This window comes from Raphanus sativus, chromosome 4, assembly GCF_000801105.2.
Source record: "Raphanus sativus cultivar WK10039 chromosome 4, ASM80110v3, whole genome shotgun sequence".
In the NCBI taxonomy this organism is placed as follows: Eukaryota; Viridiplantae; Streptophyta; class Magnoliopsida; order Brassicales; family Brassicaceae; genus Raphanus; species Raphanus sativus.
This window is the reverse complement of record NC_079514.1, coordinates 41758940-41827510: the sequence shown is the minus strand read 5'-3', so window position 1 is coordinate 41827510 and position 68571 is coordinate 41758940. Positions and strand designations below refer to the sequence as shown.

General features: G+C 35.0%; 11 protein-coding genes across 23 annotated transcripts in view; 6 read left to right on the top strand and 5 right to left on the bottom strand.

Annotated features, from left to right (window-relative positions):
- LOC108837384 (zinc finger CCCH domain-containing protein 30) overlaps positions 1-1821 on the bottom strand; it is a 3139-nt gene extending 1318 nt beyond the window's left edge. The window contains exons 1-2 of the mRNA XM_057008955.1: positions 1538-1821; positions 1-1174 (exon numbers count right to left, since the gene is read on the bottom strand). The exon at positions 1-1174 is cut by the window's left edge and continues 923 nt beyond it. Coding sequence (XP_056864935.1) covers positions 1-1150 — 1150 coding nt within the window. The 5' untranslated portion in view covers positions 1151-1174; positions 1538-1821. The remainder of the gene's footprint in view (positions 1175-1537) is intronic.
- Positions 1822-11086: 9265 nt separating this feature from the next.
- Positions 11087-12598, bottom strand: LOC108848617 (uncharacterized). 10 transcript variants are annotated; one of them, XR_008944286.1, is made up of 6 exons: positions 12223-12597; positions 12069-12127; positions 11858-11943; positions 11691-11786; positions 11328-11368; positions 11087-11233 (listed from the first exon to the last, which is right to left on the bottom strand). XR_008944286.1 is itself a non-coding variant. In XM_018622023.2 (5 exons), exons 1-4 carry the CDS (start codon positions 12398-12400, stop codon positions 11694-11696), a joined length of 393 nt encoding a protein of 130 aa, XP_018477525.1. In that variant the 5' UTR covers positions 12401-12598; the 3' UTR covers positions 11087-11591; positions 11691-11693. The 10 variants fall into 10 exon arrangements, 3 of the variants coding, with proteins under 3 accessions (XP_018477525.1, XP_018477526.1, XP_018477527.1); XR_001949067.2 differs by having other exon boundaries at positions 11328-11786; positions 12092-12127; positions 12223-12596; XM_018622023.2 differs by having other exon boundaries at positions 11087-11591; positions 12092-12127; positions 12223-12598.
- Positions 12599-13021: 423 nt separating this feature from the next.
- On the top strand, positions 13022-16038 carry LOC108855074 (G-type lectin S-receptor-like serine/threonine-protein kinase SD3-1). Its single transcript, XM_018628780.2, has 2 exons — positions 13022-13305; positions 13550-16038. Exon 2 carries the CDS (start codon positions 13633-13635, stop codon positions 15931-15933), a length of 2301 nt encoding a protein of 766 aa, XP_018484282.2. The 5' UTR covers positions 13022-13305; positions 13550-13632; the 3' UTR covers positions 15934-16038.
- Positions 16039-17259: 1221 nt separating this feature from the next.
- On the bottom strand, positions 17260-18366 carry LOC108854034 (dihomomethionine N-hydroxylase-like). The gene is made up of 2 exons (XM_057008306.1): positions 18279-18366; positions 17260-17633 (listed from the first exon to the last, which is right to left on the bottom strand). Exons 1-2 carry the CDS (start codon positions 18364-18366, stop codon positions 17260-17262), a joined length of 462 nt encoding a protein of 153 aa, XP_056864286.1.
- A 3277-nt stretch (positions 18367-21643) lies between these two features.
- On the bottom strand, positions 21644-22689 carry LOC130494596 (dihomomethionine N-hydroxylase-like). The gene is made up of 2 exons (XM_057008305.1): positions 21757-22689; positions 21644-21649 (listed from the first exon to the last, which is right to left on the bottom strand). Exons 1-2 carry the CDS (start codon positions 22687-22689, stop codon positions 21644-21646), a joined length of 939 nt encoding a protein of 312 aa, XP_056864285.1.
- A 14569-nt stretch (positions 22690-37258) lies between these two features.
- LOC108852381 (calcium-dependent protein kinase 14) lies at positions 37259-40050 on the top strand. 2 transcript variants are annotated; one of them, XM_057008571.1, is made up of 9 exons: positions 37259-37710; positions 37987-38047; positions 38288-38411; positions 38515-38658; positions 38749-38901; positions 38986-39101; positions 39166-39333; positions 39411-39641; positions 39722-40050. In XM_057008571.1, the coding sequence occupies exons 1-9, from the start codon at positions 37544-37546 to the stop codon at positions 39881-39883; spliced, it is 1326 nt and encodes a 441-aa protein (XP_056864551.1). In that variant the 5' UTR covers positions 37259-37543; the 3' UTR covers positions 39884-40050. The 2 variants fall into 2 exon arrangements, with proteins under 2 accessions (XP_056864551.1, XP_018481383.2); XM_018625881.2 differs by having other exon boundaries at positions 37259-38047.
- An 8386-nt stretch (positions 40051-48436) lies between these two features.
- On the top strand, positions 48437-50724 carry LOC108852973 (polygalacturonase ADPG2). The gene is made up of 9 exons (XM_018626441.2): positions 48437-48691; positions 48784-48915; positions 49053-49223; positions 49322-49342; positions 49438-49645; positions 49790-49871; positions 49973-50081; positions 50165-50278; positions 50372-50724. Exons 1-9 carry the CDS (start codon positions 48437-48439, stop codon positions 50579-50581), a joined length of 1302 nt encoding a protein of 433 aa, XP_018481943.1. The 3' UTR covers positions 50582-50724.
- A 1089-nt stretch (positions 50725-51813) lies between these two features.
- LOC108854808 (40S ribosomal protein S2-2) lies at positions 51814-53272 on the top strand. Its single transcript, XM_018628474.2, has 2 exons — positions 51814-52591; positions 52949-53272. Exons 1-2 carry the CDS (start codon positions 51899-51901, stop codon positions 53108-53110), a joined length of 855 nt encoding a protein of 284 aa, XP_018483976.1. The 5' UTR covers positions 51814-51898; the 3' UTR covers positions 53111-53272.
- Positions 53273-53496: 224 nt separating this feature from the next.
- On the top strand, positions 53497-55095 carry LOC108854810 (zinc finger AN1 and C2H2 domain-containing stress-associated protein 11). Of its 2 annotated transcripts, none has more exons than XM_057008951.1 (3): positions 53497-53545; positions 53736-53884; positions 54304-55095. In XM_057008951.1, exons 2-3 carry the CDS (start codon positions 53786-53788, stop codon positions 54964-54966), a joined length of 762 nt encoding a protein of 253 aa, XP_056864931.1. In that variant the 5' UTR covers positions 53497-53545; positions 53736-53785; the 3' UTR covers positions 54967-55095. The 2 variants fall into 2 exon arrangements, with proteins under 2 accessions (XP_056864931.1, XP_056864933.1); XM_057008953.1 differs by having other exon boundaries at positions 53506-53613.
- A 602-nt stretch (positions 55096-55697) lies between these two features.
- Positions 55698-61974, top strand: LOC108853960 (protein SEMI-ROLLED LEAF 2). Of its 2 annotated transcripts, XM_057008949.1 has the most exons (20): positions 55698-55918; positions 56033-56340; positions 56606-56680; positions 56872-56987; positions 57173-57287; positions 57398-57526; positions 57625-57672; positions 57979-58163; positions 58243-58439; positions 58516-58808; positions 58898-59047; positions 59147-59566; positions 59702-59851; positions 59972-60047; positions 60245-60372; positions 60508-60705; positions 60795-60917; positions 60982-61107; positions 61190-61429; positions 61513-61974. In XM_057008949.1, exons 2-20 carry the CDS (start codon positions 56194-56196, stop codon positions 61705-61707), a joined length of 3111 nt encoding a protein of 1036 aa, XP_056864929.1. In that variant the 5' UTR covers positions 55698-55918; positions 56033-56193; the 3' UTR covers positions 61708-61974. The 2 variants fall into 2 exon arrangements, with proteins under 2 accessions (XP_056864929.1, XP_056864930.1); XM_057008950.1 differs by lacking the exons at positions 55698-55918; positions 56033-56340; positions 56606-56680 and having other exon boundaries at positions 56872-56992.
- Positions 61975-62035: 61 nt separating this feature from the next.
- LOC108853961 (leucine-rich repeat receptor-like tyrosine-protein kinase PXC3) lies at positions 62036-65339 on the bottom strand. Its single transcript, XM_018627440.2, has 2 exons — positions 62559-65339; positions 62036-62474 (listed from the first exon to the last, which is right to left on the bottom strand). Exons 1-2 carry the CDS (start codon positions 64900-64902, stop codon positions 62146-62148), a joined length of 2673 nt encoding a protein of 890 aa, XP_018482942.2. The 5' UTR covers positions 64903-65339; the 3' UTR covers positions 62036-62145.
- Between the last annotated feature and the right edge of the window lie 3232 nt (positions 65340-68571).

The window sequence follows — 68571 nt, the reverse complement described above, 5'->3', positions numbered from 1 at the left end:
CCGCCGAGGAAGGCGAGAGCGGAGACATAACAGAGCCACCAGACGGCGAACCAGGCAAGAGACTCAACGCCGCAGCGTAGTCAGCAGCATTGGACCGAGGCGAAAGAACAGCCGAACCGGTCGACTCATACAACGGCCTAAGCTCCTCGGGGACGTGCGCAAAGAAACAGACGCGACGGGCGCAGCCCGTCCCGTCTTTGCAGAGACGGGTACGGTACTGAGCCGGATGGAGCCAGCACTCGAACACGCCGTGCGCGAACTCGCACATGTCCCCTCTTCTGCAAGCTCCCTTCCGAAAATCCGGACAGGGAACGCAGCTGTAGTGGAACTTTCTGGGATCTCTCCTCCTCGCGTTCTCGCCCGGGTGGACGAAAGGACACTCCGTCCAGTCGTGCGAGTAGGCACGCGAGCAGGGCCTGACCTTGAAGGAGTACATCCTAAACTCATCAGTGGAGTAGATACTGTTCTTGATGTCAGGTAAAGAAGGATCGACTGGATACTCTTTCTTGAACTCCATAGAGGACTTCATCTTAAACGGAGACGACTCACCATCCTCCTCTTCGGTAGGAGAGTGAGACCTGCTCCTCGCATTCGTCACAACCCTCAAGTTCCTCTCCGCGGTAGCCGCGGAGAGGAGCTCCTGAAGCATCAGCTTCACACCTTCAAGCTTAGGAGGGACGACAATCACATCACCGGCTCGCTGACCATCGGCGTCCATCAGATTCAAATCAGCTCCGGCCGCGAGAAGCAGCTTAACAACCTGGACAGCGTTCACGGCTCCTCCTGAGGCGGCGCAGTGTAAGGCCGTGGTCTGATCGCTCCCGCAGGAGCGGTTCACGTCGGTTAAGGAGAGGATGAGCTTGATCACGTCGATGCTTCCGTAAGTAGCGGCGACCATCAAGGGGGTCCTGTGATCGTTGACCATGGTTTTGGAGCCCTTTTGGCGACCGTACCAGAGACCGGGCTCGTCCACGCACGAAGGGTCTCTGTCGATTGATAGCCTCACGCCTTCTACGTCGTTGTTGGCTGCTAGCTCGAGGAGGCTGGCGAAAGTATCCTCTGTTTCGACTCTCAGGTGATTCATCTCTGCGTTGGTGGTGGTATCTTCTGATGATGAGTTCTGGTTTAATTGGTCTGATCCACAGCACATAGTTCCATCTGCGGAAATCGGATTCTGCATCATCAAAAGGGATTTTAATCAATCAGATCATTAATGAATCTTTTGCTCCAGATCGAAAAACACGAAAAAAAAAAATCTCAGATTTTCAGACAAGAAGGTGAGTTCAGTTCTGTCTGAAACAAAAACCCTATTGTCTTAACGAATCTCAAAGTCAAAGAGATTTCAAAGAATACTCAATCAAGAGGATTATTGTTCCAAAAATAGAACTGAAATTTAAAATTAAAGAAAAAAAAACTAAATCTTAAATCGGATTTGTTCTTACAGGAACACACCAAAGTCAAACAGGCAAATAGATCAGAAGAAGAAAAAACAAAACACGACTGGATCTATTGATGCATGTTACCAACAAGTTCTCACCTTTGATTAGTCTCGAAGTTTCAATAGAACACAAGCAAACACATCTTTTCTGCCGGAGACTTTTCGATGGTTTTAACAAAAGTCAGGTAGATCTAGAAAAAAAAATAAAGAGTGTGTTATCGAGCAAGTGAGAGAAGAAAGAGAAAGGAAACAATTATTTTTTTCCCGAGAAAATCTAGGATAGGAAGAAAAAAAAAGAATCTGGTGAAGTGATTTAAAGAGAAGCTTGTTCTTCTACCATCTCCATGTCCCAAAGCTCAGATCTCTATAGAAAAAAAAGGTATTTTACATCCAATTAAAATAAGAAAATATTAAGAAAACACATCATTTTCGACATAATATTATTTATATTAAATTTCGCTATCCATTAGAATAAAGCTATTAAAATATTTTTATGTGACAAAATGCGGTTTTTATTCTAACCCCTATCCGTCTTACGCATTTTTAATCAGGTCGGCCAATAATAAGGACCCACGTCATAACTGAATAGAAGAATTTGAGGATAGAACTGTCATTTGAGATTCTAAAAGCTGAGTTGGCAGAGATTGATTGGCTGACATCAGGAGTGGACACGTATGTAACCTCCTAAGCTTTTTGTCCCTTGGGGTCAAATTATGCAGTAATTAGATTTAATGCAATTTCCTAATATAAAGAGGTAGCACTTGTTGTTAAAAAAAAAAAAGAGGTAGCACTCCAGTGTGTCAAGCTACATCGTATTAAAGTTTGTTCTAGTACGTGGCAACACGCATGTGGTTTAATGAAATCTCTAGACGCACCAGATAATCCTAACACTGTAATAAGTCAATTACACCCCTTTGATCTTTGTTTGGGCCAACACGTGGAGTAAAACCATTGAGCAGTGAGCACAATACGACACGGACGCGAGCTTTTGCGGTGAAGCAGGTGGTACGGACGGCGAGTGGGGATGGAGAAAGAAAACTGGAGGAACCGGTTGCCCGTGGCGGCGTAATTGAAAGGATTATTAAACGATTTTAAGAAGGGTAACTGGCGTCCACTAAGCGTACGGGTAATGGACTCGACACATTTTTATTTAATTCCAGTTAATTGTAAGAGTCAATCATAATCCAAGGTTATGACTGATTAGTCATTTTAGAAAAAAAATTTCCTCTAAATTTTAATTTATTCCATATTTCACTAAAAGATTACCAATCAGAATGGAGCTATTCTTTCATCTGATCTTTACTCAGAACAATACTGAGGAAGAGAGAAATTCACATTCCCTTTTACTTATAGATTTTACTAGAATAATATCGTTTACTCAACATTTATTTTTTCCCCTTCATTTTTTTCACCATTTTTTTGGTTCAACTCCACTTTACTATATATCTCTCAGTCAAAGTCCAAGAAACAATAAAAGTAATTCTTAAATATTCTTTTCATTTTTAGAATAAAATTTACCTAATGAATGTCAGTTTTTTATTTTATTAGTTTTTTACATTTCTTTATCTATTTTTCTTCGGTTAAACTATAGGAAAACAATGAATGCTATAAATTTATAATTAACTAAAAGCAAAACAAAATATTAAATTTTTAATATCTATAAAAGAACCTTAAATGACATTTAATTTGAAATGGAGAAAATACTTTTATGAGTAAAGGCAATTAAGAGAACTGCACTTGGATTTCCATTAACCTAAAAGGTAAGAGAGGGAACTAGAGTTATATTGCATTATATGGTAATATTTCCTACTATAACCAAAAACATTTTTAGTTCCACCGTTCTTAAAACTAGTTATTAATTAGTCTTTTGTCCAAAAAAAAGTTATTAATTAGTCTCTATCTGTCGTTTTATTGCTACAGATTTCATCAATCTGGGAAAAAAATATCGCTAAACTGTTTGAAATTTTGTAGTTTCGAAGATCAGATACAATTCTAAGAACCCCTAATAGTTGTATTTCTCACCATTAAAATATTATAAATTAACAAAAAATAAACTCTGTATCTCCTTATAGACTTTAATGTAACAGGTACAAAGTCAGATAATAGCAACATGTAAGATTGAATATGGATAGTTCCAATATCAAATCTTACTATCCAAAATACATAAATGAAAATAAAAATGAAATATTGCATATATAAATTCGTAATGTTGATAAAATTGATGTGCATGCTAATTTGATTATTAGTTGTGATTTAATAAAAAGTCTACTTTATTCTGATCTGTCTATTGCCTAACTAAAAATAAAAACAATAATGGTTAATAATACATAATTATTGTTCGAGTATTGACCTCCTCCTCCCATGGGAGGAAAACACTAACTCTCCCAACTAATCATTCTCAGTGATGGTAATTCGTCACCAATACTCAATGGTGCTGCACCCACCAATGTACTCATCCAATTGTAAAAATAAGAAAAGCACTATTCTCATGCACGATATAACTTTTAGATCATGTGAATAAAAAAACAATATAGAACATGTCCAACATCAAACTAAGACCAATCATCACATTCATAAGGTTGTTAATTAATCCTAGAAAAGAAATGTTAAATTCTCATCAGCAATGTGAAAATTTTAAGACTACCAATTGATAAATGTAAAAATAACCAATGACACGTGTGTTGAAGACAAAGGCGTGCGAGAGTAGTAGCAATAATGGAAGGGGCCCGAGTGACCAAACTTGTGAGTGTGTTTGCTTTGTGGTGTTTTGTCTGCGTCTCTCCCTCTCTTTTATTTGCTTTCCACGTGAATACTCACCATACTCTAATCTCTTGTTGCATCCACAGGGCGCAACTTATTCCAGCTCTCTAATATCATACATGCATTAATTATATATCTTTGGTTAGTATCTCTAACATTTGCAATGCAGTGAAACTCGAGCTGTTGGTTTGTATTTTCATATAATCATATTTCGTGTTATAGACTTATGGTGATAGGGCACACAATTACATATTTAATGATTAAGAGAGAACTTGCTACGATGTCTAATTTTTCTTTTTGATGTCTAAAATATTCTATATACAACAACGCGTTTTCTTAATAGCCGAGAAGAGTAGGAGGTGACATCTCCATCAATATGTTTATGACAAAGGTACATCGTCGGCAGTGTACTATATGAACTCCAAACAGAAAAAATATCGTAGGGCAGGGCATACATAATGGCATATGTTTTGTTACATTGTAAGCCTATAAGTTTAACTAAAGGGCATGTCGGTGATATACAAGATAACGTTTAGATAATATTGAAATGTGAAGACAATGCATAGATAAGATTGTGAATAGTTCATTTCGTCGTCAGCTAGGTCTGAGATGAAGCATCATAAATAGTTCAACCAAATTAGTACTGACATAACTCAATCGAGATATACAGTCAAAGTTATGTATTGTATATAAATCTATATCCTTCATTTCAGTAAGTTCACATTTATACATGTGCCAAGAGACAAACTTCAAGAGAAGGGCATATGGCTACCGAACAGAGACATGTTTTGTTTTCGGTAAGGTTCGGTGATGTTTAGTCCGGACACTAAATTAGAAGGGACAACATATTCTCCTTTCGTTAAAATCATAAATATATACCCTCATCACATTTTTATTTATGTGTTAGGAATGAGATAAAGTCTTGTTTGCAAGTATATGAATATCGTTTTAACCAAACAAAAAAACAAGAGTATATCACTTTCTGAAAATACTAATTTCGAATGTGTATATATGGTTTTGTGTGTTGTACAAACTTGTAAAACAGAGAAGAAGAGAAATAACAAAAAGTTGACTTATAAGTATGATATATTTTAAAGTTATGTCTAACATGGTACACGTAAAGATAGATAGAGAGCTACAAGTCAAATGATATGAACAAGAGAAAGCAACCGAACCTAAAAACATGGTCCATTATCGGACATATGGGATGTTACGAACCGTAGATGCATCTTTTTCTTCCTGATATCTATGTTTGTGGCTCTGCTTTATTCTTATTTTAAACATTTTCCTTTTTATTTCTAGAAATTTCGGGTCCAGCTACTTGCTACTTGGAACCTTTAGTTTCAACTTTCGAATAAGAAAATGTAAGATGGGACTTTAGACGATGGATAATATATTTTCCACAAGTTATTTACGAAAAGAAAACAAGTGTGACACATTATTGTGCGAGGTTTTCTATGAGCGGAGCGAACAAAGAACCCAATTGTCAAGCCCAATGATTTATCCAATAGGTGAAAACAAATGAGGCCATATAGATTACGTAAAATGCCCAATTTACTGGCCATTGTTGTCGATGTATCAATCAAAATAGGATTCCAAATTATCTTAGGGGACCCAAGAAAGCTAAGGTTGTAGACTTGTAGTCTTCTTCTAGTACTGTTATATATGTCAAAATTACCGACTTATCACCAACGATTCCTTTTTTTCTTATTTCAAGTAATATCATCAACCTCTAAGATTATTGTGCGATGTTTGACAATTCATTTAGAGGCGATTACTAATAAATCTACCATCATCAGTAAGGGTGTCATTGGTTATACAAGAGAGGGAAAAGGTAAAAGAAAAAGTGAAAATAAGGGAAAAAGTGACAAATAAACGAAAGAAAAATGATATAACTCTAGTAAATATTTTTCCAGTTCATGTAAATTGAGAGAAGATTTACTTTATATGTTCTCATTTTAGTAAGTGGGCAGAAATGATTTTTTGACATTTATTATTCTATTGGTTGAAATGAAAATAACTTTTTAAATATTTTACTGTATAATATATGTTCATTTTAAAAAATATTTTTAATCCTTTCATTTTACTCTAATTGTGCTATACAGTCAGATTCTGAATATACTTTAAATATGAAGTCTAACCGGATTGCATTCTTCTAGTAAGCTAGTAATGTCTCAATTTCAACAAATAAATCAGAGATTTTCTAATATATTATACATTTTTCAAAGAAAAAATAAAGTACATGTTGGAAAAAAAATACAGTACCCTGACTCTACAAAACCTAGTTTAAGATCATCTCTAATAATATATTATGGAGAAATATTAAAAAACAAAGGAAATTTTCTCCAATGAGATATCATTTTAAAGAAAATAATTAATTATACATTTATTATTTTATTGGTTGAAATAAAAGTAAACTAACAAAAAATATTTTTAATCCTTTTTGTTTTACTCTAATCGTGTTATACATTCAGATTCTAAATATATTTTTAAATATGAAGTCTAACTGGATTGCATTATTCCAGTAAACTAATGATATCTCAATTTCAACGAAGAAATCAGAAATTTTCTTATATATTATACATTTTTCAAAGAGAAAATACAGTATCCGTTGATAAAAAAATATAGTATCCTGACTGTACAAAACCTGGTTTAAGATCTCAAATGATGCATCATTTTGAAAAAAACATTAAAAATGAGAGAAGATTTTCTTCAAAAATGTATCATTTTGAGAGAAAAATAAGTTTGTTAATAAAGTTCTCTAAGGAAACACTATTTACAAACTTATTTTTCCCCCATAAACGATGCACTATTAGAGAAGGTTTTCATTTATTTTTGATGTCTTTTCATTTTCTGTTCTGTTTTTTATTTATAAATTAATTTTTAAACTTTTATATAACTTTTTATATTAAAACTTAATATTTGTTTATACTTTTTAAAAATTTATTAATGCTTTCAGAATATAATTATAAGTTTATATAAACCCTTGTATTTTAAAAAACTTATGCAAATAATTAACATTTAACTAAAATAAAATCATACTTTGGTGAAGTTTGTAAATTTATAAATAGTCATAATTATTTTCGAATTAATAATAAGTAGTAATAACATAATATATTTGAAATTAGTTTTTTGAAAAAAAAATGAAGGGAACCAATGGAAAAAACACAAACTTATTTTGAGTTTACATCAAGAAAAAAATGATGTAAACTATAGGAGATGTCGTAATGGTGAACTATTTTCATTTTTTTCAAGTTTTAATCGTGAATTTATATATTTTTATATGGTTTATTTTCTTTACTATCAAATATATAATTGGATTAAAATATGTGTACTTTTTGAAAAGTTGTACGATTTATTGTTTTTTTTTTAAAAAGTAATGCAAATTATAGCTATTAGATAAATTACAAGAAAAAGGAAGCAATTAGGCCAACTGCTCCATGCTAAAATGGAGATGAATGATGAGTTTAGTGGACCCTGTGAATCTGCAACTATATGACAGACCCATATCCGCTCCATCTGAAATATCTAATTGTTCCATCTCTATATGTTATTTCTCTGGTTCGGCGTAATTATTGCTTCGACTTTGATGATCATCAATTTTCATTTTGTGAACATATTATTATTATATGGTACTATGCTAGTATACTTAAAGAAAAATATACTAATGTAAGAAGATTACTTTTCCTTTTATTTAAGACTCATGGTATGTATGTAATCTGCATGCAACGCATGAAGACTTCATGACAAAGTGATTTTCATTGATTCTCTAGTAAAAAAGTGATAGAAAGGTTTCTTTTTGAAACTTAAAGAAATGGAGAAATCTAAAAGCTTAACAAGGAATCTCAAAAAATCTTAAGAAAATGTTCAAAAAAAAAACAAGGAATCTCTCGTGTTCCACTCGTTCATTTTTTTTTGTAATATATACACCCAAATGGAAGTATAAAGAAAAATGATTTTTTAGTATATTGGTACTACGTACTAACACGTAATTGTTTGCTCCATTAAAATAATTTTACATACTTTGACGTAGGTTATGTGAAAAAAAGAGGTAATGCTGTAAATTAGTTATTAATGTAATGTAATATATTAGTGTGTTTTGAAGTTGGATACGGTGAAATATTGCTTTGAAAAGTTGAAAAGATAAAAAGAGAGTTGAAAAGATAAAGCAAAGCGAAGTTTAGACACACGTGCTAGACTGCTAGTGCGCGACATTCTTCAACCGAGGCAAATTAACTCGTCAAACCCTGCCTGTCCAAAGCTGACCCTCTAACTATTTAAGCTACTTGTTTAATGAGAAAATAATCAAAGGATTTGCCGACAAATAAAAAAAGAAAACACGCATTAATGAGAAAACTCACATATATTGTGATTATTACATCAATGGACTGGGATCTTAATGTCAATCACAAAACAAATTCATCTAGATAAAGTATCGAAAGAATGCCTCTAGTCAAGTAGTTAACGACTATAATTACGTTTTTTTTACTGGAACTCAAGTCGGATTCACCTTATAATAATTAGAGGCTTAACTATAAATGTGACATTTTTTATTTAAATAAACTAGGGGTGCCCCGCCCTACGGGCGGGATTTTATTTGAAAATATATTTAAAATTTTATAAAACATTTTAAAAATATTCTAAAAATTAAATGACTATAAAATAAACAAATAAGAAATGTAGAACATACTGATTTTTAATAGAGATTTTCTGTCTGAGTTTAAAAGTGAGGTAACATTCAATATCTTCTATTTTATAGAGAATACAAAATTAGCAAAGAAAAATTCAGGAAAAAGTAATGATTTCTATTTCTTTTTATTGCTGTTTTTCATTTTAATTTCTATTTCTTTTTATTGCTGTTTTTCATTTTAACATAATAATTCAATAGAATTAGTTAAATTTTATAAAACTGAATTTTAGAAATTTTTAGTAAGAATATTTGATATACTTTGTGTGTTGAATCCATATGATAAAATACAAAATATTATAAGTAATTCAATAAAATAACATAAAATACTGAAATGTAAAATAAAATTAGAAATTGAAAAGCATTTTATAGTAAACTAAAAAAATTGCTTTGTTTCTGATTATAAAATTTATATAGCTTTTTAATTTATAATTTAATGAAACTATATATTTACATGAATTTTTTTGAAATGTTATTTTATTACTTATGAATTTTTATTATATTTTTGACACATATCGAACTTAGAACCATGTAATTTATTAATTTATCATGTTTCTCGTATCGATTGAAATAGTATGCTAACTATTTATATTTTCATTAATTTTCGTTGACATTTTTAATATCCACATTATCGGTTGAATTGTTTGTGACCAAACATTATCGGCGAAGTTAATAACTTGATTGACGGTACCATCGAATTTGTTTAAGAAAAACACCTATCAAACTGAACCGACGTTATAATCGAGTCTGAATCAATACCAAATTGGTTTGGGTTAAGCTGGTTCGATTTGGGCATTGATATCAAAGTTATGTGTGTGAATGAGACTCTGTTACATGGATGAGCCCATCGGTTGTATGCTTTACGATTATTGTAGTAAATAAGAGCTTTGACATTCAGTGATCGGAGTCGGAGAAGATGAAAACCGTCGTGGTTATGAAGGACGAAGCAAGAAGGTGAAGCGACGATTCAGATGCGACGCATAGGGTTGGTCCTTATCGAGCTGACCGGCTGGGAACCTTTAGCGAAACATAGGACCTAACCAAATTATTAAATCCGCAACAATAGATTCTCAAATAGTTTGTCATGAGATTGCAATACTTTTTCTGTAAATCCACAAAAACAAAATTATTTAATATTTCAGTATTTTTAATTTTATAAATCATTTAAAACATATATTTAAAATTTTAAGATTATATTGTAAATTTGATTACAATTTGTTGGTTTGAGTTGAAAGAAGCACTAACAGATTTTTAGTGAATATTAAATAATTAAATAAAACAAATTAAGGAAAATATAATGATTTATATATTTATTCTTTTGATTTTTAGTTCACTTTGATATTAATATATGTTTGTTTCACTTTTTATCAGATTTTCAATTTACATTAAATTTTATTTAATTTTTAGGATTTTATTATTTATATTCTGTAAATTATTTTAGTATTTATTGAACTTTGTCTTATAACAAAATTACTTGTTGGAAATTTTGTTCATGCTATTTGAAATTTTTTTTTTACATTTTAATAGTTTAATAAATTAATAAAATATTAGATTTGTAGTCCTTACATACATGTCAATACAGATTGTATTGAATGGTTTGCCACAAACTTCACCAACGATGTCTAAAAGAAATAACGGTTACAAAAATAGACTACAGATTTGGTAGTATAGGTTAAAGTTAGGGTAAAACTTAAATCGTATGTAAATTAGAGTAGAAAATACAGATCGGAAAACTCCACTATTGCGATAGGCATAGCCATGGGTTATTTATATTTACGAAACCTGAACTTCTATGTTGGGATGCTGGAAATAGTCTCCATTACCTTCACAAAATGGGTATGTTAACAGCGAAATTGATAAACTCGTGGAATAATCCTTCCTTAATGAGGTGCTTGAAAGTGATGATGTGCTTGAAAGTGTTTAGTTTGTGGACTGCGATAGATCCATAGATCAGGGTAGTCTGCTCATGTAAAATGTGACGGAAGAGCTGTCAAATTAGAGAGGGTTTGAGTAAATGTACAGTCGATAAAATGTTGGAAGGTTGAGTATGATAACCTCTGGTCGAGTAAAACCAGAAAGATTAAAGAGTATCATACTATCCTAAAGAGTTATATTTTATTAGTTGTCAAATTTGAATAAAAGATTAAATATGAAGAGAGAAAAAATGGTTTAGTAGATTAGATTTTTGTTGGCAAAAATAATATAAAATGTTAACTAAAACAAATAAAATTATTATTTTACAGTTTAAAAAATATCAAAAGATGTACATCCGAACATAGTGACAAAATCAGAACACAAACAAAACCATGGGACTGAAGTTTTTACATTTAAGTATAGATAGGCAACAACTGCATACGGGAGAGACCAAGGTAAGAAACAAAATCAAAATTTCATAAATATACTAAACAACCATCTCTAGAAGATCTTATGGTTTGGCCTTACTTTTGTCCTTGCAGTGAAACTTCTTCGAGCATCTACAGTTTCTGTAGAAGAAAGAAAACATTTCAACTATCTTGAAAAAAGGATTAAAAAGCATTTACGCATCAATGATCTATTTGCTTTACTCCCTCGTAAAAAGCATTGGCTGTCTCAACAAATAGCTGGAGATTCATTAATAACTCAGTGAATTATAATGTTTGTGTTCAAAGTCAAGCAGCACCCATTCGGAAACATCCTTTAGGCCAATCATATTTAGTTCTCTGCAGACTTTAGTATCAGAAAGATATTAACCTCGGAATCTTATGGATGAGATTTAACAAATGTGTCCATTTAAGTGGAGGTGGAAGGAAGAAGTTTAGAATGTACCGCTCATTTATCTACTAATCTCAAACCAGAAGCAGTTTTTTTTTGTCTCAAGAACCCTTTATGAACATAATCTCCATCCTTGCGCATCCATTCAACCTTGAGATTCAACATATCACTAACCATCATCAAAACAAAACCAAAACAAAGATACATACAAACAAACAAACCTTCAAAGAGAGATCAACTTCTTCAAATATCATCTCAGCAAGAGGAATTCCAGCAACAATCCCATCTTCCTTGGCCAAGCTTCTACCTGCATATCAAACGATGTTGTGGCCATACACGTTACATCTCCTACATTCAAAATCAAATCCAGGAGCTCAAATTTCACAAATACATGGACACCATCAAATAAAAATCGAAACTTTATGATATTACCCAAAGAAGTGATGAGAGAGAACCTTTGTCACCAGAAAAAAATACATTAGCTTTAGCACCTGCCGGTAATTATTAAAATAAGAACCAAGCTTGATCTGAACATGTGTATGAATAAAAGATATTTACCATCACAGTAAGGGAAACACAATCATACCTGGACAATCAGTATTCGTGTTGGCCAGTACAATCAGTTGTTCATAATTCCAGAATCTGAAACTCTCCATCGGTTTCGGTTGAAGCTGGAAAATTGCCATGATGAGGGAACTTGTTTGAGAAACAACGCAAGCAATATTAAAGTGGACGATTTGAAGGGGCATCTTAGGTGCCTTCATATACTCGACTCCACCGCCTTGGGAAACAAAAATCTAGCATTCAATCTAGATCGTGGGTGATCTATTTATGAGGGCTTAAAGACGATCGGTTACTGGCATCGCACGACGAAAGAGACGAAAGATCGGCTGCGCAACGGAAGTCGCCCTAGAGAAGCGAAGCAACACTCACGCTAACTAATACAAAACGCCGCGTTTCAACACGAAGATGTTGATTACACCACGATATGGGCTTCAAAATGGGACGGCCCAAACTCGGAATAAATTAAACGATGCGTTTAAATAATTGGACACGTGTCAACACCTACTTACCCTATTTTTTGAGGTGGCAAGAGGAGAAGAGAGACACCTTTTCTTTATATAGATAGATGTCAAAAAAATCCAAACAACTTATCTACAGTACTATCAAATCATTAGTATAACTGTTGATTTCGGTAAACTGTAATTATGAGTTTTTAAAAACTTTAGAATTATTGATGCTTTTTTATCATCATCATCATCATCATCATCATCATCATCGTCTAAAACTGTAGTTAGACGTTCAAATCGTAGTTAAATCCTCATTTATCTTCTTCCTGTAATAACACTCTTTTGTTTTCATTCTTTTAAAAAGACAACTCGAAAACAGACCAAGCCAAACTTCAATTAAAGCCTTCTTTACAAAATGTTTTCCCCTTTACCATCAATCAAAGCCACTTCCTCTTTCACACTATAGCAAAACCTTTTTTTATCAGATTCACCACTTTGTAAATCTAAAGCTAAAACCGCTTTAGATATTCTCTCAAAGTATCCTCACAACCACTTGCTATCTTCTTCTTCTTCTTCTTCAACATTTCAATTTAGCTTCAGTCCTCAGGAAAAGACGTCTCTTTCAATCTCTGTTTACTTTCTCCATCGACCTGCTACTGGTTAGTGCCTCTTCTCTGTCTTCCTCTTAACATATCCTCACACCTTCATTCTTTTGGTTGGGTCCCATTTTCAAAAAAAAGCTTAAAAGTCTCTGTTTTTAATGGTCAAATCTTTATTGCTCTCTGGTCAAGTTTTTGATACTAAAATGTGATTTTGAAAAACTTGTTGTGGGTCCAAAGGTGAGACCTTTAATTAGCTGCCAAACATTTTGAAAGATTGAGATTTTTTTTTCTCTCTTCTCAGGAAATTTGAAAAACAGAGAGGTTTTGGATTTTGGAACGAGATGTTGAGATTAAAACAGAGTCTCTGAATCAGACACAACAAAGATGCTTCTTCTTCTGCGACCTCTGTTCCTGTCTCTCTCTCTCTGCCTCCTCCGGTTCGCGGTTTCGGAGATTCAGCTCGGTTCTAGGCTCGTGGTTGGTGAAAACGCCTCGTGGGTATCTAAAAATGGAGACTTTGCGTTAGGGTTCTTTAACCCTCCTGATCTGCCTAACCGGTTTAGCATCGGTATCCGGTTTAACTCTGCATCGATCCCTTCTGATGATGGGAGGAGACAAGTGGTTTGGGTTGCTGGAGCAGGTGTTTCTGTCTCAGACAACACCTCTTACTTTGAGCTGACTCCTGATGGGGACTTGGTTCTGTTTGATTCTTCTTTGGGTGTACCGGTTTGGACCAGCAAGACCAACCGGTTCTCTGTTTCCTCTGCTTTGTTACGTGATGATGGTAACCTCGTGTTGTTGAGAGGTGGTGAGGAGGAGGAGATTGTTTGGGAGAGCTTTGATACACCTGCTGATACTCTGCTTCCGAACCAAAAGCTCAAGGCTTTTGAGATGCTTAGAGCTGCTAGCGAGAGTTCTAGGTCTAGCTATTACAGCCTTCACATGGAAGGTTCCGGGAGGTTAGAGCTTAGGTGGGAGAGTAACATCACTTTCTGGTCAAGCGGAAACGAAGCAGAAGCTGCCGTTAAGAAGAAGATTGGTGCTGTTCTTACTCCAGAGGGAGCTCTGTCTCTCGTGGAGGAACAAACTAAACCGGTTTGGTCTGTTTTTGGGGAAGATCATAACGACACTGCGACGAAGTTCCGGTTCCTCAGGCTCGACAGGGACGGTAACCTCAGGATGTACTCGTTCCACGAGGAGTCAGGAGCCTGGAGACCTGTCTGGCAAGCTGTGGAGAATCAATGCCGTGTCTTCGCCACCTGTGGATCGCAAGTTTGTTCCTTTAACGGCTCAGGCTCAGCATCATCCCCTCAGTGTACTTGTCCTTACAACACCTTCGCGTCGGTATCAAGCGCCAAGTGCTTGACTCCTTACCAGAAGCTGAGCTGCAAGTCAGGTTACAGCATGGTGAGATTCGAGAACACGGAGCTGTATGGGATTTATCCGGCTAATGACTCTGTTGTCTCTCCGGTTAGCTCTCGGAGATGCAAGGAGATGTGTTCGGATGATCCTGATTGCACTGCGGTGACTTACAAGAATCCTCAGTGTCTCGTGAAGCTGACTAGATACGTTAGTGGCTACTCTGATCCGTCTCTGAGCTCGGTGTCTTATGTTAAAACGTGTTTAGACCCATTGCCTGTTGATCCTCCTTCAAAGAAGGAAGCTGCTGTAGTAACGGAGAAGTCTCGCAGCGTCTGTCTTCCTTGTCTTATCAGCGCAAGTTCGGCTACGTTTGTTCTGTTTCTCGCTTTCCAGGTTGGTGTGCTTGTGTACATGTACAGGAGGAAGAAGAAGGAAGATGTGAAGAGAGCTGAACGGTTCTCTAAGGTGAGAAACAACCCCAAAGGAGTGGTTGTGTTCTCTGTTGATGAGATCAAGGAGATGACGAATGACTTCGAGGAGAACATAGGACTAGGGATGTTCAAGGGAGTTATTACGTCTGAGTCTGAGAATGAACTCGTTGCGGTTAAAGAAATGGAAGGGACGGTGACGGAGGAGAGGAAGTTTAGAAGCTCTGCGGCGAAGATAGGGACAATGCATCACAAGAACTTGGCAAAGCTTGAAGGCTATTGCTGCGAGCGAGGGAAGAGGTTTCTTGTTTATGAATACGCTAAGAACGGGTCTGTGCTTGACCACGGTGAGAGTTTCGTTTGGAGGAAGAGAGCAGAGACGTGGCTAAGCGTGGCGAAAGCTCTATACTATCTCCACTCGGAGTGCAGAGAGTTTGTTAGTCATGGGAGCTTGAGCTGTGGGAACATTCTCCTCGGTGATGAGTTTGAAGCTAAGTTGATATTATATGGATTTGGCTCGTGTGCTGCTGATAAGGACGTTGAGGATTTTGGGAAGGTGGTGTTAGCTTTGGTGACTGGTAGGTATGATGAGGAAGGAGGAGTGGTGAGTGAATGGGTGTATAGAGAGTGGAGTGAAGGGAGGGGAGAGAATGTTGTGGACGCAAGGTTAGCAGGTGAGTTTGATGTGGAGGAGGTTGAGAGGGTTTTGAGAATCTGTTTCTGGTGTGTTCAGGTTGATGAGCGGTTAAGACCATCTATGGGGGAAGTGGTTAAGGTTTTGGAAGGTACATTGTCTGTTGATCCACCGCCACCGCCTTTTGTCTGTGTAAGATCATCGTCGCCTACTAACTCATCAGGGTCTGGTCAGTCTTTGTATGAGTCTGTAAGAGAGTGACGTTAGTATTGTATATAGTCTTTTGAGGATTCTGATTTAACAAGTTGTAGTGAAGTATGATGATTCTTGTTTCTTTTTTTTCTATTAAGGTCTTAACCTTTGATCTTTGTTTCTGTTTGAGAAAAAAAAAGGAAAAGTGTCATATAGGCTTGTGGATCATGGCAAGTCTTGGGCTTGATAATTGGGCTAATATTGGGTCTCTGATTGACATCATTGCGATTCTGACATTTTTCACAAACATTTGCAACTGGGTTAACTAACTAATAAAATCCTTTAGAAGTTAGTAACAGGGCTGTGATTTTAAACAGAACCGAACTTTAAAGTTTGGTTCAGTTCGGTAGAAAAAGAAAAAAGATCGGTTTTCGGTTCAGTTTAGTTCGGTTTTTTCAAAAAAAAAAAAAAAAATCAACAGTACCAATATCAACCGAAATTCAGTACCAAACTAACCAAAATCCAAACCGAAATAACCGAACTAACCAAAATTTGAACCAAACTAACCAAAATCCAAACCAAAATAACCGAACTAACAGATTTTTTTTCTTTATTTTTTCAGTTCACATCGAAAATTTAACTAAACTTAACGAAAATTTAGTTTCAATATTTAAAACAATTAAATAATTTAGATTGAATTAAAAATTATGTTGAAATTTCGATTAGTTAGATATATACTAGTCCTCACAAGTATGAGAGCCATCATCTAGTAGTCTTGTAAAACAAAAAATAATTCCGCAATTGCAAATCACGGGTTATAAACTTTAGTTATTTGTGGAAGCACTGTAGCCTAGTGGTTAAAATTTAAAAATTTCTACACCTAGATATGAGATTCGAATCCCATAATATGTAATTTGTTGCAGATTATAAGAAATCCAAGTTTCAATTTCTGGAGAAAGCGAAAATGGAAGAAAGGTTTACAAGAGATCTTCAACATAATGCAAGTAAATGTGACCAAATCTTCATAGGACGATTCATGTGATGCAATTAGGTGTAGATCCTTATAAGATATATAGTATTATCGGTTTTCGAATCGTATATATAATCTTTTTCATCATAATTGTAATATCATAATATTATTGTTAAGAAAACTCTAGTTATTCATTATGCGTATAATGTTCACAAGATAGTGTTTAAATGTACAAGTGAAACATAAACAAAGGTAATAAGTAACTAAACCAACATATTATACAGAACTTTACGATAATTGGGGTACATAATAATCAGGGTTTTTACCAAAACACTGAGAGAACTTGGTTGGAAATTTAACCTTATTTGACTTAACTTATACATCAAATCTTTGATGATTTACCAGGGAAGTAGTCTCTCGACATTTCAGATCTGCATTTTCGGATATAAATGAGGAGCCAACTTGGGGTTCACAGATGCGACTAGAGGTTTGGCCATAAACATATTGCTCTCCGCTGGCACGAGATCTATTTGGCTTGTACCAGGAGGAAGAGTCCAATCGAACCCCTGGAGAAGCCTGGCTAGTAACATGATAGTCATAGATGCCCCAATCTTAGTTCCTGCGCAGGCACGCCGGCCAGTGCTAAATATCACGAACCTCATGTCGGGTTCCATCAGAGTTACTCCCATTGAGCCTCTAGCACGGTCATAAAGATGTCTTTCTGGCTTGAATACCTCAGGCTCATCCCATATCTTAGGGTTCCGACCAAGTCCTAGCCGGCTCACATAAATTTGGCTGCCTGTCATTGAAATTTAACACAGCAAACGTTCGGGTCATATAATTTTCTTATGTATCCTGGTAGAACACTTAACGGCTTACGCTATATGGGTGCAAGTGAACCCACTATTTAAAAAAAGAAAATTATTTTATAAAGAAAATTCTTTAAAGTTTTACAGAAACTCAGGCCTAATTTCATGAATTTATGATTGTGTCTTTCCATTTTATATGTTTATTAAAATATATCCCCATTAGTAATATATTCAAGCTTCACCATTTAGTCATATAATGTATGTAAATATAGCAGGAATATATGATTGTGTCCTTCTGTTTTTAAATTTTTATTAAAATATGTTTTCAGTAAAATATGTTCAAGCTTTGCCTCTGGTAATATGATGTATGTAAATATATCTTTTGCCATGATGTTAGAAAACTTATTTTCTATCCATGCATTCGTGACATCGACGTGAAAAATGTTTTTTTTTCTCTGCTATTGTTGTTGTTGTTGTTACCTTTGGGGACGAAATAACCAGCGAGAGTTGTGTTTTCTGTGGCTCCATGAGGAGGCATGAACGCATTAGCTGGGTGAAGTCGGAAAGATTCTCGGCTACAAGCTTTGATGTAGTTAGTTGTGGTATGTCTGATTCTTGAACAAGTCTATCTTTACCAACTACCATGTTCAGCTCATTTGTAGCCTTCTCAAGAATATCTGGATGATTCAACATTTCCGCTATCGTCCACTCCACGTTATTCATCGTATTGTCGATCGTTGCAATATTTATGTTCTACATATAGTTACACGCATAAGAGATTAATTAATTACTCACTCGGTTTCATTATAAATATCATTTTAGACTCGTACACACAAATTAAAAATTCATTTAATTTACATATTTTCTATATAAAAATATCATTACCAATATCCGTGTTCGAAATTGCTAGGCGTAAGTTGGGCAGTCGGTGTACGCCTAGTGAATTGTCAACTAATCAGAGAGAAGTGGAAGAGTAATTTTTTGTACTTTTAAGTATAAATATACGTATATAAACTAGCATATGTGAAAACCAAACAAAAATACATCATAGTCCAATGGTTTTGGGTTTCGTTTGGTGTTCGAATCTTCACAGAGGGGTCTTTTCATTATCTTTTATTAGTGTGATTTAAGAAAAAGAAAATTAAAAACTATATAAATTTGTCCCACATCAACAAACTAAGAGAACAAACTAAGAGGAGAGGTTTTGAGGTCCCCTATATATACACAGACAAAATCTTTCAGCATTTCTAACATTTTTAGTCTGAAAAAGTGAAAAACAGAACAAACCCCCGCACCGTCGCATCTGTTCATTCTCGGCGTCGCTCCGGCGCGTCGCTCACCACGAGCACCAGATCCGTTCTCGTCTCATCTCAACCTATCTAGCAAATTAACTTACTCATTCTCTCGTGCTCTTGCCATGAATCCCCCGAAACCGTTCGACGTGAACGCAATGCCTCCATCAACGCTCACCCCTGTCAATACGGTGGAGGATACGCCTCCAAACCAAACACTCAAGATGGCGTCTAACACTGCCACTCCAGATCCTCGCTGGCCATCCAAATTCCGCTGGTTAATGGGTACTCCACCGCCTGAAACGCTTCCAAGCTTGGCGAAGTTGTCTTCTCCGGAAAAGACGAGCACTGTACCCATCGCTGAAGATGATTCTCCGCCTCCTTCGTCGACTACCTCGTCAGCCAAGCAACAGTCACTGTTAACCATACCACCGTCTTCGCCTCCTCCGGCGTTGATTGATTCGAGCAATGGGTCTCTTATCGAAGCTAACTCTCTCAACGTGCCCTCGTCTTCTATGGCGCCTTCACCTCGAGTTCCAGTAGTTCCTATGAAACAGGCCGCTGAAGCCTCTCAACCTGGTGAGTCCAACATAATCGATTCGCCACCCCTACCGACGGCAGAAGGTATGGTCTCATCTCCTCCTCTCACGATAGCGGCTGAGATCCCCACGTCATCTCTACTCTTGGGAAAGGATGCTTGGTCAATACCAATCAACATAGCCTCCAAAGAAAATATGCAGTCTCCATCCGTTGATGTTCCAAAGTCTAAGGTTGATCTTTTCAATCAAGAGAATTGGCCAACATTGAAGGACTCTCAAAATGGCGCCCTTAAGAAGCGAGAAGGGTCTGTGGGCGTTAAAGGCAAATCATTCAAGGAAGCAACTCAGGTTTCCATTCCTCAGGATGAAAGAAAGGAAGATAATGTCCGGTTTCCATGGGCTGCGAAAGTGGATCCAGCTGCTCGAAATCTCTATAGAGCTGCAGAACCTCTATTCTTAGATGATGGAACACCAAAGGTAATCATTCCTAAACATGTTCTGCTTCAGGGTGTAGAGAACCAAAGAGATTATATACTTGGCCAATTCTTTAGATGTGTGCCTCCCCCTGGTGGTCTTATCCACGCTGTTCTCAACAAGATTTGGGGCAGAAAGTGTACAATCTCCATCAAGAAACTGGAAGACTCCAAATATCTATTCTATATCCCTGACGCAGACACTAGAAGATGGGTTCTTCAAAGGAGACTTTGGCATGTTGACGATTGCCTTATGTTCGTTGCACCATGGGTCCAACAAACAAGTCTTGCTATCCCTGAGATAAGAACAGTTCCGATTTGGGTAACCCTAAAGAATATTCCAAATATTCTTTATTCGATCTCAGGAATCAGTCACATTGCCTCTGGATTGGGAGCTCCTATTGCGACTCATAAGCCAAGGTTAGATCCCTTTTTCATGGGTGAAGCAAAGATACTTGTGGAAGTTGAATTGTGCAAAGCATTTCCACCTAGGATTGCTGCAAGTGATGAAACAGGTTTCATCGCGATGGTCGATGTGGAGTACGCTTGGCTACCATCTACGTGTGGTCGTTGTGGTCAGCTTGGGCATAAGGAAAAGCGTTTGGAACCAGCTAAAGTAAATGGCACTGTTATGGACAATTCTCTTGACCCTATCGATGACACAGCAACAGTGAGTGCCAATCAATCTCCAAAAAAGACTGCCTCAACAATTTCCACGAAGGAAAAAAACTTTGAAAATATAGTGTCTCCATCAAACATGGCGACTACTGCTACTCTTTCAACTCCTACAACTAATAAGGAAAACAGTGTTGTGCAGAATCCATCTATCTCCCAAACTGGCCGTATCAGAAGATCGGCATCAACAAATGACCTGGTCTTAGCTGGTTCACTCACGCACTTGCAAGAGGTAATTACTGCCCCTTGCACAAAGAAAGATATCACTTTGCCCTTATTAGCAGCTGCAAATGCTCAAACTCAGTCTTTGATTATGGGAAAAGTCCCATCACAAGTCACTTTGGAAGGCTCTGTTTCTTCTGAAAGGGAGGAAAGTATGGGTGTCTACACTCCTATCCCTCAAAACCATCAAAATTTTGCTTTAGATTCGCTGAATGCTGGTTCTTTAGGGAGAAATGATGGTAATGATGTGGAGGAAGAGACTTCTAGTTACCTAACTAGAGGAGACAGATCAATCAAACCAACTCAAAAGATTCAAGATATGGGATGGAAAAAGGTAGGTGGAAGAGGTAGAGGTCGCCGAGGCCGAGGAAACAAAAACCACTGAATATTGTCTTTCGATCTCTTGATGCTTATGATCGTATGATTCTTAACCGAATCGTTCATTAGAGTTGTTGTAACTCTCTTTCTTTTTCAAAACTTTCTAAAACTTATGAGTGAGAACTCATACTTGTAACCTTTTTTATGCATTTATTATGAAAGCCTTTTACAAAAAAAAAAAAAATCTTTCAGCATTTCTTAGTCGAAATGGACCTGCTTTGTAGCCCGATTTTCTGTCAATTTAGTGCAGTTTTATTGAGCTGATTTGGCCCAAATCACGGTGGAAAATCCGCGCCGAACGCCTAGTCGGCGGTTAATCGGTTAGGCGTCCGCATTTTAGAAAAATTAAACCTAAAAATAAAGTTAATAAATTTTGCATTAAAATGTTACGATTATACTTATTTTGCAACTAATTTTTTTTCTACGACTACATTTAAAATGAAACGGAAAGAATATTAATTAACCAAATTAGTTTAGCAAAAAAGATTAAGCAAGTTTTTATTTCTAACAATGCTAAGTGTGAACATCACTTACCTTGCATTGAGCCCTAATCTCATCAAATGTGAATAAAGGCATTCCGTGGTCATCCTTAAGCATTATAAGAGTATCGAGCCAATCTTCTTCGGTCTCCTTTCCACCTTTATTCCTCCACAAATGCATTCTCTCGTGGATGATGGGATCGTTGCACATGTTGATAATATCAACCGCTTCTCTTAGCTTCGCCTCTTCTCCATCGATGTTCCATCCTCTAAGGCAAGAGATATAATTCGATATGCTAGAGCTGAAAAAACAATCAATAGCTTGGTATATTGCGTCCATGTGCTCTCTTTCTTTTTGACCGAGACCGCCGTCCTCCGCAGGTTCTTCAAAATGCCTCTGGCCAAACATCATCCTCATCATCACGGCGTGGCAATAAGTTAAGGCGACATCCCTCACGTTAACCGACTTAGTCATTGACCGGCACTGAGTAAAGATATACGTCACAATATTATCTGCTTCTAGAGTTCTATCACCGAGCAGTTTGTTCAACGTTGTAGGAGACATTAGTTTGGTGACCATCACTTTCTTCATCAGCTTCCAACTCTCTCCACAGGGAGAGAAAATAATGTCCTTGTAGCCATGGCTAATGAGATTGCCTGAGTAGGAGTCTGCTCTGTCTGCGAGAGCCTCGTCTTTTTCCCTAAGCACTTCTCGGGCAATCTCGCTTGATGTTACGGCGATGACGTGGACGCCGGCGAAGCGGAAGCAAGCTATCTCCGTTTGCATGTTTTCCATGACGCGCTGGATCCATAGGTGAGTCGGCTGGTTCATGACCATCTGGAACAAGTTCCCAATTATCGGCCATCCCGTTGGGCCTGGAGGCAGCTGATCACCTTTTGGTTTTCTCAAGTAACGTATAGCGAGAGACAAGACAAACGTAAGGGAAAATAGAGCAAGTGTGAGACAATATGGATCGGTCACATTCATGTTCATATGTTTTAAGAAAAAAAACTGGAAAATTGCCAAAGTATAGAGCTCTGTATTTTTTTTGTGTGTATTTTATGTGTTACTAATATGAACGATCGACATACATAAATATAGATACTAAGATAGAAGAGTCTAATGAGAAGCAAATATAACAACATGGTGCGCTAAAATGTTATAACTAAAAAAGAGAAATTAGAGACTTAAACCAAAATAACCAACTAAGGTAAAACAAAAAATTATTACCCTATGACCTTAGTTTTGTTTTAGTCCTTAGGCTCTAACTGGTGACATAGGGAACCAAGGGGAATGATCTATTCCCACTTATTTTTTAAAAATTACACCATTTATAGAGAATTTTTGTTCCGTCTGATTCCTTGTCATTCCTTAAATTTTAAGGAATCATAGAACAAAAGTATTCTTTATCAAAATTGATATGGAACAAAAGTAATAAATATTCCTTTTAATTCCATTGATTTTATTCCTATTCATTCCTTTCCTATTCATTCATATTCCTAATTTAATGGTCACCAGTTAGAGCCTAGCGTATTTTTTGGTCTTTTTGTTGTTGGATGTTCTATACCTTATGTAAAACACAATATCCTTGTTTTATTAAGCGGTGTGGAGAGTTGCCTATCATGGACGGTGTGTTGAATATGAAACCATTTATTGTGGATCAATATTATGAAAGCATGTAAAACATGTTGTTTTACAAATATCTGTTTCAATTAAGTATGATTATTTATTGGTTATATTTCTTAGGTTAAATGGAATTGGAAATGAAAATTTTTGAAACGTGAAAATATGATTCTTAAATTTTTCGAAACGGAGATATTAGAAACGTCCATAAATATATAAATATCTATTAACCAACCTGTGAGTTTAATATTTTTCCTTTATTTGGTTTATCCAAGAAAAAAAATCAAGTCATAAGAATGTTCTTTTCTTTGTAAAATTCTAGACAAATTTATATTAAAAAGAAGAAAACAAAGCATGTTATTATCATTCAATAAAAATATACTTTTTTCAAAAATATATTGTCAAATCACTATAAAAATGGCAAAACACACACGAAAATACAATATTAAAATACAACCTGACTAGTAATAGTACTCTATGGTAAGTACAAGAAATGGAACAAAAGTAATCATTTTAAACATCCAATGACAAACAAAAATTAAATAGTAAAGTTGGTTTTCTAAAAACAAAAAAGTCAATTAATTAATATTCTTAAAAGATAAATTATCTATTCCAAATACAGATTTAAAAAAAAATAAAAAAAAATATAGTGTCTACTGAATAGATGCATGGCTAATTATTATATAAGTTTTTGAAAAATGAAGTAATTAATTTTAAATAAAATAATATAGGAATAAAAGAACTACTTTGGAACATTTCAAATAGAGGCATATCATGTATTCATGTTCCATCGACAGTTTTTTAACTTTTCTTTACAAAAATGGAACACAAGTAATTTATTATTTTTTTATTAATATAACTTTATTGGACTGGACTAGTAAAATAAATCGTTTATTGAACTGAATGTAATTGATTATTTTCTTGAATAGAGGATTTGTTTTGGTCGCTCCATCAGACATGAAATCTAGTGTTGGGTATTTTATTCGTTAATTTGGATTTAATTTATTACTCATTTCAATTCAATTTAAAAAAATTAAAAATTCGTAAATTTTTGAAATAAAGTAAATATTAAAATTTAATATTCGGTAAAAAGATACAAATCACAAATATTAAAAAAATTAGAGTTGAATATTCTATCCTCTCTGACTATTATAAAAATAGACGCATATATACAAGTAAATATAGAATTTTAAATGTATAAAATTTTCAATTTTTATTTTAACATATAAATTTATTAATTTATTTATAAAATTACTTATAAAAGTATAAAATTAAGAAATAGATATAAAATCTTTATAAAAATTATAGTTTTCTAAATTTATGTTTTATAAAAATTAATTAAACTTTTAGAATTTATGAAAAATATAGTTTTAAATTTATATGTATTGCATAAAGTGGATAAAATACCTGTAAATATTTTCAAATATCTGTAAATTTTTCTAATATCTAGAAAACCGGATATCATATTTTTTGACATAAAACAAATAGAAAATTAGATATTCACAAAATACAAAACAAATTTTAAATACCGAAAATTATGATACTATTCAATATGTATTCGCCCCTACCGAGAACCACTTAAAAACACTTTGCATTCTTTTTTTTAACACAAAACACTTTCCATTCAAAACCAAAATTTTTGTGATAAATCAGGTTTTAGCTATCCTAGGAAACATGCGACGCCAAGTAGGTCTATATACATATAATGTTTTCTCACCTATATATACGAGAACCAACATTTGACCAGAGTAATGTGCTATTATTTTTGCATTGAAAGTGTGTTATCTAGAAATTAAAAAAATATAGTTTGGTTATGGGGCAGAAATCAAAACTAGGGTCATCATTTTGAATCTTAATATCTTTATAACTTTTACTAATCTTAAAATAATTGACAGGTCCACTTTTAAATTTAAAATTTTACTAACGATGTTTAAGATTTATCTAAGAATTTAGGATTTAGTATTTTATGATTTAGGATTTAAAGTTTTGTACATGGTATTAATAACGTTAAAAATGTTTTTTTCCTTTTTAGAAATTACTACTTTTTAAAAAATTACTCTTTATTTAAAACATAATATGACTTGACAAATCTTTTATTAAGTTTTATATTAGGGGTAAACCTACCAGTTCATTCTAGAGATTGAACATAATAAAAACTCATAAACCATTATCTAACAAAGAAACCTGATGTCACTTAGAAGATCAATCGTAATTTATACGAGAAACAACATTTGACTAGAGTAATGTGTTATGGGGCAGAAATCAAAATTATGAGTGGGGTCATCATTTTTAATTTTAAATGTCAGTATAACTTTTACTAAATTAAAAAATCGTCTGGTCCACCTCCAGTGAAAATTGCGTTTTTTACATAAAATTGCAAAACTTTTAGATGGCAAATACGTGTTTAAATTTACAAAAAAAAATGTGGGTGTGAATTTTCGGCAGAAATTTATCATATATTTTACAATGAAGACATTTTTTAAAAAAATGAACAAAAACAAATGAATAAAAAATAATAGTGCACACTAGCCCTTGCTTGTGTTAGTTTAGTTATTTTGTCTTTGAAATGTTTGTTGAGATGGACCACTGGAACATTTTTGTTCACAAATATAATGAAAACGATGTGTCCTATCTATATATCAGCATCGTTTTAAAAGTTAATAGCTAATTTTATACATATATATATAACGTTTTTTCCAATCACAAATTTTGAATTTGTTTTATATCTAAAATTTTAGACCACATTTCACATAATTTTAGAAAAATGTATATTTAGATTTAGCCATTTAGGCAGTGTTTGAACGTTTCACTTACAGATGCTATTAGACGACCGTAGGTCATATGGATGAATATGACAAGATACAAGAAGTTCTCTTATGTGAAGTAATTAAGATTTTGAGAATCCAACAAGAGTTTTTTTTTTTTTTGTAACAAACAAGAGTTTCAGTTTCTGTATTGAATAGACAGCCAGTGGCTCCTCTCGTTCGATTCGTACGTTGTGTGTTTCCTCTACAGTATTTTGTGTATATGTGGCTCGTAATTGACCATACACAAAGTATCATCCGCCTTTAGTACGAATAATAAACTTTATAAAAAGGAGAAAAGATTCAGTTCAAACTAAAAATTGTTACCTTTTGGAACATGAAAGGCGGAAGTTACTCTGGGACACTCATATGGTAATAAATTGTGATAATCAATACTATTAAAAAAAAGTATCATGAGAGAAAGAATATGTCTAATTATTATATTCTTTTATTTAGAGATAAAATTAAATAAAATATATTTTGATTAAAAGCTATACACAAATATAATTATAAAGAAAAACACAAGTATGATGACAAAGATATATAAAAAATAAAAAGATTATGTTCAATTATAAATGTTTGATCCAGTTATCTACAATTCACATTATTAATGATCAACTAAAATTATTTAACATATATATAACCCAGATTGATTTTTGAACTATACTTAAATATAAAAATTACCTTCTCAAAAGAAAAAAAATTATGTTGTAAATGGAAGTGATTCGTTGTTATTAATCTTAAGGACTAAAGGTCCTTTATATACAAGTTACAAGGAAGAGATAAATGGAAAGATCCTATTTCCAATAGGAAATAGGAAATACATGGAAATAGTAATATCCTAATACATAAATATGGTAAAGTCTAAATCTTCCTTTCTTCTTGATATGGATAATCATGAATCTTATTGATGTTTATCTTCTTGGACTTGTCTCTATCTTCTTCTCCTTTGGGCCGCCAGCTTCTAGTCTTCATGGGCTGGGCTTGAGTCGGGCCTGGTCATGTCTGGTATGACATAGACTTGTCTGGTCCGGTCCGGTTCGGTTTGGTTCGGTCCGACCAGAAATGGTTTGGTCCAGTCTGTCCGGTTTGGACAGAAATGGGTCGATCACATAATTGATTCATAACACTCCCCCTTGATCGACACATACGATTCAGGGTCAGTAACATGCTCTTAAGTTGCCTCGTTAAAACCTTTCTAGGAAAACCCAGTGGGATAAAACCATAGATAAGGAAAAAGAGTACAACGCATGAACTCATTATTTAGATGTTATAAACATCGGACCTTTGTGGATACATTTTACCAAACTTAAAGTTTTGGTGTTGCCTCATTAAAACCTTACCGGTAAAACCCAATTGGGACAAAAACCAGGTGAAGGGAAAAGAGTACAACCTGTACCACTCCCCCTGAATTGTACCTCCGTGCAATGTCTTTCAACTGCTGTATAATTCATCTGAACTTGTTTCAGTGATAAAGAGGTATATGTACTTATTAGTACTTAGTCCATTCCTTAAAAATTATCAGATATGTTCTATGGTTCTTGACCAGAACATATGGACTTTCTATGGGAGTATTCATCCATCTTGAAATGGATCTTGAAAATAAATATTTTCTGTTCATCCTTGGTCTCTTTGAATTTATAAAAATTCGACAATGAATATCATTTGTACATCCACGATCTTGGATCATACTATTGCATATTCCGTACTTAGAGGTTAACCAAAGTTCTTCATGAAATTTGTATGTAACACACGCCAATAGGGCTTTAATGGCCGGCTGGAAGCCTTCCTTTGGGTCAACATGCCGTCCCATCATACTTGGTACTTTATGGTCGGATCATGACCTATGGAACGGGTCGGAATTGCCTAGGACCAAGGTGATTTAAGGTCAGACTAGGATATGGATCCTTATGGTCGTGAATCTGATGGATTCATCCTTTATTACTTTGACCATATCATATCCAGTCCTTGATATGTAAGATCATGGATCTCAATACATGTATGCGGCTGTGATCTTCATTCTAGATCATTTTATTTCTATCACAGCCTGTCCAAAATCAGTTGGACTTAATCATCCTTTCTCAGGTTATAAACACAAGGAATTTATTTCATAATTTATGGACTGATCTTAAATGTTCTTATAGAACTTTCTCACTAAGAATTTCTTAATTTTATTATATGTGTATACACGCAGGCAGCTGCTTCTACAATAGTCCATGAACAACGCAGGAACGATGTTGTTCTATGAGATTCATATTTCTCATTTCTTAGATCTCCTGATCTCTTAAATCTCAGGTCATATGTACCTTTATATATCCAGGGATTTATATACTACTTACTGCGATTTTCTTATGTGTTTCCAGACACTAATTATATTGTGCAGTAGCTATCACCACATAGGAATTTTATTTCCTTCTGATCTGTTCCTTAGTCTCTGTGGATAACCTTGTGTAATAAAGCCATTCATAGAATGCTCCATGCTTAGATATGGACGACCTCAACATGGTCATGTCCTTTCTCACGGTTTCATTCATCACAAGACTCTTATTTCCCTTGGTTAGATGGTCTCCGCATCTCTTATTCTCTACTTGGAACCCCACGTTCATTTCTTTATTTATTTTATGAGTACTCTCATGTGTGGGTTCGAGATCCTCTCTTATTTCTCATTCTCAAGTGCTTTCTCTTATGCATTTTATCACTTATGGATGTGTATGTGTCGACACTTATTTGTACTTGTTCCATCGCGTTCTATCGCGTTCCAGACATGTTTAAATCGATTTAGAGATTTTATTATCCAGGACCTTTGCTACCTTGTATCTTGGCGTCCCAAGCTACATGGTTTGGTACCTCAGATGTTCAGCTGGCCAGCATTTTCTCTATGTCTGGTATGGTTTCTTTAGTGAACTCGGATATGTCATTTCTATGCACCTTTACTTTCATTTCCGAGATTCTTATCTTATGGAACGTATTGGTCTATCTTTATAGACTCTCTTATAGCAACTTGAATATGTCTCTACTAGGACATTTATTTTCGTGGTGCTAAGCTGGTTATGACATAGTCATCGGGTCTATACTGTCTGGCTATCATCTTGTATGATTTCTTTCTTTGTATGGACGTCCATGATTATATTCTATGGTCCGAGGATCTTGCCAAGACAATGGCGGTTCATACCAATCCATTTCTCTTATTTTTCCAGCTTATTGTTTTCTCATTTTAATGAATGTTGGATTGACAGATTTATCTTGTATAAATCAATGTACCTTGGCCACAATCTAGTCACTCATTTTGGCTCATGGTTTGTTCAAAATCGTGTGAGAAAAACATATCACTTATCCAACATATATTCCCAATCTTATCTCATTTCCTTATGAGATTTCATCCTAGACGGCACACATGTTTGTGGTGATTTATTTATTTTTATCTTAGGATGATGTCTGGATCATGACCCGTAATTATTTTGAGATGGGAATATCTATGCATAACTTTAATGGCCTGATGCTTATACTTCAACTTGTATGAATAATTTGTTTATGTCCCATGTCTTGGACTATATAATTTCGAATTCTTACTCTGTCCCTTGGACTATAATTTTGAATTTCTCTTCTGTCCCGGCTCGGATCTATGGCCAATGGCTCATTTAGATTCATAAAAGAATTCTGTCCGAGTAGATCTATAGTATGGACATGTGTGGATTTGTCCTCACTTCCATTTCATGGACATACTATAATCTGTTAAAAATCTTGGGAATTTAATCCATGTCCTTAACCAGATATCTTTGTGACCTCTGTATGGAGAGTCATTGAACTTATAAGTTCATACTTGGTCGAGTATTGTGGTGTCCGACCAGAAATACTACTGTGGACTGAGTCTCGACCAGTCTCGACCACGACCATGGTAGGAACCACGACCACGGTTATTGTGGTTTCCATTTCCATGGTTGTCGAGTTTTATTATGGTTTAAAAGGACAATGTGTCTGAGCTCTTATATCCTCAAGATTATGGTGTGTTCATGTATCATAGGGTTATCCTCTCTCCCCCTCATGAACATACTGTAATCTGTGAATGCTCAAGACTTTTCATAAATTTTTATAGTCTAAACCGTATAGGTTATAATTCGAAAATTTATTCAGCCAGGTTATCAGGAACATGTTATAAAATCATTTCCGTAAGAACACAAAATTATTGTGCCATTTCCATGATACCTTTTGGACAATGAAGCCTTATGAGTTTCCCTTGTGTTCATACTACACACGTGAGATTTATGGGAGAACTCTTTTTGTGCCTTTAAATCTTTTCATCAGATTTTAAAATTTAAATCCGGATGGCTAATCCGGTCATACCATTAAGTATAATTTCGTGGCTAACCTTACTGGTTACCAAATGCCATTGCTCCTTATCATATTGATCATTTGCATAGTCTAGATCAACATGGAGAATTTATTCTTGATCATTTGTACCTTTGGCAAATTTTCTTTTATATAATCAGGAAGAACATTCCTGTCCTTAGCCCATTCGAAACCATTCAAAATAAATCAATGGGGCTTTCATTTTGAGTGAATAAAATCGTCCCTCCTTAGGGAAATGCCATAGGCGTGGTCACTTTTAGACTCACTGATTTTCAAAATTTACTTGTCATTTTTCAATCAAAGATTGTAATCAAATAAAAATTCAGAATGTCAAAAATAAAATCGGCCAGTCCATGAACATGGCTTACATTGATTCTCATTCAATATATAAATCAAGCTCACAATTCATGTGAGTCCACTCGGATTCTTCATCAGTTTCAGAACATATTTCAAGTGCTCGGTTCTCATGGTATATCTTCATAATTTCATCAAGTTTGTTGAGGTTATCTATCCTGTTCTTCTTCTTTTGCTCAAGAGCTAAAAGATATGAGGGAAGGTCGTAATAGGTTGTGAAACCTTTAGCCTTATGTGATAACAACACTTCCTTTGAATGGAATGTGTCACGAGTTTTGTTTAACATATGCTCGTTTGTTATCACTTCACCACATAGTCTAAGACTATAGGTGATTCTCATAAGATCAGAGTGATAGTTATCTAAGGATTCATAATCCTGGAACCTCAGAGCATTCCATTCTTTCATGGACTTATATAATAATGGCTCTGAGAATTGGATATTCAAACTTGACCAGAGAACATGAGGATCGTTGACATAGCTGTACTCATTTCTTAGATCCTCAACGAGATGATTTTTTCATAATCATAATGGCTCTATGATTTTCACACGTAAGGGTGTCATTTCCATATTTGATACACTTCCTGAGTCCTTTAGACTTTGAGTTGGCAGAAGTGTTCATAGCCCAATAAAAATAATTGTCTCCATTGAGATCAAGGGCATTATAATCCGAGTGTTGGAATCTCGACATCTGAATCATATCAAACAATGATCAGTTAGTTTCTCATGCCATTTGGCTATATAAGGAAACAATGTCATGCGCCCATTTAGGCTGCAAAGACCATCCGGTCATCAAATAAAATCAAGACCATTCGGTCATATTTTGATCAAGGCACTCGGCCATATTTAGAAATGAAACAACAATTATACAAACAATCATTTCAATGTAATAACAAATCGACCAGGATGCACACATGAATCTAAAATAAATAACCTAAGGGTTTTAGGGTTTTTAGGAGTTGCATAGGTCGATGGTTAAATCCGGGTTGGATAGGTTCGATTGGGGTCAGTCACAAACCCGGTTTACCATTAGGTTAAGATGGGTTTAACATTCTTTAGAAATTTTCTTTTTGGTTTCTGATTTCAAATTATAAAATTTCCTTTTCAAAGTTGGATTAAGAAAATCGATTTCCAAAACTGATTTGGATTAGGAAAATATTTTAGGTTTTCCAAAATTCTTTTTGCTTTTCGAAAATTTTATTTTCTTGCAGGAAATTTAATTATCAACCAATCAGAAAAGACTGATCAGTTTTAATACATTATTTCCGATTTTAAACAATGATCTCAAGTTTCTTTAATTCATGATTCAAGTTCGATTTTTACTTAGGCAGTTTCATGAGATCAGTTTAAAATAAACAAGCAAACAACTTTGGACAGATTCTATATTTTCTGAGATTTCCGATTTCTAACTAGTTTAGGTTTTCCATGTTTTCAATCACACAATCATCATGGAAAAACACACAAACAATCAAACAGTTTCAGGGGAAATCGGATCATTGTATTACATGCAATAAGCATGAACACGGTTCTAGGGTTTTTCATATTTTGGATTCAGTTTTAGGTTTTGAATTATAATTCTTGTTAATCAGGTTTAGTTGGGTCTGTTTAATGGTTCTAGGGTTTTAATAAGTATACCTGATTCAATGAAGATATCGGACCACCTTTTAGAAAGAGAAAAACGGGTAGATTGTAGTTTCCTTAAACTCAATCGATTTGCTCCTTGACTTCTCTTTGAGAGCTTAACCTCAATGGATCTGACTTTGTTTTCCTTAGAACAAATTGATCAAATAAAAGTTAGTAAGATCAAAAACAATCAGCTATAAACAAACTAGAGAGAAAAGTTTGCAGCCTTAGGTTTATTTATGTTCTGACGGCGCGGCTTGTAGCTGTCATAGAGAACGCGTCTGATCACGGATTGAGGTGAGGTCGGTGGCGTTGGATTCTACTCTTCAATAGCTTCAAATTGATATGTCGCACGTCTTCTGGATCGTTACGGTTTGGGAGAACGATCGATTTGAAGTTGAGTCTTTTAGAGAGAGAAATCGGGCAGATTAGGGTTTCCCTGTCCGATTGACTTGTAACGACGATTGCGAACTCATCTGAACTCGGATTGCGTCGCGGTCTTCAGCGTTGGATTCTTCTCTCCGAGATCTTCAAATCGGTAGGTAGCTCGTCTTCTGGTTCCTCGTGGTTAGGGAGTTCGAGCTGTTTGAAGTCGGCGGCTAAACTAGGGTTTCTAGGGTTTTCTGCTTAGCTCGAGTTTTAGGTTAGCTCGTGCTGATAACGTGTTGTAAATGGAAGTGATTCGTTGTTATTAATCTTAAGGACTAAAGGTCCTTTATATACAAGTTACAAGGAAGAGATAAATGGAAAGATCCTATTTCCAATAGGAAATAGGAAATACATGGAAATAGTAATATCCTAATACATAAATATGGTAAAGTCTAAATCTTCCTTTCTTCTTGATATGGATAATCATGAATCTTCTTGATGTTTATCTTCTTGGACTTGTCTCTATCTTCTTCTCCTTTGGGCCGCCAGCTTCTAGTCTTCATGGGCTGGGCTTGAGTCGGGCCTGGTCATGTCTGGTATGACATAGACTTGTCTGGTCCGGTCCGGTTCGGTTTGGTTCGGTCCGACCAGAAATGGTTTGGTCCAGTCTGTCCGGTTTGGACAGAAATGGGTCGATCACATAATTGATTCATAACAAATTATACCTGCATGATCTATTTATTTATCAACTTAGTATTATTAAAGTCACTTTCGAAACACCTACGGTTGAAATGTAAAGAAATTTAGCGAAACTTCACGTACTTAACGATAGTATTCATCCTATAAAGTATAATTTGAGAGTTATTAATCATTTTTGTTAGTTTTTTAATTTTAAATAATTATATCATTAATGATGAAATAATATGTTATTTACCAACAATTTAACATTATACGTTCATAAATTATATACAAATTTGTCAATTTCATCTTTTTACATAATATTTCATCGACTGAATCAAATATTTTTTGAAACCTTGTAATTCTCTCTAAGTCAGGCTTAGACGGAATAGCAGAGGTAGCACATGAAAATGTGATCTCATCATTAAGTAAATTAATATGTTTGCATGTGGTAATCCTGAACATTCAGAAAAGTTGATAACTGCATCAAATATGCATATCACTAAAAGATTATGGTAAAAAAAGTGGTTTCGTTCTAATGTAAAAAAATAGTATCATAATATCATTTTCGACACAACTACAAAACACCATTTTAACGTAGTTTTTTTTTTTTTGAAAAAGGGCTTTCAATTAAAATTCAAGAGTTTGATACAAATGCTTACACTTGTGACCAAAGAAATTTAGATTAAAAAATAGTGAGAGAGTAAGAAAACACTAATTGAGAAAGCTTATTACATCACATAAGATTTGAAGGAAGATGATAATGAAGGTATTGATGATGGTACTAGTGTTTAGGACCACGACCACGTCTCCTTTTTCCTCTTCCTCCCACCAATGTCCATTCAAACTCTGTACCTTTAAGTGATGGTTTAAGGAGTCTACCTCCTCGAGTTCTATGGACCAAGTCATCATCTGAAGCAAATGAAGGACCAGTTGTACTAGAACCTGGAACAAAGAGTGGTGGAGAGAAAGCAAATACCTCATCCATAGGTAAGTTAACAGTATGGGAGGAGGTGGCAGAGACCATGCCGTTGGCATCTGTAGAGGCACCCCCAACCACTTTCTTAGACAATTCAATATCATTATTCGGATCCAACACTTTTATTTTACCACAGCTTGAATCAGTTGTGTTTACCAGAGGCAACTCTAAGCACATATTGTTATCTTCTTCAATAAGAGTAGCAGTCTCAGTACCTTGCTTAGGAGTGCTTGGAGATTTATTTAAGTCTTGTTCATCACCAGAAGGAGAGTGAGTAGCAGTCTCAGTTGATGACTTAGTATTTGAAAGATGAGTCACCGATTGAAGGTCAAGTTGAGCAGATGTGGTGTCAGTCTGTTGGTTTATTTCTACCTCAGATGTAACCTTAAGAGGACTTTGCTCTACTGCCAACGGAGATGGTAGTGCAAGGTAAGTAGTAGTAGCAGTGGAGAAAGTAGGAACAGCAACCGTAGATGCAGTGTTTTGAAGTAAAGCAGAATGAGTAGTAGCAGCATCAACCTCTTTACTTGTATCTACTACTTCTGAGACAGTAACTTGAGTGGTCTTTGGGGCATTAGTTGCAACCTTTGTTGCTTTCCCTAAGCAACGATTGGCTTTATGTCCTAACTGTCCACAAGTTGTGCAGCTAGGGGGAAGCCAAGAGTAGACAATATCAACCAAGTTATGGTTCCTTCTTTGTCATGTAAAGCCACACGCTTAGGGAAGGGCCTGTCTAACTTTACCTCGACTAAGATTTTTGCTTCTCCAATAGACGTTGGATCTAACCATGGCTTGCTAGTCAGCATTGGTTCGCCTATGCTTGAAGCAATCCAATCAATGCCCTTAATGGAATATAGCTGGAAAGGAATATTTTTTAAGGTCAACCATGTTGGAATTGTCTTGATTTCAGGGAAAGATATAGTTTCAGAAGGGTTCCAAGCAGAAACAAACATCAAGCAGTCATCCACATACCAGATTCCTCTCGAAATCACCCGATTCCGAGTCGACTCATCAGGTATGTGAAATAGATAAGAAGATTCACTAAGTTGTTTAGTGAAGATCTTACATTTTTTCCCCCAAATGCGGGTAGCCATTCCATGAATTAACCCTCCAGGAGGTGCTGAATAGTTCTTGAACTGTCCAACAATGAATTCACGTTGATGCTCTAATCCCTTCAGAAGAACAGATGGTGGAATGCATACCATTGGTGTTCCATCTTCCAAGTAGGTGGGGGTGGTGACCCTGTGGAGATTGCATTTGGATCGCATCTTCGCTGCCCATGGATACTCACTAGAGATAGCTCGTAGATCATCTCCTACTGCAGAAGATGGAGGGGAGGAATCATCCCGGTTTGCAGCCTGAGAGGAAGAGATGCGAGCTCTTTGCTTACGAGAGATGTTAGGATGATTAGCAGCTAGAGCCGGCCATTCTTCAGACACAGTCTGTTTTATAGAACCGCGGCTAGCAAGAGTTTCCTTTGGCACCTGTTTACCAGCAGAGCCATTAAAGATATCTGGAATTTTTAGCGGAGATGGCCATGCTCCTAGATGTGATTGAGAGGCATGGTGCGACAGTTCTCCGGTATCCAGTGATTCATTTTCAAACAAAAGACTTGAGATCGACTTTGGAGATGGAGCAATCCTGGTTGCTACCAGTTAGGGCATCTTCTCCAAACAAAATCGATGAAATTGAAGGTGAGGAAGGAATCTCCTTTGTGTGTTGAAAGCTCCTGCTGGATGAAGGCATTAGAGAGTCCATTTTACACAGGTGGAGAAGCTCAGGTGAGGCTTTGAAAGTGGGAGACGACACCGGATCTTCTGGGAGATCCGCCATAACTGAAATTGAGAAGAGGAGAGGGTTGTGGAATTTCTCGTCGCGAGCGTGACGGAGAGATCAGTAGCAGAGCCACCAAAAGTAAAGGCAAAGACGGTGGTTAGAGTTACGACTCGGTGCGCAAGGGGAGAGAGGAGACTACTTCGCTTTTTTTTAAGTTTGTTGGCTTTTAACGTAGTTTTTATAATAAAACCTTTGTCAACCTAACTATAAAATTACACCATTTTATTATAATACCATAATTTCACATCAAATTTGGTGTGATATTATTCAATACACTAAAACACTATTTATTATATTAAAATACTATTTATTTATTTTATTAATAAAACATACAGTTATATAAATGACAAATAAAAAGATCAATATATAATATATAAAATGTATTTTAGTCTGAAGTTTAGTGTTGTAGATGGAGAAAATAAATTTTGATCCAATCAATAATCTTAGAAATAATTAAGAAAAATGGGTGGTTCGAAAAAGGAAATATTCAAAACTTCCACTCCTAGATGCCACACTTCTGATACAAGGCCAACTCGGAGTCTCGGATATGGAAACTTTTGGAAAATAATCGTCTGTAAAACATTGTATTCAAGGTTAGGTCCGCTTGGTAATGGTTAGGTCCGCTTGCTTCAACGCAAGTATTCACACATATAAGTTTCAAAAAAAAAGTATTCACACTTTTTTTTATTATTGTATTCACACATATCTTACTTTATTTCTATATTGTTAAATGGAAATGTTTAACCAGTGAGTTTGTTAAAGCGTTGTAGACCACTGTCTTTTTCTATATTTTTGAAAATTTTCACCGGAAGTTGCAAACGACACTTGTTAGTTTTCGACAAGATAAAAAATCGAAACATGACATTTCACATATATATGGAAATCATGTACGTAAGCTTTTGTTTTCTCCTGATAATGTTCTCCGCATATGAAACAAGAAGATGATGGTGATCCTATAATCGTTCTTTTCTGTTATGTTTCAGATATGCTTGGACATTGCGGAAGAAAACACCTAAAATAAACTATTACAGGAAGACATATCTGAAGGCAACAACAACAAAAAAAACAGAAATTAAGATAAGAAGACAATGCAGGGAGACTAGGGAAGGAAGGAAGGAGGTTTTCTTGTTTATTTTGTTTTAAAAACCTTCCTTCCATATCTCTCTGCATTAACGCCTAAGGATCTTGTTCCTCCTTTCTCGTTTTGGACAAGAGTTCATTGATTGTATAATGGGAAACTGCTGTGGAACGGGAGGAACGTTGATTGGAAATGATAAGAACAAGAGAGGTTTTAAAATTGCAAACCCTTTCTCAATCGATTACGGTCACCGACACGATGGAAATGAGCTTGTTGTCCTTAAGGAACCAACGGGTCGTGATATCAAGCTGAGATACAAGTTAGGTCGGGAGCTAGGTCGAGGTGAGTTTGGTGTCACGTATCTATGCACAGACAACGAGACGGGAGAGGCTTTTGCATGCAAATCCATCTTAAAGAAGAAGCTGAGAGCGGCGGTGGATATAGAGGACGTTAGGAGAGAAGCTGAGATCATGACGGTTATGCCTGAGCATCCAAACATCGTCACGTTGAAAGAGACTTATGAGGATGATAAGGCTGTGCATTTGGTTATGGAGCTTTGTGGTGGCGGTGAGCTTTTTGATAGGATCGTGGCTAGAGGGCATTACACGGAGAGAGCTGCAGCTTCGGTTATTAAGACGATCATGGAAGTTGTTCAGGTTGGTTTGGTTTTGATGTCTGAATTTTTTACTTTTTTTTTTTATATTGTGGCTGCTTGGACATTGTTGATATGTATCATTGCTTGGGAGTCACTCAATGTGCAATTTTTACATGTGCCATTGCTTGAAAGACACTTAAAATGCAGTTCTTGAAGATCTTGAGCTTTTAATTTTTTTCATGGTTGTTATGATTCTTGTAGATGCTAAGAGTAATGTGTTTTGTTTCAATGTGTGTTGTAGATGTGCCATAAGCATGGAGTAATGCATAGAGACCTAAAGCCTGAGAACTTCTTGTTTGCAAACAAAAAGGAAACTGCACCTTTGAAAGCAATTGATTTTGGTCTCTCTATTTTCTTTAAACCAGGTAATATATATATATATATATATATATTAGATGCTTGGCCAAAGATGCTCAAGTTCACAGAATCATAAGCAGTCTTTAACAACCCTAAGTGTTTTCTTTGCAGGAGAGAAGTTTAACGAGATCGTTGGGAGTCCTTACTACATGGCTCCTGAGGTACTAAAGCAGAGTTATGGACCAGAGATTGATATTTGGAGCGCTGGTGTAATCCTTTACATATTGCTATGTGGTGTACCACCTTTTTGGGCAGGTTTGGTTATGTCAACCACTTGTTACGTTCCATGTTTTGTAGAATGATACAAAATGTAGTGACCCATTTTTGTATCTTGTTTATTTGTAGAAACTGATCATGGAGTCGCAAAAGCAATTCTTAAATCTGTGATTGACTTCAGAAGAGATCCCTTGCCTAAAGTTTCTTCAAATGCAAAAGATCTTATCAAGAGGATGCTTCATCCTGACCCAAAGCGTCGTCTTACAGCTCAACAAGTGCTTGGTAACATTCAAAATATATAACTGTTTCTCGTGCTCATATGGAACAATGTTGTTAATACTCATTGTATCATATTTGGTTTTACAGATCATCCATGGATACAAGACGGTAAGAATGCTCCAAATGTATCATTGGGTGAAAGTGTAAGAGCAAGGCTAAAGCAATTCACAGTTATGAACAAGCTCAAGAAAAGGGCACTCAGGGTATGTACTAATAATCTCTTTTCTTGAAAGAGCTTAAGATAGTTTTATAACTTTCCATCTTTAGGTTATTGCTGAGCATCTATCGGTTGAAGAAGCATCAGGAATTATTGAAAAATTCCAAGCAATGGACACTAGCAATAGAGGAAAGATTACCATCCAAGAGCTAAGACTCGGTTTGCGAAAACTTGGTATTGTTGTTCCTCAAGATGACATTCAAATCTTGATGGACGCGGTAAGCTATTAAAGAAAATTATCTTCAATACTGACTCGAAAGTTTTTAATATTTAGATGATGTTTGTTATTATACAGGGAGATGTTGATAGAGACGGATATATAGACGTTAATGAGTTCGTAGCCATAACTGTACACATCAGGAAGATGGGCAATGACGAGCACTTAAAGAAAGCTTTTAAGTTCTTTGATCTAGATAAGAGTGGTTACATTGAAATAGATGAGTTGCGAGATGCTTTGGCAGATGAGTTTGATACAACTAGTGAAGAAGTTGTCGAAGCCATTATATATGATGTTGATACCAACAAGGTTAGTAGACTCATCTAATAGTAAATTGTTTTGTAGAAATAATATGAAACTTGAAGGTTTATAAACGGTAATTTGTGCAGGACGGAAGGATAAGCTATGAAGAGTTTGCAACGATGATGAAAACGGGAACGGATTGGAGAAAAGCTTCGAGGCAGTACTCCAGGGATCGGTTCAAGAATCTTAGTCACAAACTGAAGCAAGATGGGTCTTTGCAGTCTCATGGAGATACAAATAGAACTTGAAATCCCAAGCCAGGGATACTTATTCTCACTCTCAGAAGATTGAGTTGAATCTGATTCCAGAAATATTTCCTCTTTCTTTTGGTTTCTTGTTTCTTCACTTTCTCACAACTTTTTAATTTTGAGTCATTTGACAGGTATAAAAGGCTTATATTGTTGTAAGACGGATGCAGCCCATTTGTGTGTGAGAATCATTAATTACGTTTATTCTTGTGAATTATGTAAAAATTCAATATTTTATTATCAGCAACAGAACATTTAAAGTTTCTTCCGCCGAAACAAATTGGCATTCGTCATGGTTCACTGAGCTAGACTTCTAATTTTCATTCCCTACTTAGAAATTAAAAATATAATTTTATGGGTGCAACCGTGCAAGTGATATATACAATGCAATTCATATGGTCCCTTTATAATGCAATTACTAGATCTTGCTGCATGGGTATTTATTTTTCTTTTTAGTTTTTTTTTGTTTGTATTGAATGATGCTTTTGTCAAAGTTAATTGTATTAAACTGATTTTTTCGGCAATTAACAGTTCATCGGTATCATATAAATAAATCAAACATCGGAAAATGCATCCACATAGGTGCTTTTTAAAATATTTTATAAACAAATTGTTTGTATAAGTTATAATATAGATTTTATTTTATTTTGTAAATCATCAATTGTATCATCCATATTTTTAGAATATGACCTATATATCTGAGTTAATGAATTTTTATATTTTTATGGATTAAAATTTTATGATAATGTATAATAAAATAGTGTACATATATTTTAAATAGTGCTATATATTTTATAATTTTCCACATTTGAAAATATATTTATATACTAATCTATATATTATATAAATGATTTATTTTATATGAATTTTTATTTTAGTCATTAATAATAAATAATAAAAAATAATTATATAGAATTTAAAATAACATTGTTCATTAACTATTTAAAGCTAGGTTTCTTAATTATTTCCAAGCATACATATAACAAATGATTCTTCAAAAAAAACATATAACAAATGAGGTAATATTTGAATAATTATGATATATGTCACATTGATCTCACCAACCCGCATGCGTGTGTATCCACAACATGTCGCCTGAATGCGTTTATATATAAAAAAGAGGCCTTGTGACTAGTAACCTTGTGGCATTCCATAATCCATAATTTCCGTACCAACTAATTTAACAGAAACTTATATATATAAATATATATATATATATATATAAATCTTTTTATATTAAAAAGGATATAGTTTTTTTTTTTGAACAATTAAAAAGGATATAGTTGTACGCAACAACACTCCTTCCTTAACTTTATGGCCGTTTACCGTTTATGCATACATATATTTAAACTAATTTAGTTTACGAAAAGAGTCATGTCATTCTGATTCGTGTATACAAGTTTCTAGCAATTCGAAATATTGTCATTTGAAGCATCACGCTTATACTCAGGTTTCATGATATCTTCTTATATAATAAAGTTGAGTTTTTTTTCTTTTTGGAGGAAAAAATGCCATGTGGTATTCTTATTTTAATAACTAAAATCTTTTCTCAATTTTATTTAATGTGTTTTGGTGTTAATTTATTTTTGTTACTTACAATTTATTACAATGATGTTTTAATTTTAGATTGAAAGTTTGATTTATTATTAATTTTATGTCTTGATTTTCTTTAGATTTAATAACTCTTATGTTACATATTTTTTAAATACTTTTAAACTATTTCTTAATATTTTGTATGTCAAATAAAAATACAAAAATGGAAACTAAAGTTAAGTATTTTTTAAAAAAATTAAACATAAAATAGATACATATCCAAACTATTACTTTATGTTTGAAAATATTTAAATTATTAACTTTAGTTTTTATATATTTATTTTCATAGCTAATATATTATCTTATAATAAAACTAATTCATTTACTAAACCGCGGTTCACCCACAGTTGATCTAGAGACCCGGTAAATCGTCCGGTTCAGTGTCCGGGTCGGGTGTCAAAACATTGGCTTACATGATTTATTTATATTTGATGTTGACGATGGAAAATAGAGCCTCTATGATTCTCTTTCTTTAACGCAATCGACGTAACCGTCATATAATCAATCTAAGAATTCCACTCATCCCACTCTAATAATGTTTAGTAATTGATGGCGATTCAAGTCCAAAAGATTAACATTTGATCTATTGGTATTCGCACATAAACTCTATAGTATCTTCCCATGTTACACTATGCAAGGAAACCAATTACTTCCCTTATGCATGCTATCTATGTTTACATTTTAAAAACCGTGAATATGATTAATATACTCTTAAAACTTAACTAAACAAAAAAAAAATCATACTTCCAATATGAGAGAAATTTTAAAACGTTGCATGGTTGCTAAAGTTATTTAAAATTAATGTAAACCACACACCACCCTCACCATTAATCCTTTGCACCACACTAACAATTTATTATCAAAACCATTATTAAATGCAGCAAGCCCGAATGTCGCATATAGTTAGAAATTGTCTTTCTCATGATCGTTATAGATGCTAACATCTCATTTACTAATTAACAAATTGATTTTTTTACTAGGAAAATTTGGTGAAATTGTTCCATTCCGGTTAAAATAGAAGTTGTCCATTAAATAGAGGAGTTTAGGAACCATTTATAGTTTTAGCTAAAAAACATATTTAGATTCATATTAAAATTCATTGATATTTCTAAATAAGGGTGGACAAACAAGAATTTTGTTATGAACACATACAAAATCTTCCATTATAACAAAACTAATATAGAAAATAATTTTATGTTTCTTATTTTAAGATACATCTTTTTGAGAGATCTTGAAACTAAAGTAACACATACAACTCGCACTCTATATTTTAAAAGTCAACATAGTAATTTACAAAATATATATTAGATACTCATCAATTATTTTATCAAAAATTGACACTTCACCCTTATTTTTAATAAAAATTATAAAATTTGAAATGTATTCCATCTTTCTATTATTTGAACTAAATATATTAGTAAAAGTTTTATAGTTCATATATAGTTATTTTAATAATTAATTAATAATATAAGTATGTTCTCTTATATAAAACATCAACTTTGTTTTATGCTTAAATTCCAACTAAATTAATTTTGTTGTGACTATCGGTTTTTTATTCTATTTTTATTAAATCGATTAATAACAACCATTTATGCTATTCCACTTTGAACTAAACAACTTCAAACAAAGTAATGCACTACGGTCACTAACCACTATAAAAAAATATCAGAAAATATCATTTTTAATATATTTCTATTTCATATTTAACATATTTTATTTGTTAAAACGATATAATAATTTATAAATTTATGTAAAAGTATAATAATCCGTGCGCATAGCGCCGGTATATCACTAGTTCCTAATAAAATTGAGTTTCTGTGATAACTCTTCAGAGTCCATAGTAAACTATTCATAACTAAGTGTTTCCACAGATATATTAACTGTATTTGAATATTCTAAAATACAGTTTCAATATCGTTTGTCAGTGGAATCCCATATATGGATGGACATAGTTGGACATATCTAGGTCCTTCAAATGCTTTAAGATTTGATTTATGGGTGGACATAGTTGGATGCAATTTATGTTTTAAAATATGATTTTTTATATTATTATTTTTGTGGTATGAAATTTTGTGTTATATACTTATATTATAATATTTCTGTAAACCGAAAGATAACATATATTAAAGTATTTGGTACATACTAAAGTATAAACATATACAACATTTTAAATATACAACGCACCCAACTGTATCCATTCAGAATCTTATTTATTTTTGTCTTCGTCATAAGATTTGGAGAAACATATAAAATTAGCCTATGAAATTAATCTTATATCTTATAGTATGTATCCAAACAACATGTATATGAAATATTTGGATACATCATAAGATTTGGGGAATATATATAAACTAGATGATAACCCGCGCCTTGCGCGGGGTGAACTTTTTTTTAAATATGTTGTATCTAAATAAATAATACATTTTTTTGTTGTCAATAATTTTTTTTACATTTGATTAGGGATGATATGTGGGTAGGTATCGTTTGGTTAGGTTCGGTTTGGATCTTTGCAAATTTGGTTCGAATTTTTATATGTTCGGTTTGGTTTTAGATTCAGATAACCCATTTAATTTTTTAAAAACTTAAAGTTCATATATACTTTAAATTTCTCGAAACATAAAAATAAAAATAATATGTTACATATAAATTTGAATAATGTATACCAAAATACTTAAATTTAACATAAAAATTGGTTTAACTTAAATATTTGGATAGAAAATGAATAGATATTTTAGTATTTTGGTATTTTGAGTAATGTTTAGTTATTTTAAATATAATTTTTACTATTTTATATATTTCTAAATATTTTGGACAATTTAAACATCTTAAGTATTTTGTATATTTCTTTGAGATATTAATTTTTTAAAATAATATATTTAAGTATATAAATTTGATTCGAATATACTCGGATACCCAAAATATTTTGGTCCGAATCGGGTTCGGTTCTGGTTTTTAGATACCAAAATTTTAAACATGTTCAGATATCTAACCAAATTGATTAAAGTTCTATACTATTTTGTAGATTTGATTTGGTCCGGTTATTTGGATTCGGATTTTTTTCCCAACCATATATTTTTTATTGTAACCAAATTTTAAATAAAAGTGACGATGGTTCATACTGATTTTGGGTATGCAACAATTTTTAAACCAAAACACTTTCTTTTATGTACGTGATTTATTTAGTTAATCATTAAAAAATGTTCAAGACCCATTAAAAACGATAGGCTGAACTGAAAAAAAGTTACCATTGATCACAATTCAATGTGAGGCTTGTACCATTTTTAGTAATTTATAATCGTTTTAAAAATTTCGAAATACAACATATAAGAAAAAATATAAATTTTTTTATTATATGCTTAATGTGATTGTTTAATTTATTTTAACAAATAAAATTAAACGAAAAGTATAGAGGATAAAAAATTATTATCAAATCTTTATTATTCATAATCATTAATGGTGATATATATGTCAATCATATTAGGAAGTTCCGTAGCTTTTATTTATGGAAACAATAGAGAATATTATTTTGTATATTAATAATTGATTTAATAGTTATTTAATAAAAACTATAATATATGTGTAGATGGACCAACTTATTTGTCTAACAATACTTAGAATAATTCTCATGATGACACGTGGCTACCAAACAATGTTGCAATGTTCCAGGATTAATATATAGGGGATTACTATAAAATATAATCGTTCAATTTTAAACGTAAACGTCTCCGCTATATTTATATAAAATTTTCATTATCACGGTGTAACTCGTGTTGAGATTTGGATCTCTAATCCAACTTTCAGAAAGTATATGTGAAAGATAATACTCAAACACAATAGTTCGAATAGAACACTCTCAAGATTAAATTTAAGACGATGATTTGCCAAATAAATTAAGAGAATACTTACGATGATTCTAATCATACTTATAATTACTAAACTCTTAAAATTAACAATTACTAACGTAACACATATAACAAGCAAAAGAACATATAGAACCCAGTCTATATTTTAGTATTAATTTGCATTTTAACAATTACTAACATAACACACAAACTCTTATTATGTCACTAGATTTGTTTTGTTGTTTTAAGGGGATCAATCAAACTATACATGAAAGAATAGAAAATTTTCTGGTCACACACAAATGTAATATAAGCATGGTGAATCCTATTCATCAAAGAATTTTCTTCAAAGGGTGATCAATAACCTATAATTAAGAAACTTATTACAACAACGACCAGGAAGTTTTCCCAGAAGTCATGCTTTCGTCCATACCTTCGGGTCTTTCAAGCAAGCTTCACACATGCCTTATCATATATTTGTATACGTTTTCATTTTGTGTACGTCTATTATTTAGTACATGCCTAGATTATATATTTTATATAGTCGATAATAGCTATCCTAAAGTGGATTTTAATTTTTATTCAGAAGGGGTATGCACGTAGGGCCACTAGTGTTTCCCATTGTTATTGGAAATTCCATGTGTTCGAACTGTTTGTCTAAGTTTTTGAACCCGTAAGTCAAATTTATTTTGGTTTAACAGGGTTTCAGTACTGTTATAAGTTTGTCAAGAAAGAATTTGTTACAAATTTCGAGTCTCATGCAGGCATGATTCTTAACTTTCTAGAAACATGAAATGTGGTTTTACCAGCTCAGCTCAAGCATGTGTTAAAACACATTGTAATTTGACCACGTGTGAATTTCAAATATCGAAAATTCTGTTCAGCGGGAGATTCATACATATTTTCAGATTCCTTTAATCTTAAGCACCTAACTTTGCTTCCCATACGCAAATGTGTGTGCCGCAAACTATGGTTAGATGTACGGCATCTCTTTTATTTTGGAGCATTTTTAAAGAAAATATAATTTAGTTCTCTCCGTTTTGATTCATACACATGCATTAGTAAACCGACTTACGTGGGTGATGGGATGAGCAAAATTAAAATATGCATTTTAGTAACCAATTACGGTCCAGCTTGACAAACTAACAAACAAAAAGTCTATTATGACGTTGATAACTGTGACCTGGCCATATAAAGGCCAAAATTTCATTCTTTCAATAACCAACGAGATCAATAAGATGCGGCAGTCACGCAGAGGCGTGCCTACAGTGTTTTCAAAAAGGCATTCGCCTCAGGCCCCCAATCAAAATAAATTTATTTAGAGTCCCTTGATCAAAAATCATGTATGGTATGTAGTGGTTTAGACATTTTTCTAAACAGAGTTATCACTAGAGTTCGACTTACTCTTTTGAATTGAGTTTTTGATTTATATGATATTACTATGGCTCCAGTTTATAAGTCAAAATATATTAATAAACTTATTCTTTTAACGTTTTATACTTCGGTATTTGGTTAAGATGATATATTGTATTAGAAAATATAGTTGTACATAAGTTTATTTTGGAAACTTGCCTTAGGTCTTCATATCTCTTCGCACGGCACTGCAGTCACGTGAACGTTAGTTATCGCCATTTCAACTGAACCTTCACGAACATATAAAGTTCATTTGTTTTAGCTAAAATTACGCAAATCTCTGCAGTGCACGAAATTACGACTAGTTTTTAAAGACAACTCCTGTTCCTGTATCATATATCTCGAACGTAAATTTGAATTCTGGGGGCATTATCGATAAATAGATAAAGCTAAACGTGATTTCATCATACACCACAAACAAATGTTCTCGAGATGTCACATTTATCTCAAATATAAAGCTGACCCTGAAATTTTGGAAACTACAAGCCAAAAGACTCGTTCTAACTCTTTTTATAATGAAAATTAACCTTTGAACAAACTAATCGAAGATACATAGTTTTTTCTAAAAATTAGTCGATTAATTAATATTCATATATAATCCTTATAATCATTTATTCGCCTTTTGTAGCTTGCTTAAATCCCACCAAATTGATTAATGTAGATTGATTATTTTTTTCACTTCATACGTTGATCAGTTTTCTTAAAAAAAGGAAATAATATATGCAGGTCCCATGAATTCAGACACTTTTCTGTTCGATTTTACAGGTTAGATTTTTTTTTTGGTAAAAATAGGTTAGAAATTTCCAAAATGCTGTATTATTATACGCACAAAATAGCAAAGTCAAAAACATTTATGGTTTTTTTTTCTAAGTGGAGTACTTAGATTTATATTTATTGTAGTCCCGCTTAAATAAATTAATATTTTTTCTTTTATTGCCCATTCTCTAGTTACTACACGTATATAACTAAAACTGAAATGCAATATGTAGAAATCCGGCCATTGATTGTTGATTAATATTGATAATACTCATGTGACTGGCTTATGATGAACCATACTAATACTCATTGTTACAAACTCATAGCAACATCATATAAATCCATCACTCGCTACAATAATTTTAGTGCATGTTTGATTTTACATTTGACCTTTCACTTTTTTTTTTTTTTGACGAACTGACCTTTCACTTTCTTGAATGAAAAATTATACAAGAAAATGATTTGAGTCATTCTGACCAATTATCTGGAATAAAAATACTTCCATCTACCTTAAATCATTAAGCGTTGTTTCTTGCAGAATATATGATGAGCCTGGTCTCGCTAAGAGACAACAAAATCTTTAAATAAATTAAACAAGAGAGTACAATTATAAAACTCCAAAGGACTTAAAAACGTATTTTTTTGTAACCCTAAAGGAAGAAAAAATGTATAAAATATAAAATATAGAACATAGAGGTCTTAAGTAGTGTTTACGTGACAATCTCAATTTCACTCCATACCTCGAACTCATTCAAGCTTATTAAGAAACCAAACTTTTACTGTTCCTATTGATTTGCCTATAAATACACATTCGTCCATGCTTCTCTAAACTCAATAACAAAGCAAAACACAAAGACAAGAACCACAAACAACAAACATTCTCAACCTAAACCCAAAAAGAGGACACGCATTCCTTTTCAAAAACCTACTTCCCTACGTACCAACCACAATGGCTCGTTGTTGCACAGTTCTTACCGGTTTACTAGTATGGTCTCTTTTGATGCTCTCATGGTCCGAAGCTTCAAGAAACAACATTAATAGATATGATCATTCTTATGGAACGTTCAAATCCAATAGCTTGATCAAGCGAAGAGACGACATCACTCGTCTGAAAAGTGTTGCAAAAGCCTCTTTGCGGCTTTCAACCTCCGTTAGTGTTTCTGATTTTGGAGCTAAAGGAGATGGAAAAACCGATGACACGCAGGTATATAGGCATAACACACATATCTACATGACATGAATCATTTGAAACGGTTATGTATATTACTAACGATCCATGCATGCATGCATGATCAGGCGTTCGTGAATGCATGGAAGAAAGCTTGTTCTTCAAGTGGAGCTGTAAATCTCTTAGTTCCTGAAGGAAAAACTTATTTCCTTAAGTCTATTCGATTAAATGGCCCATGCAAATCAATTCTTACTGTTCAGGTAAATTACAAAGTTATTTTTTCTTAAATTTGGGTAAATTACAAAGTTGGCTATTTGTTAATTAAATACGTATACTATATGTGATCACGTATATGGTTTTGAACATATAAATGAGCGGTTGATGAATGGAACGACAGATTTTGGGAACGTTATCGGCATCTCAAAAACGATCGGACTATAAAGATCTCAGCAAATGGATTACGTTTGATGGCATTAATAGTCTAACGGTTGATGGCGGCGCCACCGGAACTGTCAACGGAAACGGCGAAACATGGTGGCAAAACTCATGCAAACGGAACAAAGCTAAGGTGTGTGTGTAAATGTTTCATTTAATTAATAATCTACATATATATATATATATGATCTTGATATATTGACATTTTTTATTGTTGTTTTCTTTTTGAAGAAATGCACAAAAGCTCCAACGGTACGTTGAAAAATATGACTTTTCGTATGGTAATGATGATGGTTGTGATCAGATTGGACAAATGTTTAACATGAATATATATTGCTTATATGCAGGCTCTTACTTTCTACAACTCGAACAATTTGAGAGTGAATAATCTGAGGGTGAGAGATGCGCAGCAAATTCAGATTTCGATTGAGAAATGCTCCAACGTTCAAGTCTCAAATGTTGAGGTCACTGCGCCTGCTGATAGTCCTAACACTGATGGTATTCACATCACTAACACTCAAAACATTCAAGTCTCCAACTCCATCATTGGAACAGGTTAGTAATATATACATTTATATCTTTGTTATTTAAAAGAGTTACGTGCATATGATGATATGAAGAAACTAAAAAATTAGGGGGTTATAATTTCTAGAGATTGGTCTTAAGGGAGTTTTTTAATGGTTGTTTTTTTTTATGTAGGTGATGATTGTATATCTATCGAAAGTGGATCACAAAACGTTAAAATCAACGATTTAACTTGCGGCCCCGGTCATGGTATCAGGTATCAATGAATTGTTTTCGATATATATATATCTAAAAATTTCAACCATAATGTTTTAAATTAACATGCAAATTTGATGTTTCCTTGTAAAATATGAGCAGCGTTGGGAGCTTAGGAGATGACAATTCAAAGGCATTTGTATCAGGCGTGACTGTGGATGGGGCTAAGCTTTCCGGTACAGACAATGGAGTTAGGATCAAAACTTACCAGGTGAAAATCACAAACTAGACCTTCAATTTTAACTAGCCTATCGAGTTCCTCCCACTTTAACCTTTAAAGCCAATTCAATGTAGGGAGGGTCTGGAACTGCTAGCAACATTATATTTCAGAACATTCAGATGGAGAATGTGAAGAATCCAATCATAATCGACCAAGATTATTGCGACAAGAGCAAATGCACTGAACAAGTTCGTTTGAATCTGATCAAATATTCCATTAGTAATCATCATCATGATAATAAACACTTTTGTCTCTTAATCATTTACTACATATATTTTCAGAAATCTGCGGTCCAAATAAAGAACGTGGTGTACCGGAACATAAGCGGCACAAGCGCATCGGACGTGGCAATAACTTTTAATTGCAGCAAGAACTATCCATGCCAAGGAATTGTACTCGACAAAGTGAACATCAAGGGAGGGAAAGCAAGTTGCAGCAATGCTAGTGTGATGGATAAAAACGGTGTTTTGCCTCAATGCAAATCCACTTGATTAAATTAGATCTATCAAACACACACATAGATCTATAAAAAATAACATATAGACCGATATAAAGTATGAAAAATTATGATATATACTTGTAGATATACACATGGACAATGAATTTAAACATATTGTCTACATATGTAATATAGTATAGGTATACACATATAAACAACATGTTCAAGAGATTTATTGTCTTAATGTATAAACTACATACTAAAATTGTTTGTCTACAATTTTATAAAATAAAAAATTTATGTTCTTGGTTATGTATCTTCATGATGATGGTAGTAGCCTTTGTTGTGATTACAGCATGATGTCTATTGTAGGTTTTTTTAATCTAAACTAGATTTTGACCCGCGCTTTTGAAGCGCGGAATATTTTATGATAAAAAATTTTACTAATAATTTAACAAATATTTTGGTAATTTTTAAAGAGTGTGTATTTAAAATATTTTTGTATTTAAAACAGTATTTTTAAATTCAACCCGATTGTGATTATACCGGTTAATCCGGAGATCTGACAGTTCAATTTATGTTTTTAAAATATTCATATTAAAAAATCACTAAAACCCGAGACTAACCGATTGAACTGATGGATGACCGATATGTAATCTAATTGGATTTAAATTGTAATAGTTTCATAATTTGTAATATTATAATCGAAATTTTAAAGTTCACTATTTTGCAATTTATGAAATTGTGACGTTTCTACAAAATTTTAAAGAGAAAATGATAGATATAAAATAACTAAGATTAATTATTGTATTATTTGGAAACAGTGATAGTAGTATAAAAAAATATAGTTTGGAAACATTGATAGTAGTATAAAGAAATAAGTATATTATTTGGAAACATTGATATTATTATAAAGAAATACGTATATTGTTTGGAAACGTTAGTGATTTAATGTATGTTTAACTATAAAGTATAAAAATGTATTTAATTTAAAAACTTACAAAATAAATGTTAGGTCCAACATAATGTTTCTGTTTTAATAAGATAGATACATAAAAATGAAAAAGTTGATGTTACTTGACCAATTGATTCAAGTTAATGAAATAGAAGCGACTTCCATATTGTTGTGTTCAAACCAGGCCGATAAACTCACTGGGCCTATAAAGCCCATTAACTTCTATAAGTGAAACCGAAGTCTATTACTTGGGTTACTAAACAAAGGCCTTTTAGAAAACCCTAAACCTTACCGTAGCACCTGAGCTATATATTTACCAACACTCTTAGGGTTTCCACTTCCTCACGCAAACACACACACACATCGCCGCAGGGCCATTTCCATCTCTCTCTCGCAACTCTCAACTTCGAAACAATGGCTGAACGTGGCGGAGAACGAGGCGCCGAGCGAGGAGGAGACCGCGGAGGTTTCGGACGAGGCTTCGGAGGAGGCCGTGGCGACAGAGGCGGCCGCGGAGGTCCTCGTGGCCGTGGAGGAAGACGCGGAGGACGTCCAGCTGAAGAGGAGAAGTGGACCCCAGTGACCAAGCTCGGGCGTCTCGTGAAAGACGGAAAGATCCAGAAGCTCGAGCAGATCTACCTCCACTCCCTCCCCGTCAAGGAGTACCAGATCATCGACCTCCTCGTGGGCCCCACTTTAAAAGACGAGGTGATGAAGATCATGCCGGTTCAGAAACAGACCAGAGCCGGGCAGAGGACGAGGTTCAAGGCCTTTGTTGTTGTCGGAGACACGAACGGACATGTCGGTTTGGGTGTGAAGTGCTCCAAGGAGGTGGCGACGGCTATTAGAGGTGGGATTATATTGGCGAAGCTGTCTGTGATTCCAGTGAGGAGAGGGTACTGGGGGAACAAGATTGGGAAGCCTCACACGGTTCCTTGTAAGGTTACGGGGAAGTGTGGTTCCGTGACGGTGAGGATGGTGCCTGCTCCGAGAGGTGCTGGGATTGTGGCGGCTAGGGTTCCTAAGAAGGTGCTTCAGTTCGCTGGGATTGATGACGTGTTCACTTCTTCCAGGGGGTCTACCAAGACTCTTGGAAACTTCGTAAAGGTTTGAACTTTTTTGTGACTTTAGTATGAAAGTTGATTCCTTTTGGTCGTTGCTTATATAGGTAGATGTAGTTGATGGAAGTAAGAATTGTTAGACAATGATGATGATTTGTTTGTGATTCATTGCTAAATGACAAGCTTGTAGCTTTAGTCTGAATATGATCAATCTGCATAGTGTTACATCATTTCACATTGTAATGAAATGTATATCAGAGACATTCAGATATTTTTAATGTATTGCTTTGTTATATTATGGTGTTTGAAATGTTTATTAATGAAGCTTGTGCAATTTGTATATTTGTAATTATGGTGTTTGAAATGTTTATTAATGAAGCTTGTGCAATTTGTATATTTGTAGGCTACATTTGATTGCCTCCAGAAGACTTATGGATTCCTGACACCAGAGTTCTGGAAAGAGACGAGCTTTAAGAAATCACCATACCAAGAGTACACTGATTTGCTCGCCAGTAAGGGAACTACGACCAAAGTCATCACCGAGGTCGAAGACCAAGCCTCCTAAACAATGTCTGCCCTTGTTTTGTTTTTGGATCATCATCCTTTCATGAGTTTATTTTGTTCGAACCTTTAGTATATGTTTGTTGCTGGATTGCATCTTTTATATTCCATCATCTTTCCAAACAATTTGGCTCTAGTTTTTTGATAACGGATGGTTTATGCTCTAGTTTTTTTTTGCTTGAATTTTATTAATTTTCTACCACCTCTGACCTCTGTTATGTCGCATAGCAATATGTGGTCTGTGTTAACATTCTAAGGTTGATTACATAGATGATCCTAAGTGATTAAAAAGGCTGGATGTTGTAACTATTCATAGTTTGGAATCAAATACTAATAATAAATTAATTCTTGTCGAGTAATATAATTAGGGGGATTAAAATATAATTAGGGCGATTATACTAAAAGAGAAGTCTTAATTGGATTGTTGAACTGTGAGAAGGTAAAAGATAGAGACTTCGAATAGAAGAAGAAGAATCAACTTTATCCCAAAAAAAAATAAACAAAAAAGTTCGACGTTTATTCTCCGAAGTTTCTGCTAATTCTAAATCCGCGGATTCTGATTACTCTTTTCTCTCTTGCCTGATAAACCTTCGGAATTAAGTTTTTTTTTTTGGTTGGGTTCTTTTCAGTTATTGTCGGAATCGTGAGAAGCTGTCTCTCTCTCTTTGTGTCGGAAGCAATGGGGACTCCGGAGTTTCCAGATCTAGGGAAACACTGCTCCGTCGATATCTGCAAGCAAATCGATTTCTTGCCTTTCACCTGCGACCGCTGCCTCCAGGTTCCTCTCTCTCTCTCTCTTTCTCTCTGTTTTGAATCACATGCAAAGAATCCTCTTTTCATGTTTCTTGCCGAATAATAGTGTATGAATCGCATGTCTTGGGATCGATCTACCATTTTATTATTCTTCTTCTCCCGTTTGTGTTTCGACTTCGTGTGTTTAGAACAAAGAGAAAAGTCTCCATCTTTCGGAACATTATCCTTTTGACATGCGACTAGTTTGGTATAAGATCGAGTTTTGATTTGGTCGGTCCGACATCTCAAGTTTTGTCACTTAACTTCTTGTTATTACCAACCATCACGTGTTGAAGCTATCTCTCATCTTGAGCCTACTCATCGGCATTAAAGATCTGATCTTTCCTTTGTTTACATATGTCTTATTGTTTTCTCTGAATCCCTTTGGTTCTTATACATTATTAGGTTTTTTGTTTGGATCATCGGAGCTATATGAAACACAGCTGCCCCAAAGGCGACAGAGAAGATGTAACGGTCGTCATCTGCCCGCTCTGCGCCAAAGGAGTCAGGTTAAACCCAAACGAAGACCCGAACATCACATGGGAGAAACATGTCAACACGGACTGCGACCCGTCAAACTACGAGAAAGCCACAAAGAAGAAGAAATGCCCTGTTCCTAGATGCAAGGAGCAGCTCACGTTCTCCAACACCATCAAGTGCCGCGACTGCAATGTCGATCACTGCTTGAAACACCGTTTCGGACCTGATCACACTTGTCCTGGACCTAGAAAGCCCGAACCAAGCTTCCTGAGTTTCATGAGTGGTGGGAGTAGTAGCAGCAAGAAAGAAGCTAAAACGACGAGACCCAATAACAAACCTTCTTCTTCTTCGAGATGGTCTAATCTTTTATCTTCGGCAGAAGCTGGAATCAGCAAGCTCGGTAACGATATTAGCAATAAGCTTCAGTTTTCGAGCAGCAGCAGCGGTAGCAGCGGCAATGGTGGTATGGTGGAGGTGTGTCCGCAGTGTGGTGCTAGATTCTCTTCGGTTGCGGTTCTTGTGGAGCATGTAGAGAAAACACATGAGAGGAACAAGAAGCAGAGTCATGGCAAAAGTCACAAGTACTGAAAACATCTTTTGTATTGTTTTCTTCTCTCTTACTTGGTTTGATTCAACCAAAGAAAAATCTCACATTCTTTGAACTTAATTTGAAAATTTGATTATATACCAAAAAAAAATTGATACTGCCAAAGAAAACCACATTCTTTTGTTATAGACCATAAAAAATGTTATTGTCACATGCTTTGGTCAACTTACTAGTAACGAATTGTTTTGGTCAGCTGACGTCATCGGTTACGTAATCTCCCGCGGTAAAATAAAAAATAACAGATTACCGACCCCACGTGAATGGTACTAACGACGTTGATAAGAAGTGACAGGCAGCTAACTTAACGGTGCAATTAAAACGTCATTAATTTGCGATAAGTGACTTGTCGTAATATGTTTAATTTGATACATTCGTTTTATACAAAAAAATTCAGAAACTTGACTCAGTGAAGAGTGAACCAGCCACATTGACTTTGTTCTACAAATTTTGAGAATATTCAGTGCACTAAAATGAAAATTCACTTTCTAAAATACACTTCTTCAAGAACATGCGCACACATACACTGTATGACAGTATGAGTAATTAAGTAGTAATTAAAGAATAAAAAGATTTTAAGTTTGCTTTATTTGCAAATGTATGAGCTGGCGAAAGAGAATGCAATAACTAACCCCAGCTGTAATTCTCATCTGACGGCTGAGATTATATTCTCCTTTATGGAAAAAAAAGTCCAAAGTAATTAAGAAAAAATAAAAAGATATTAGCAAAGCAACGAAACGGCACAAGGTGGAACCCGCGTCGTTGCCGTTGAGGAAGAGAGAAGAGAGAAGAAGAAGAAGAAGATCATTTTAGGTGGAAGCTTTGCTGTATTATCCGGCGACTAAGATTCTTCTACTCAGAGAGAGAACAATCGGAGATTGGGATTTGAGTTCTCTCCGATCGATTCTCAGTCTCCGATTTGAGCTTTGATCCGAGGTAATTTGATCCTAATCATTGATTTTCTCTGGATTTAGATGATTGATTCTTCGTAGTGGATTCTGGATTTTACTCCTGATCGATTTGATGAATGTGTTACTTCTTCAATTTCAGGCGAACGAAACGTTTGAGTTCTAAGGGAGGGAGTGACCTTTTCGATTTAATCTGTTGATTTTTCTGCTTTCCCTTCTTGTTGGCCGAGGAAGCTCTAGCTAGGGCTTTTGTCGGTGGATCAAGAGGGAGGAGATACTTTTTTTTGTGAGAGATTTTGAGCAATGAGTGCAGTGTCGGGTGTAATCTCGAGGCAGGTGTTGCCAGTTTGTGGTAGCCTATGCGTTCTATGCCCTGCGTTTCGTGCTAGGTCTAGGCAGCCCGTGAAGAGGTACAAGAAGCTCATCGCTGATATCTTCCCTCGTCATCAGGTTCGCTCTTTTACACCACACTTTGTTTGTTTGCTGCTTCTATAATTACTTGCTTTGACTTCACATTGTTAGGCACTGAAGTAACATTTTTTTTCTATGATGAAACATCGTGACTATGTTACAAGCTTGTTGATCTGCATTTCGTTTCGCTCTAGTTAAATGAGGCGTTCTGTTCTGTGTTACTAGAATAGAGAATGGGAGGTTACCTCTCGGTTGTCTTGGTGGGTTGGTTTAGTAACTTCGCAGTGATTACCATTTCTGATAGGAGGAAGGCCCAAATGACAGGAAGATTGGGAAGCTATGTGAGTATGCTGCAAAGAACGCTGTGCGTATGCCCAAGGTATATTTCATCCCAACGCCAAGTTTAGGCCACATTTCAATTTTTTTGAAAATATAGTAACTTTGTATGGATATTAGCAACTCCTTTGACTTTTGGTTTTGGTTAGTACATAGATTTAAGTCAGATTACTCGTTATAGCAATGCACTCAGATTGCTATTTCTCCGGTTGTTGAAATTTTCCCACTTTCTAGATATCAGAGTCACTCGAACAAAGATGTTACAAGGAATTGAGGAATGAGAATTTTCAGTCGGCAAAGATTGTCATGTGTATATACAGAAAGCTTCTGGTCACTTGTAAAGAGCAAATGTGAGGTCATCCTTCTTTAGTTTTCTTTATAAAACACCTCTCATGTTTATCTTGTGTCCAAGATCTTCTGTGGTTTAACATATGAACTCAAGAAGCTTGCTCGAAAAATCTAAACTATCACGACAGCAGGAGTGTTTCGGCATGTTTGGGTAACTTGATTAATTGTCATTCTTCTTTTTTTTCAGGCCTCTTTATTCTAGTGGTTTTCTAAGGACAGTGCAAGCTCTTTTGGACCAAACTCGACAAGATGAAATGCAAATAGTTGGATGCCAGTCTCTTTTCGAGTTTGTAAATAATCAGGTCAGCTTCTAACATGCTTGATAGGATTCTCTTGCAACCACATGTCAGGGTGCTGTCAGATAAAATAGATAAGGACATAAGAAATAAATGTAGCATGATTAATTTTGCAGAAAGACGGAAGTTCGTTGTTTAACTTAGAAGGTTTTCTCCCAAAGCTGTGCCAATTAGCACAGGAAGGTGGGGATGATGACAGGTCGCGGAGCTTGCGTGCAGCGGGACTTCAAGCCCTTTCAGCAATGGTAATTCGGTTATGCTGTTATGTCTCTCTAGATTCTATTCTTCTAAATTGTAAGTTTACAAGTATCTTCTAATGCACTCTGGTCTTTATCTATTTTAGATTTGGCTGATGGGTGAATACTCTCATATTCCCAGCGACTTCGACAATGTAAGTAGATCTCAGGGTTATACACTAGTATTTTTTTTTTTTTTTGACATTCCGGGTCTTGTATATCTGATCTGCTTTCCTGCGTTGAACTTAGTTGATTTCTGGTATCTAACAATAGATCTTAGTGGACTTGTTTGATTTGCTTTCCAAATTCCTTGGCCGAAGGTTCAAATTAAGCTTGTCCTCAGGTTAATTTATCTAGAACTGGGGGGTTCGATCGTATTGGTAGAGTGTTTTGTATTTGGAAAATTTTAGATAGTACATGTTAATATTTGTTAACTGATCAATTTAATACTTGCATGTCAGGTTGTTTCAGGAGTCTTGGAAAATTACGGCCACCCCAAAAAATTAACAAATCCTTCTGAAAGTGGCAGAAAATGGGTGGATGAAGTCTTGAAAAATGAAGGTCATGTAGCTCATGCGGATTACCATATAAATGTTCCTTCTTGGAGAACGGTTGTGAATGACAAGGGTGAACTAAATGTCAAAATGTAAGCTCTTCTCTCGCCAGTTCATTATACATATGCGCTTTTGGATTCTCTCCTCTTCAATGTATCTTTTCTTTTTCAGGGAAGATTCTTTGGACCCTAGCTTTTGGTCCAAGGTTTGCCTACACAACATGGCCAAACTAGGTGAAGAGGCCACAACCATGAGACGTATACTCGAGTCTTTGTTCCGTTACTTTGACGAGGGGTATCTATGGTCGACGGGAAATTCGATTGCATTCCCAGTTTTAAGAGATCTGCAATTTTTGATGGAAATATCTGGTATTAAGCTCTCAGTATTTTTCATTTAGCTCTTCCAAAATGATTAGTGTTCTGAAATAGTTCTGCAATCTTGCAGGGCAAAGAACACACTTTCTGCTGTCCATGTTAATTAAACACCTTGATCATAAAAGTGTGCTTAAGCAGCCAAGCATGCAGCTAAATATTTTAGATGTTACCACCTCCCTTGCTGAACATGCAAAAGTTGAACACTCCGCAGCAATAGTCAGCGCAATAAGTGATATCATGAGGCATCTGAGAAAATGCATGCATTCTTCTCTAGATGAAGCAAATCTAGGACCTGAAGTATTAAACAATAACAGAATGGTTAGCGTAGCTCTCGATAATTGCCTTGTCCAACTGACGAAAAAGGTATATTACTATAGAGTGAATTTTATATCTTCTCTCTTCAATATATTTTTGTTTAAAGAGATGTAAGGCTGATCTATCAATGTTGTAAGGTTGGAGATGCTGGCCCAATTCTAGATGCTATGGCAATGATGTTGGAGAATATCTCAGCTGTCACAGATGTGGCGAGATCCACAATTGCTGCTGTTTTTCGCTCTGCTCAAATTATAGCCTCTATACCAAATCTTTCATATCAAAACAAGGCAACCTCTCAGTAACATCTAGTATTATTTTTCCTCTTGTCATTGATAGATTATATTAGTTCTGATAAAACTGCGCTTTTATTACTTTTTTTGTTGCAGGCTTTTCCAGAGTCCTTATTCCATCAGTTACTGCAAGCTATGGTCCATCCAGACCATAAAACACGGATTGGCGCCCACCGTATATTTTCTGTAGTGCTGGTACCAACCTCAGTCTGTCCCCGTCCTTCCTCAACCACTACTGACCTTCAGAAAGGAATGGGTCTTCCTCGTTCACTTTCAAGGACAGCGTCTGTCTTTTCCTCCTCAGCAGCCCTTTTCGAGAAGCTGAGGAAGGATAAATTCTCGTCAATTCTTACTTCTGATCAGAGCCAAAACGAAATGCCTGGCGAAGAACCTGGAAACAACAGGGGGAGTATCCTTGACAAATTGGAAACTTCATACAGTCAAGCATATAGCACTTGGAACCAACCAGTGACCTCAGTAGCAGATAAATCTATGGCTCATTTAAACGCTGATCTGGTACATTCTTCCAACTTTTTTTTTGTGTATGAAAACTTATCAGAAGAGTAGCACATTGTTATACCTTAAATGTGACCCTAGAGGTATCCCTATATATATGTAACTCTATAACTTGTCATCTTATATGCGCCTCAGGATGCTGTTTATATAAGGCTAAGCAGTCACCAGATAGGTCTTTTGCTTTCATCAATCTGGGCGCAGTCCATATCTCCTGCAAATACACCAGACAATTATGAAGCGATTGCTAACACTTACAGTCTTGTGTTGTTGTTCTCTCGTGTTAAGGTATTTCATATCAATAATTGCTACCTCTGCATTTGAGTGTTTCTTAAAATCTGTGAGCAAAGTCTGATCAGATCTGCTTACATCTTTTTGTTAAACATATCACAAAACTCTTGTTTTCAGAATTCAAGTCATGATGCTTTGATTCGGAGTTTCCAAATGGCACTTTCTTTGCGAGATATCTCTTTAATGGAAGGAGGTGAGCTTCCACATGTTTTTTTTAATCCTTTTTATCCATTGCAAGAAAAACATATGTGGTTTGTTGTGGTACATTATGCAAATTCGGTGTAAGGAGGGAGGGCTGTGTGTTGAGCATCTTCCTAAAAGCTATTGTGTTACTTGAAACTCAACTTCAGATCATTTGGGATGTTAGTAAATTATTCCTAATATTTGCAGGACCACTTCCTCCATCTCGACGAAGGTCACTCTTCACTCTAGCTGCATCGATGGTTCTATTTTCCTCAAAAGCATTCAATCTTTTTCCTCTCGCTGATTTCACAAAAGTAGCACTACAGGGACCAATGGTACGTTGATCATTGTGATGAAAATTTTGCCGCATTCCTTAGTGTTTATTTCTCTATATTTTTATGGTAAAATATATGACAACTGCACTAAAAATAATATTCCACTTTGCTTTTAACTTCTTCTACGTGATTCAGATTGACCCATTCTTGAGCTTGGTTGAAGATCACAAGTTGAAGGCTGTGAATACAGATCAGCTGCCAACAGTTGCGTATGGATGCCAAAAAGATGATGCTTCAGCTTTAGATACTCTTTCAAACATATCTATCTCCACTGAACACAGCAGAGGAACCCTCGTCTATGAAATTGTCAAAAGCTTAGAAGATATGTGCAATGTAAGCGGATTTTCCCATCATTATCTCTCCCCCACCACTAAACCGCTCTAGTAAATCAGTTAGTAACCAAAAGTAAACTATATTTTCAGTCTGAAATGGACAAAATGCGGGAGCAGCTGCTCACTGAGTTCATGCCGGATGATGCTTGTCCACTCGGAACCCGCTTTGTAGAAGACACCCAGAAATCATTTCAGACTGACAAACCCCAAAAGGTACTAACTATTTAAAACCTTGGAGATGAAAGATTGTGTTTGAACCTTGGTATGTAATCTTCAGGATGCTGCACTCTTCTCTCACGAGGATCAAGACTTTGGAGATGTCACAGAAACTGTTTCAAAGAATAATCCTGTAACAGTTGCTGAAATCCCAGACCTCCTGACCGTCAATCAAATTCTGGAATCGGTTAAGATTACAAGTCCCATCTTCCTAAATTTAGATTACAAAGTCATCACCTTAATACTAACTACTCTTTTTAAAAAAAAAGGTCGTAGAGACAACACGTCAAGTGGGTAGAATCTCTTTCCATACTGCAGCCGATGCTTCATACAAAGAGATGACGCTTCATTGTGAGAATCTGCTAATGGGGAAACAGCAGAAGATCTCGAGTCTTTTGAATTCTCAGCTACGACATGAGAGTTCCGTTAACAGCTCTCCACGACAGCATGGTGGAGAGAACAAGATCGCAACTTTCCATCCTATGACCAACTCTGCATTTGACACCGAGGTATGCCTTTATGGTCTTGAAAACCAATCCCAAGCCAACGTTCTTATCAATCTTTTTGTATTGATTACTAAAAACTTTTCTAGGTTGATGAAGTCCCTCTACTGGGGAAGGACTTTGACATGAAATCGCCAAGAACACCATTGAGAATGAAGTCACCAAGAACACCAATGAGAACTATTCAGACACAGTGCTATTCAGAACTCCAAGACAACACACAAGCCTATAAACTACCAGCCTCGAGCCCTTACGACAACTTCCTTAAAGCTGCTGGCTGTTGATTCCAAACCATGTGGTTCGCTTTGAATTGATTCGGCTACAAAATCACGTTTGCTTGGTTTCAAAGTCTCTGAGTTACATTTTTTAGTTTCTTCATACATAGAAGAACATTGTCTCGTAGGTTCTCTGTTCCTTTTTCACTTATTCTTTATCCAATTTATTTGTTTCTTCTTGGTGTGATCTGTATAAAGTACAAAGAGGCCATCTGGTTTTCATATGGTTTTGTAATCTAAAGATTATTTGATTCTACAAGAAAGACATTGTTGAAAGGTTTGAGCATTATGTACACTGAACTCTTCTACGATCCAATTTCTAATTTGTGCAATTAGATAAAAGCAAACGAAGATTGCAGTTCATCATAAGACTTAAATAATACACATGGGAGAAACTCACTTATATGAGTATCACAAAGGGAACTATGTATCATCATATTCTCTCTCTCATTTGCTCTGCTTAACCTCTTGAAGCATCTCAACTACTTTCTTCATCTTTGGCCTTTTTGCAGGTGCGAGGTCTGTGCAAAGCAATGCAACTTTCAGAGCTGCAAGCATCTCTCTCCTCCAAGCAAAGGACACGGTGCTAAGCTTGGCATCAAGTATCTGTTCCGGTGTTTCTCCTCTCCCTGAAGCTCCATGGACCCATTTCACCAAATCTACTCCTTCCCCAAACTCTTCCTCCACAGGCGCTCTTGAGGTTAGAATCTCAAGCAACACGACTCCGTAGCTGTATACATTCCCTGGTGCAGTCACTTGCATTGTATATGCATACTCTGAGGGAACAAAAAAACAAGGACATGAGTTGGATTCTGTGACGTTATTTTATTGGTAATGATAAACGAAAGACTTCATTATACCTGGAGGAATGTAGCCAAAGGAGCCAGCAACTGAGCTAATACTTGCAGTGCCTCTGGACGGATCCAAAAGTTTCGATATTTCGATTTCCCCAAGTACAGGTTTGTAACCAGAGTCTAGCAACACATTACTAGAGGAAACATCAAGGTGAATAATGGCGACATGGTGAAGAAACGCCAAGCCTTCTGCTACACCAACGGCTATCGACAGTCTCATTGGCCAGTCAGGTTCGTACTCTGGTTTCTTAGTAGACTCATGAATCAGCTGAGCTAAGTTACCATTTGGTAAATGCTGATGCAACAAGAGAGCAACATCTTCATATATAACAAACCCAATCGGTGTAACCAAATGGTCATGGCACAGTTTGCTGAGTCTTTCAAGTTCTCTGATCATCGTGTTCTGATGATTAGTTATAGCTCTATCCATAGACTTGAGTTTCTTCACCGAGACAATCACCCCTGAAGGCATAACGGCTTTGTAAACCGAACTAAAAGTTCCTGTGCTGAGTTTGTTTGTCTCCTTCATAGTTGCTTTCACAACTGCATCAAGATCAATCCCTTGTTTAAGACTCTCAAGGAAGACATTTCCAGCTATAATCTCCGGTTGCTCATCCTCGATGTTTTCTTCAACGTCGACGTTTTTAGCCGCTGCTTTCTCTTGTTTCTCCCTCATCATGAAGAGAAGAACCACTACAGTGACCGAGACAAAGACGGCAACACCTGAACCAATCACTGCAAGCACAATCCTGTAGGAGACTCTGTGATTGTACCTCAAATGTTCAAGATCATCAGAGTATCCACAGGAAGAGCTCAACGGCGCTCCACAAAGCTCTTTGTTTCCGGAAAAGCTCGAGTTTGGAGCCTTTTGAAAGGGAACAAAGACTGGAACTGGACCACTCAAGAGGTTGTTTGAGAAATTAACCTCAAACAAACTCATCATACCTTTAAGTTGTTGTGGTATGGATCCTGTAAGCATATTGTTAGAGACATCCAATGACACAAGCTTGTCCAGCCTTCCTAACTCTGAAGGCAATGATCCATGAAGATGGTTGAAACTCAAGTTGAGTGATATCTGCAGATTCCTCATGCGACCAATCTCTGGAGGAATGGTTCCAGTCAAGTAGTTTCGACCCAGCTGGAGCTGAAGGAGCTTCACACAGTTTCCAATCTCATGTGGGATGTCTCCTCTTATGGAGTTCTGATCGAGAAGCAGATACTGAAGCCTCGGCATGCCGCAGAGTTCCTTAGGGATGGTGCCGTTGAGTCTGTTGTTACTCAAATCAAGCTTGTTGAGGTTTCCTAACCCAAGAAACGATCTAGGGACTTCACCGAAGAGACTGTTACCAGATAGAATCAGCTCTTGAAGATTCATGAGCTGACCAAGCTCTGCTGGAATGGTTCCAGCAAATCCATTAGCTGCTAGATTCAGCAGAGTGAGGTTAGAACACTTTGAGAACTCTGCAACAATCTCGCCTGAGAGATTGTTATTATCTGCTTCAAAGTAGGTAAGTCCACTAACGTTACCAATAGTCCTTGGAATGACTCCTACAAGCTCGTTATTCCCAATTCTAACGCTAGAGAGGGCAGTGCAGAGTCCCACCTCTTCAGGGATCTCACCGGTCAATCTATTCTGTGTCAACACCAAAACTTCAAGCTTCCCTTTCTCAAAGATCCCCTTTGGAATCTTCCCTTCAAGCTTGTTCGAGTGAAGATTCAACAGCTCCAGTTCAGAAACCAGACCTAACCCTTTAGGTATCTCCCCTACCAACTCATTCTCATAAGCTGTAAACACCCTGAGGTTACTCAGATTCCCTACCCAGTGAGGTATAGAACCATTGAACCCGTTTCCAGAGACTTGAAACTCTTCTAACCTCTCTAGGACCATAAGCTCATCAGGTATCTCTCCCACAAGCAAGTTATTAGAAACGTTGAGTGATCTAAGACCTCTAAGCTTACCAAACTCAACTGGGATCCCACCAGCAAAACGGTTTAGAGACAAATCAAGAAACTCAAGCTCAGACAAGTTGCTAAAAGAAGCAGGAACCGGTCCGTTGAAGCTGTTGCCGGAGAGATCTAGATGCTTTAAGCTTCTGAGGTCAGAGATCAGAGTGACGTTACCTTTAAGCTGAAGCCCTGAGAGGTCAAGCATTTCAACGAACGAGTTGTTGGCACCACACTTGAGTCTAACCCAAGTACAATAGTCTGTGCCATTGTCACTCCATCCTGGAACACTAAGCTCTCTGTGGATGGCGAACAATGCGGCTTCATCGCTTAGCTGAGCTTCTCCAAGATCAGGTTTTGATAAGAACCCAACAAGCAGAAGAGCTGACACGAACCAGAACGCCATTTTAGAACTAAATCAATCACACACTGTTGTTGTTGTTCTTCAGACAAACACACAAAGGAAAAGGCTTGATCTTTTCGCCATGAAACTCGGATTAAAGCTTTGGTTTTGGAGTCAAAGTAACTGTTTTTAGCTGTTTTCGGACAAAACCCATATCAGATTTGTAAGAAAAAGAAGTGTTTTTGGGTGAGACTGTGAGTGTGCTTTAGAGACAGGACAGAGAGAGCAAAGCCCATGTTTTTAGGGAGATGAAACATCCATCAGAGAACAAAGAGAAGAGAACAAGCAAAGACTGATCATAGAGTACAAAGGGAGAAGAGAATGCATTTCATGTTTTTTTTTATAAATGTCATGAAAATTATGATTGCAGAACAAAACAAAGATCCTCACTTCAGAGAGACAGAGGAGAGAGAGAATCCACCAAAGCAAACGCACTTGGAAAGGAGGGAATATATTTTCTTATTTTTTCTGTTTTTATTTAATATTGCTATTTTATTGATTTCTAATATAAAGTTTTTATTTTTCACGAGACAGTGCGAGTGATGAATGAAAGCGCATAAATATTTCTGACACATTTTTTTTACTTTTTTGAAAAATATACTTTTAAATGATGGGATAATATTCTAATAATAAAAGATTAAAGAAAAAAATATACTGTGTACGTTTTGATAATTCTTTTCTTCTGACGTTTTTCTGAACCATTCTGTCACAATGTTCAAAACCAAAGACGTAAAAGATTTTTTTTTCTATTTTATAATCTTTACTATTCCAATGTACAGCAAATGAATATTTTTCCGAGATTTTTTTTTAAAACCAAAATGTAGAAATGATTTTTACGTCATATCCACAACATAAACTTGTTATAGAAATGTATATACAACATAATGACTTGTTATAGAAATGTATATACAACATAATGACTTTATATCTTTATGACTTAAAATCAAACAGAAAATAAATAGTTGTTTTTTTCTCAGAAAAAAGAAATAATTGTTTTGAACAAGGAAATTGGTTTGCAAAACATATAACTTTAAATTCCTTAACATTTTTTACCAAAAAGAAAAATTTAACTTTATATTCATTACACTTGAGAAGAAAATCTCCACAGTCCACACCACATGATAATATTTTTCTTATTCATATGTCGTAGATAGTATTTATAGGCTATATATGTTTTCTAATCTACATGATCTTTTACATCTACGTTGGACATGCGGCAAACACCTTTTCTACTGGGAATCTACTTTCTTGTGATGTTTTGTTGATTATTTTTAACCACGATCGATATTTGAAGTTACCAACTTTGTTGACATTCATGAATTTAATACTAGTATTGATTAAAGAATCAGACGGTGTGGAAGGGGCATTATTCTCATGCGATAAGACGCTGTGTTTAATATCAATGAATATGATTGGTTTCCGAATTTATAAAAATTAGTAATAACTATGTATAACCGACTTGATGAGGTAGCACAAGTGATAAGAGTCTTGGGGACCAATAGTCATGTTCCTGGATTCGAACCACTTGGAGAGGTACTGTCTTTTCCATGTCACCAAATGCGGTACTGGGTATTGGGCCTTGTCCTCATCCTAGGTATAGCCCTCCCGGGTGAAGTGGACCGCTGTCTGACCAGACCTAGAAGAATAATCCGCGTAAGTGGGGAACCCCCGGATTATAAAAAAAAAAAACTATGTATAACCATGTTTTTTGTGAGATGCTATATGTAATAAACGATTTGTCAAAACATGGTAGAAGACATGTTTCTCTGACACAAAACGGAAATTCTAAAACGACTTATAAATAAAAACGGACAGTATGGTTATGTCATGATAAAAAGACCGAAAAATATGCTATAACATTTTGGACGTTTAAATCTTCATTTAAACAAAGTCACAGTTATGTATGTATTGAGTTTGGATTTGGATTTAGGCTTATGCAGTGTATATGGTATTCTAATAATATATGATCGAGTTATCTTAAAGCACTACCTGAAAAAAATTCCAAATTTTGATTAAACAATATAATAATCAATCAATTCTGTAATGCGAAGTAAGTTACTCCTGGAATGGAACTTATCTGCTAGCCTATAGATATATAGAAAAATACTATATAAAAAACATTATTTGGAGTTGTGCCTCAAGTTTCCAATGTTCCTCTATAAACGACCCAAAACATGTAAAAATGGTGTCGGATGCATCATATATGTGTTTAATAATGTGCCTAGTTGTAACTATTATATATTTTTGATGTTTATTGTTGTGTTGATCACTAATGAAATAGGTAATTCAAAAAGATGTAATGCTTAAAAAAACTTTAATGTGAATGCATATCGTAGCTAGTATTTTCTATTCATACTATACTAATGCATTCTACTGGAATTAAGTTTGAACTGCATGGTCACCAGGCTGGGAAAAAAAACTGAATTCGAAGAACGAAATCGAATCTGATCCGAAAAATAGTATCAAATTCAAACTAAAATTTATTAAATATCTGAAAAGATTCAAAATTTTAGTATTTAGAGAACTGAAATTCAGGGATGGTCCTGAGGATAGCCAAATGAAACATTAAATTAGAGCTACCAATTTTTTTTTTAAATAATATTGAAAAAGACTCCCAAATTTATGATTTTTTCGTTAAACCCCTTAATAAAATATTTCAGGCTCCCAACATTTCAGGAATGCCTTTGCCGAAACAAATTCCGACCTGAACCAAAGTATTTCAGATATCTGAATGTATCCAAAAATAGATTTATATACATAAATGTATTAATTATTTTTAGATTTAATGTATATTAAAAACATCTAAAATATAGAAGATATTTTTAAGTCGTCTAAAATATTTGAAAATATATACAAATAATAAAAAGTAAATATCTGAATATATAAAGTATACTTAAAACACCAAAGGTATTTAAAATATCTATTGATTTACTATTCAAATATTCAAACCAAATCAATGCATATGTTAAGTTTAGGTATTTTGATATATGTTATTCAAATTATATGTAATATATTATTTTGTTTATAGATTTTGAGAAATTCAATGTGCATAATAAATTTTTAAAAAATTTAAAATAATTTAAATGGATTATCCAAACCCGAACTGAACCCGTAAAAATCCTAACCAAACGCAAATTGAAATTTAGAAACACCCAAATGAAGCTGAAATATTTGACCCCGAAAATCATAAACTCGAATAGATCCAAACCGATCCGAATGAGTGTCCGAACGTCCATCCCTATCCCTAGCGGTCACACAAAAAAAAATGTTTCTATATATTTTTGTAAAAGCAATGTTTTTATCTAATTGTTAAAAGGTCGGGATATGTTGAAATGTGGTTCTGAACTGATGTCCTCAAAGTTGGAATATGATTCATTTAACCAGTTTGGTGGTTGTTTCGATCATGTTAGCTGAGTGTTGTTGTGAAGAATGTCTTCAGCATATCTTCACCGCACTAAAGCACTAATGTATCTATTACAATTTATCTTAAGTAAAATGCTAAAAAAAGGAGAAAAGGTATTGTAGAAGTCGCCTCCCCGCACATGATAGATTTATTTTCAGAATTGTATTGAAGATCAAACAAAAAGATTGAGAACTCATATAATAGAATGAGAAAGAGTGTGTGGGGTCAATCACGGGATGGGCACAAAAGGAAAGTGGCTCTTACGGTTA

What these genes read in the sequence shown, in the direction of transcription:
- LOC108848617 (XM_018622023.2), bottom strand. Translation starts at nt 12,400, where the DNA reads ATGAAGGCACCTAAGATGCCCCTTCAAATCGTCCACTTTAATATTGCT. An exon ending in CACGAATACTGATTGTCCAG is followed by an intron (nt 12,128 to 12,222) that starts GTATGATTGTGT and finishes AATTACCGGCAG; the next exon opens with GTGCTAAAGCTAATGTATTT. An exon ending in ATTTTTTTCTGGTGACAAAG is followed by an intron (nt 11,944 to 12,091) that starts GTTCTCTCTCAT and finishes TTTGATATGCAG; the next exon opens with GTAGAAGCTTGGCCAAGGAA.
- LOC108855074 (XM_018628780.2), top strand. Translation starts at nt 13,633, where the DNA reads ATGCTTCTTCTTCTGCGACCTCTGTTCCTGTCTCTCTCTCTCTGCCTC.
- LOC108854034 (XM_057008306.1), bottom strand. Translation starts at nt 18,366, where the DNA reads ATGAATAACGTGGAGTGGACGATAGCGGAAATGTTGAATCATCCAGAT. An exon ending in TGAGCTGAACATGGTAGTTG is followed by an intron (nt 17,634 to 18,278) that starts GTAAAGATAGAC and finishes TTTCAATGACAG; the next exon opens with GCAGCCAAATTTATGTGAGC.
- LOC130494596 (XM_057008305.1), bottom strand. Translation starts at nt 22,689, where the DNA reads ATGAATGTGACCGATCCATATTGTCTCACACTTGCTCTATTTTCCCTT.
- LOC108852381 (XM_018625881.2), top strand. Translation starts at nt 37,544, where the DNA reads ATGGGAAACTGCTGTGGAACGGGAGGAACGTTGATTGGAAATGATAAG. An exon ending in CTCTATTTTCTTTAAACCAG is followed by an intron (nt 38,412 to 38,514) that starts GTAATATATATA and finishes TTTTCTTTGCAG; the next exon opens with GAGAGAAGTTTAACGAGATC. An exon ending in TGTACCACCTTTTTGGGCAG is followed by an intron (nt 38,659 to 38,748) that starts GTTTGGTTATGT and finishes GTTTATTTGTAG; the next exon opens with AAACTGATCATGGAGTCGCA.
- LOC108852973 (XM_018626441.2), top strand. Translation starts at nt 48,437, where the DNA reads ATGGCTCGTTGTTGCACAGTTCTTACCGGTTTACTAGTATGGTCTCTT. An exon ending in GAAAAACCGATGACACGCAG is followed by an intron (nt 48,692 to 48,783) that starts GTATATAGGCAT and finishes ATGCATGATCAG; the next exon opens with GCGTTCGTGAATGCATGGAA. An exon ending in AGAGCAAATGCACTGAACAA is followed by an intron (nt 50,279 to 50,371) that starts GTTCGTTTGAAT and finishes ATATATTTTCAG; the next exon opens with AAATCTGCGGTCCAAATAAA.
- LOC108854808 (XM_018628474.2), top strand. Translation starts at nt 51,899, where the DNA reads ATGGCTGAACGTGGCGGAGAACGAGGCGCCGAGCGAGGAGGAGACCGC. An exon ending in CTCTTGGAAACTTCGTAAAG is followed by an intron (nt 52,592 to 52,948) that starts GTTTGAACTTTT and finishes GTATATTTGTAG; the next exon opens with GCTACATTTGATTGCCTCCA.
- LOC108854810 (XM_057008951.1), top strand. Translation starts at nt 53,786, where the DNA reads ATGGGGACTCCGGAGTTTCCAGATCTAGGGAAACACTGCTCCGTCGAT. An exon ending in CCTGCGACCGCTGCCTCCAG is followed by an intron (nt 53,885 to 54,303) that starts GTTCCTCTCTCT and finishes ATACATTATTAG; the next exon opens with GTTTTTTGTTTGGATCATCG.
- LOC108853960 (XM_057008949.1), top strand. Translation starts at nt 56,194, where the DNA reads ATGAGTGCAGTGTCGGGTGTAATCTCGAGGCAGGTGTTGCCAGTTTGT. An exon ending in TAGCACTACAGGGACCAATG is followed by an intron (nt 60,373 to 60,507) that starts GTACGTTGATCA and finishes TACGTGATTCAG; the next exon opens with ATTGACCCATTCTTGAGCTT. An exon ending in TCAATCAAATTCTGGAATCG is followed by an intron (nt 61,108 to 61,189) that starts GTTAAGATTACA and finishes TTAAAAAAAAAG; the next exon opens with GTCGTAGAGACAACACGTCA.
- LOC108853961 (XM_018627440.2), bottom strand. Translation starts at nt 64,902, where the DNA reads ATGGCGTTCTGGTTCGTGTCAGCTCTTCTGCTTGTTGGGTTCTTATCA. An exon ending in CTTTGGCTACATTCCTCCAG is followed by an intron (nt 62,475 to 62,558) that starts GTATAATGAAGT and finishes TTGTTCCCTCAG; the next exon opens with AGTATGCATATACAATGCAA.